Below are 72,089 nucleotides of genomic sequence, written 5' to 3' on the forward strand. Positions count from 1 at the left end.
CGTGTTGGATATGACTATATGAATGCAAGAACCTAGACCTAGGGGACATGGGGGAAATTTCTCTTCAAAGGGTGAGTGGTACCAATCACATTAATTGTGAAGCCCAATAATGATCCTTTGGAGAGGTCACACATAAATCTAAATGACGTACAAATGAGTGGAATGCATGCCATGTGAAAATGTGAGTTTGTGTGAAATGAGAAAAATGATAAAAATAATAGGATGTAAGTGGAGGTGTGCAAATGAAGATAAAAAGTGTTCGTGTGCAAGTGAAGGGATATAAAGGTGCACGTGTGCAAATAAAAGTGTAAAGTGTGAGTAGTTAAGTGAAAACGTCCAAAAGTAGTGTGAAGTGAGAATGTGGAAAAAGGGTTAGAATATAAAGTAAGTGTATGTGATAGTGAATGAATAGAATGCATGAATCCTATAGGAATGCAGCAAGACGGGAACGGGGAGTCCTAACTTTGTGACTTAATCTTCCCTTTGATTAGAAGGCAAAACTAGCGTGCTAAGGCTATCGAGTAGCCACACTCGCTCGTTTCCCTTATCGAAAGGGGACACTCAAGCAAATGAACCCTATAACTAGTATGAGATGCAAAACCTAAAAATGAGGGGAAAAAGGGGTTCGAGGAACATGCCAATGATAAAACTAAGAAAAATGCATGACATGTAGTGAACATGCAAATATGCACTAACAAAAGGGGATGGCCTATTGGGTCTAGCGTTGGACTAGCCCTTTCTATGAATTCCTAATGAAATAATGAGCCACAACTAGCATTGGACTAGTGTGGTGACGTACATTCATCCATCACATTCATTCATGGCTATGGAAAGCGATTAGACATGCCAAACACCCATAAACACATAGCACATAACAATTAGCATGCTCGACTAGATGCAAGAACCTAATAAAGAAAATTAACACATAGCAACTAAGCATGCAAGACACATAAAGCAATTAAAGCCCTAACTATTACATTTGCTAGCTAGGCACATGTCTTCAACAGGTCTTCATCGAATGCTCCTCCAAGCCCTATCTATTACAAGCCAAGAGGTGTACACATACCCCATAATGAATAACTTAAATAAAAGTAAAAATAAATGAAATAAATGCAAGGAATTAAGGAAAGGCAAGGAAAGCGAAATAGACATGCATATTCACATAACACGTAGGAGCACGTAGGAGAATATAAAGTAAGAAGTGAGAGATAGGGGGGTACCTCCCTTGGAATGGAGCTCTAACGGGGTGAAGTCACTTATTCATCCTCCAAAATAATAAAATGGTTAGGGTACCAATTTATTTGACAAATAATCACAAAGGATAAAAATAAACATGAATTTGAATCAATTAAATCATGTTGACAACCTACATTTAAGAAGTCAAAAGAAGAAAGGACTTGATTGCAAAAATTGACAAAATTTTGGGGTCGAAATTATGAAGTTCTAACAACTTTGGGGCTACATCAAAACAACAGAGGCAATTGAAGGACTAGAATCATAACTCAAACAGGTAGACATCTTCCCCAAGCAGGCCAAATACCCGCTGCCATCTTCTTTTACGGATGAAGTACACAAGAAAGTTCAATTGGTATTCTAGAAAAAATGAAAATCACACAGGCCCCTTTTTACACAATGTCAAGATTCAATTCGGATTCATACCAGTGAAAGAGTAAGAAAGACATAAAAGGCACCAAAAGAGAACACATCAAAATTTTCACAATTCTGTTTGAACTGGCCGAATGTATGCGAATAAACAGAAATTGAAGCAGATATCAATTTGTCCTTGGAGCTAAAGTCTCGGTTGGGCATTTTGTCGAACACCAAATGGGCACACAAGATTGTAGCTAATTTCTGCTCAAATGAATCTAGAACCCGCCCAGAATTTTACTAGCAACCCAGAGCATTCAACCCAATCAATACATATAACATGTTCAATCAGAAAACCATAAACAGCCAACATGAAGATTTGCCACCACAATCCACGGCAGACATGCTCTGTAAAAGAACTGAAATGTAAAAGAAAAGGTAGACTCACCGTGGCCTATCGCAACGGCAATTTTCAGGCGGTGGTGGTGGTCAACGGATTCCGACTCTGGTCCTCTCTCCTCTGCCTCCGTTTTGATTTTTCCCTAGCCCGAAGCTTCTTTCTTCCTCTTGTTCTGGCTTCAGATTTCTGCAATTTTCGGCCATTATTGGAACTTGACTTCCAGCAAGCAATGGAGCATTATCTCTCACGGCGAAGATTCGCGAGCGGCAGCGGTGGATTCTGACGATATGGTGGCGGTTCCAGTGAGCGGCGGCGGTTACAAGCTTCCATTCCTCCGCTGCTTTCTCCTTCAATTTTTGCCCACAACTCCTCTTCAAATGCTCCCTTTTTGCTTGCTCTGTTTCTTCCCTTTTTGCTCAGACGAAGCGCTCCTCTGTCCACCGCCCACTTTCGGTTTTGCTCAGCCCCAAAACCTCTCCTCGTTGCTTATTTTCTTTTCTCAGCCGCAAGCCTTCTGCTTCGGCTTGTTTGTTTTCCTTTTTCCTCCCCTGCTTTTCCTTCAGCCGTAGCCTTCACTCTCTTTTTACTCTGTTTTTCCAGCCGTAAGCCCTTTCTAAGAAACCCCCCGTGAGCTCTTTCTTTTTTTCTCTCTGCCGGCTGCCTTAGACCCCAATTCCTCCCTAATTTTGCACCCCCTTTTAGCTTGCGGCCCTTTTATCTTTTTGGGCACCCCAAAACTAAACCTAATATGAAAGGCCAGGATCTCCTCCTCAAAAATAGGTTTATGTGTCTTGTTTTTGTCCTTTGATTGATTTTTGATTTTTGACTTTTCCTTTTTTTCTTTTTTCTCTTTTTTTATTTTTTTTCTTTTTTTTAATGCTCGAATGTCTAAAAATGAGATTAGTAAAACCAAACTAAAATAAATATCAATAAAATTAACAATGAAAAATAAAGTCAAAAATTTGGTGTCTACAGTTTGCCCCTCTTTGTCTGAGTTTTGAAAAAACTTGAGACAAAGAAGTAGACACCAAATACTTACCTGTGTTATTTGGCTGTGAATTACTCAAACGATGGGGACTGACCCCTGACAGAAAAATTTTAAAATCGGGACTGACCCGAGACAGAAATTTAAACGGGACTGACCCGAACAGGAATTTAAACGGGACTGACCCGAACAGAATTTAAACGGGACTGACCCGAACAGAAATTTAAAACGGGACTGACCCGAACAGGAATTTAAACGGGACTGACCCGAACAGGAATTTAAACGGGACTGACCCGCACAGAAATTTAAACGGGACTGACCCGAACAGGAATTTAAACGGGACTGACCCGAACCGAATTGAAAACGGGACTGACCCGAACATGAATTTTAAATGGGATAGACCCAGACGAGAATTTTAAAACAAGACTGACTGGAATAAGAAGTTTAAAAGGGGACTGACCCGAACGAGAAGATTTCAATCATGGGACTGACCCGAACAAAATTTAATATCATGGGACTGGCCCGAACAAGCTTTTAATCATGGGACTGACCCGAATAAGCTTTAAAATCATGGGACTGACCCGAACAAGCTTTAAAATCATGGGACTGACCTGAACAAGCTTTAAAATCATGGGACTGACCCGAACAAGCTTTAAGATCATGGGACTGACCCGAACAAGCTTTAAAATCATGGGACTGACCCGAATAAGCTTTTAATCATGGGACTGACCCGAATAAGCTTTTAATCATGGGACTGACCCGAACAAGCTTTAAAATCATGGGACTGACCCGAACAAGCTTTAAGATCATGGAATGCACGCTAGTGGGACTGACCCACGGCTAGCGGCAGGGTAAAATGAAAGGCGCACTAGTGGGACTGACCCAACGGCTAGTGGCGGTACAAAATGAAATGCTCACTGGCGGGACTAACCTCTGCTCCAGTGGCTGAAAATGAAATGCACACTGGCGGGACTAACCTCTGCTCCAGTGGCTGAAAATGAAATGCACACTGGCGGGACTAACCTCTGCTCCAGTGGCTGTGAAAATGAAATGCTCACTGGCGGGACTAACCTCTGCTCCAGTGGCTGAAAATGAAATGCACACTAGCGGGACTAACCTCTGCTCCAGTGGCTGTGAATGAAATGCACACTGGCGGGACTAACCTCTGCTCCAGTAGCGATGTAAACGATCAGCGGGATAGAACCCAGTTCTGCCGAGGTTGGCGGGATAAAACCCAGCTCCAACGTGATATAAGCGGTCAGCGGGATAGAACCCAGTTCTGCCGAGGTTGGCGGGATAAAACCCAGCTCCAACGTGAAAAAGTGAAGTTGGCGGCACTAAATCCCGGCCCAACATGATAAAGTGAAGTTGGCGGCACTAAATCCAGGCCCAACGTGATCCTTGTGAATGGTCAGTGGGATAAGACCCAATCCTGCCATCCAATTGGTCAAGAAATTGGATTTGATTTGTCAAGATACAAGTTCAATTTGATTTTCCAAGAAACAAAATTTTGAACTTGATTTTTGATTTTTGAATTTTTCTGATTTTTCGAGAGAATCTTTTTTCCAAAAATAATTTGCCCCAGTGTAGGGCCCTTTTCCCTTCTTTCTTCTCTTTCTTCGGCATCGGCCTTTCACATTACCAGATGCTCTTTCGTTAATTTCAACTATGAATACCTGCACAGGGGGCTTACCAAAATATGACATGTACTCAAATTTTCATGAAAAGAGCAGCATGATTGATTTGAAAAATGCATTATTTGATTCTTGGACGAAATCTTCAATTGGACTACAAAAATATTTGCCCCTGTGTGGGCTTGTTTTCACGAAATCTTGCAAATAAAAAATTTGCCCCAGTTGCGAAAATTGATTTGGATGCCTCTCCATTCATTTTGAACAAAAGTAAGAAACTGTGTTTCCTATATAATGTGAAGAAATCTGAACGTCTTGCTTAAAATCACACAGGAAATTTCATGATGGATTTCTCAAAGTAATGCCCAATTACAAGTGATTCCTTCCTCACTGTAGCATCGATGTTTTGGATAAGGGGTGTTATGTCCAATTTGGAAATGGGAGGTCAAGATTTGTCTTACTCTGGTACCCAAATGGTATGTAGTCCCTTCAATATCATATCTTAGTGAAAGCAAAGAGTTTGTCACCCTTATTTTTAAGAAAACTTAGTCAACATACAAGCTTTATAGGCTTGCAACAAAATGGGTAGAAACGATAGCTAAACCTGTAAAAACTGGTTATACTCCCATGATCACAAATGATTGATGAATTTCTTACGAGCATAATCGTCACTTTGGATTGTCATGAAGGAATAAGTCAACGATGGACTTTATTAGCTTGTAATGTGGCTTGAAAACGATAGTTAAAGAAATAATTTTCAAGGACATTGCACCGAAGATCGTATTTTCTCAAAATTACCCCTATTTTGAACTCAAAAATCTCAGAATTTGTTCGTATTCTTTTCATCATTCACCAGGGATTTCAGCGTCGAATTTTCTGCATTTTCTTGCATTTACTCTTCTTGCTTTGCTTTTTGTCTCTTTCCCCCTTTCCCTCAACTTGGCGGGTTTTCACATGGCGAGTAGCGTCAAACCCATACTCAGGCAATTCAGAAATACAGCTAAAACTTTCGGCATCAGAAATTTCCTTGATCAGGCCATTGCAAAGAACAGAAGTCAGGACTTTCGGCTTTTGTAATGGGGTTAGGTGGGGTGCTTAGAAAAGTTAAGGATTGAAAGCGAATTTCAAAAGCGGTTTGAAAAATCTGAGATCGCATTGTTGCGCCAACCCTATTTTAGGGTTAAATCAGAATTTGCCCCAGTTTATGCTCAATTGAGGCTTTTTCACTTTCATTTTCTTTCTTCTTTTGACTTTTCGGCCTTTTGCCATTTTTGAACTTTCACGAAATTTGCCCCAACTTATTTTTGAACAGAGGTTCTCTTTTCTTCTTTTGTTTTTGATTTTGTTGCTTTTCACTTTTTCATTTCTTGAAACTTTTCCTTTTTCAACTCAAACTTGCCCCAGTGTGGGGTTTGCGATTCTCAGGGGTTGCCAAACGAAATATTTTATTCTGAAGGCTCAAAAAGGATAACTAGGGATAGAATGTTTGATTGGAAAAGAAGATGGCCTGACTTGTATTCCGTTCCTTACATTGACTCTGAAAGGAAACTTTCATTAATGAGAAATTTCTGGCATGTATCTGAATTAACTGACTGAGGAAGACCCTTGCTCATTCATATCTATGAAACATAAGTGATCCACCGGACAGAATTTGTCCTTTTCTTTTTTTTAAAATTGGAACCCAAGTGGAATCAAATTTCCACAATTTGCGGTTCCCTCATTATTCTACCATTTTTGCTTTTCCCCTTTTTGGAAAATTCTCCAATCTCCCTCCCCAATGTGGGGTACGATCGTGAGTGCTTTGAAAAGAACCACCAATTTTAGCTCAAATGAGGATGCAAGGGATAAATGGTGTTTAGGTTGCAGAAACGACAGCCAAAGCATCATTCTTACACCTCATGACAACCAAAGTAACGAATTGCGCGTTGAGAACCCATTCCCCTTTTGAAAATCTTCCCAATGTAGGGTAGTGATCATTAAGACCCTTATTTGAAACGAAATTATTCTTTTAGAGGTTCAAATGGGAGAGCAAATGATAAAAATCTGTATAGGTAGTGAAACGAATGCTCGAAGTGTCATTCCAAATTTTCAAAACAAACAAGAATAACGCACATTTTTGCTTTTACTTAGAAGTGATTGAACCAGATTAGACACCTTGAACATTTTCAAGCAAAAGTTGCCCCAATTCATCAATCAATGTGACTGACTTTATTTTGGGATTAAGTGAAGGAGAAAGATATCTCATGGGCCTTCTGAGTGACCCCCCCCTTTTTTTTAGCACTCTTATTGGATGACTCAGATCAACAATCTGGTGTACGTAAGGATTTTAGAAAGTATACACTTAAGAATTTCCAGGCTGGAGATTGAGGAAATCTCGATTTGATCTTATTTCTCAAAATTCATCATAAAATCTCCAATGAATAAGAATAAAGAATGAAATGTACATAAATTTACACAAAACAATAATTGTCCAAAAATTTCTCGTTCAATTACGATACAAATGAGGGGGAAAACTTCTAAAGAGCTCCACATATACACTTTTCGTCTCTTTTTCTTTTGAAACAAAAATGTATTAACAAATCAAAATAAACAGAATTTTCCTTTGAAAAAAATTACAAAGTCTCTCAGAGGCTTTAGCGTAGAGCTTTCAGATAGATCATTTATGTTTTCATTGTAGGATCTGCCCAACAATCAAATAATACTTGTAATCTTCAAACTTTATTAGATCAGAATTGTTATCAGATATAGAAAGATATTTTCACCTTATTGAAATATTTTTATGAATGCAGGGGGAAGGGGAAAACAAAAGAAAAATACCCTGAGTTAGTAAGTAAGAATATAAAATCGATATGCATGTCTTATGGGGGAACCCTTTTTGTGCCAAGGGTAGGCCTAGAATGAGGATGCAATCCTCTGAGGTAGGCACTATACCATACCTGATGGATCTGATCAACTCATTGAGTGGAAAATAATTTTGAAAGAATTTGGTCAATTGGGAATGACGAAATTTGTCAAATATGAGGACAACGTCTGAATAGATTGATCACCTTTGATTGTAAAACGCACGGGTTTGACCTTGACGAACCTCCTATCGAAGAGATTGGAAACGTTGACAAATTTTCTCAGTGAAGCATGAGTCAAAACTCCAACTGATCAAACGAGTTGGATGCAATGGATGTTTTTCTCAAAAATCGACTAAGTTTCTCAATTTGAAATTGACATTGAAACCCTAATTGGTCAAACGGGTTGAATGAAATTGAACATTTATTTAAAATCGACCAGATTACCCTAAAAAGGGAAACTAGTCAAATGAATTAAGTGGAATTTAAAAACTTACTCAAAATTGACCGAATCATCCTAAAAGAAATTGATCAAATGAAATTGAGAATTTTATTCAAAATGGACCGGATCATCCTAAAAAATTGAAATTGATCAAATGAATTTAATGAAATCAAGAATTTTATTCAAAATTGACCAGATCGCCCTAAAAGGGTAAATTGATCAAATGAATCGGACGAAATTGATGATTTATCGAAAATCGACAAAATTGCCCTAACTAATCAAATGAATTGAATGAAATTGGTGATTTATTCAAAAAGCGACTAGATTGCCCTAAAAATGAGTGAATTGGCCAAATGAAATGAAGATTTATTCAAAAATCAACCGGATGACCCTAAAAAGGGTAAATTGATCAAATGAATTGATGATTTATTGAATGAATTGGCAAAATGGATTGGTTGAATTGTCCGGCCATTGGTTATTTCAAAATTATTGAGATACATTAGTCTATGACCTTCTAAAAATCAAATTTTGGCCTCAATTTATTTATCGTCTCAATAGGAGGAATCATTTATGAATTTCTTCAAATTAATATCCTTCACGCAAGGGATTTTTACCAATTTGATAAAATGGCCAAAAAGTGATTATTAGATGCTCAAGATCACTCTATGAAGACGATCGGATCCTACCTTACCTTGTGCAATACCCCTTTGGATGGTACAAAATGTAAACGTGCAAGTCTCTTTGGATTAAGTATCCGAGACACAAGGTGGTTTATTCCTGACACGGGATCCCCTAAATGGCATTCCCTTTCTAGGGTTTATGCATGATGCCATTTTATTAAAGCAGTAAAATATGCAATTCGAAATGAAACATGACCTAAGGGACCCTTTATTACGCCAAGGTAGGCTTAGAATGCTATGCAATTATTAATCTATGAATGCAATATCCCAAAATCTTTAAACGTGCAATAACCTCTCTACGAGGGTAGGTTCTAAAAGAAGGTCATGCCAGACCTCTTATTTGCTAGGGTTTGTGAATGCAATGGGGACACAAAACCAAGAAAAGTTAGTTCAGCCAGATAAATACACATAACACATTGTAGCAACGAGACAAAGCAATAATAATCAAAGACATAAAGCAATAAAAAGGGGTTGGATCCCTCCCCTCGTGAATCGTGTCCCTAATAGGGTAAGGCAGACTCTACCCTAGGTAAACTATCATGGATGCATGAGGTATTGGCTCACTAATGCAGCTAGACTCGATAGGTTTAGGTCCCCGAGCCTTCAGACTTGGAAACCAAGGGTCATCAATCCCAAGGTTCTTTGTCGGTGGCTCGAGCGATTCCCCAGACATTGCTACGCACACATCGTGTCACGGCTACATGTCATGAGTGAATCTATCAAAAATCCTCAATCTTCAATTAAAAGCTAAAGGCTATGAACCCAAAGCTTAAAATGGAAGATTGAGTGACTCCTCGGATCATGCTACGCACACATCGTGTCGCGATCACAAGTCCAAGTGAGTCGCCTAAAATCCTAATAGGGTGGAGTGGCGTGACAAGCCACTAAAAGAAAATAAATAGAGGGTGAAAAAATTTAAAGCGTATGCACGTATGCTAGTGCTCGTTTGGAGGGGAGGGATCAAGAACCAATGCGAGGCTCTAGGGTATGTCCCCCCACCCAAATGCAATGCAAGCGCGAGATAAACAAGTAAACATACATCCAATCAACCAATCATACATTCGTGAGCGAGGGAGTAGTTTGAGACGTACGTGAGACAAAAAGTCCTAAAAATGGAAGATGCAACCCTAATATCCACATGCCATGCATAAAAAGGGTAGAAAAGGGAAAAGAATGGCTAAATCAAAATGCTTGGACCCACTTAGGAAGTCCCCAGTGGAGTCGCCAACTGTCGCGCCCCACTTTTTGATGAGTGGTTGTGTGTGTGGTGTAATGGAATGTGAACGTGTGTAAATGAAAAGTAAGAGGCCATGGGACTTGAGAATGCGACGATTTGGCCAAACAAAATTCAAAAGGGGGTTTTTTAATGAAAAATGGAGTCGCCACTTGGTACAGAGTTAGGGTGTACCAAGTCACCTAAAAAGAAATTTTCTAAAGGAAAGATAGAAAGAAACCCCTTTTGAACGACTCCTAGTCCACGTAAACCAACGAAAAAGGTTCGGGAGTCACATTTGACGAAGGGGAAGGCAAGGATAAAATCCAAGGCACCCCTTCGACCTAGCCAAGGCTAGTTGCGTGATTTAGCCCCACCTTTCCTAATTTTTCTACCCAAGGTATGTATCGCGTGTTGGATATGACTATATGAATGCAAGAACCTAGACCTAGGGGGACATGGGGGAAATTTCTCTTCAAAGGTTGAGTGGTGCCAATCACATTAATTGTGAAGCCCAATGATGATCCTTTGGAGAGGTCACACATAATCCTAAATGACGTAAAAATGAGTGGAATGCATGCCATGTGAAAATGTGAGTTTGTGTGAAGTGAGAAAAGTGATAAAAATAATAGGATGTAAGTGGAGGTGTGCAAATGTATTTACAAGGTAAGGTGAGTAAAGAATGATAATGTGAAAATAACATAAAGTGCATGTGTGCGAGTGATATGGTATAAAGTGTGAGTAGTTAGTGAAAACGTCCAAAAGTAGTGTGAAGTGAGAATGTAGAAAAAGAGATAGAATATAAGTGGGTGTACGTGGTAGTGAATGAATAAAATGCATGAATCCTATAGGAGTGCATCAAGACGGGAACGGGGAGTCCTAACTTTGTGACTTTAATCTTCCCTTTGACTGGAAGGAAAAACTAGCGTGCTAAGGCTATTGGGTAGCCACACTCGCTCGTTTCCCTTGTCGAAAGGGGACTCTTCAAGCAAATGTACCCTATGACTAGCATGAAAATGCAAAAAATCTAAAATGAAGGGGAAAAGGTGGAGGAGCATGCCAAATGATTAAAACTAAGAAAAATGCATGAAATGTAGTGAGCATGCAAGTATGCACTAACAAAAAGGGACGGCCTATTGGGTCTAGCGTTGGACTAGCCCTTTCTATGAATTCCTACTAGCATTGGACTAGTGGAAACGGAGCAAAGAACCACAACTAGCGTTAGACTAGTGTGGTGACGGGAAAGGGGGCCACAACTAGCATTGGACTAGTGTGGTGACGTCCATTCATCCATCACATTCATTCATGACTATAAAAAGCGAGTAGACATGCGAATCACTTATAAACACGTAGCACATAACACTTAGCATGCTCGACTAGATGCAAGAGCCTAATAAAGCAAATTAACACATAGCAACAAAGGCAAACAACCAAGCTAATGAATCTACTACATTTGCTAACTAAAACAAGAGGGGAAGGGGAAAATGGACCAAATTGCTCGCCGAGCCCTATCTATTACAAGCCAAGAGGTGTACACATACCCCATTAATAAATAACTTAAACAAAAGCAAAAGTAAATGAAATAAATGCAAGGAATTAAGGAGAGGCAAGGAAAGCGAAATAGACATGCATATTCACATAACACGTAGGAGCACGTAGGAGAGACAAAAAGATAAAAGAGATTATACCTCCCTTGAGTTGATGCCCTAAATGGAGTGAAATCACTTATTTATCCTCCAAAATAAAAGAAATGGTCAAGGTACCAATTTATTTGGAAAAATTTAAGAAATGTGCAAAACAAAGTTCACTTGATCATAAAGCCCCTAAAGTCATGACTTAAGTGCAATTGACAAAGCATGGTAGTTAATTGAAGCAAATAAACAACGATGAAATTGCAAAAATTAAAACTACTAAGGATCAAATTGATGAAATTATTCAATTGATTGGGCCATAGTGAAGCAAAAGAGAACTTGGGGGGTCAAAGTGCAATTTCCAGAATTTATTTCATGCATGCAACGAAGGCAAAGTCTTCTTTACTTCTGCAATTTTCGGCTGCCACTTCCGTAGCTTATAGCAACCCAGAGAATACACAAAGTTCATTGTTTGCCAACCCAACTCACATGAATCCCAAATTGTCAACTTTAAGCAATAACTATCTATCATTAGTGATCCCAACAGAGAGTATTCAAGCAAGAAAACCAGGACAAAAACAGCAGAGGTTCTCAACCTTTGTTCAAAACTTCAAACCAGAACATTCAATAAAAACGTGCTAAAAAACTGAATCACAAAGCAGCCAAAATATTAGACATCTGTACAAGGATTTTCAAGGCAATCATCACACAATCCATGAAGATGCTTGCTGCAAATTCCTACAACTAATTCATGCAAAGTGCATGCAACCCACGTAGCTTATGCTTCTGCAATTAAAAGGAATGAAGCCGGCTGCCCATTAGCTTCTAAACTTGCTGCAATTTGTATTCAAAAGCTTTTACAATCTCGTGAAACCTTCGGCAAACATGACACATACAAGGCTTTAATCCATTTCCAATTAAACAAGGCTAAACATCTCTTTAAAGTGCATTTTTTTTGTGGCAGCAAACTAACGACTTTTTATTCATGAGTTCTCAACAAGAAATCCCAAAACAAGATTTTTGAGTACAACCTACGGGACTTGCAAAAACAACAAAAACAAGTATTCACAATTAGCTTCCTTGTCATTTCTTGGTTCGAACAGAACCCACCCGACCCAAAAAAATGTATCAAACCCAGCAAAACAACAAAAAACTGCATCATGAACCAGAAAAGGGCTAGATTTCTTGAACTTTTACGTGCAAACAGGTTGGAAAAGAAAGGAAAGTGAGGGAGGATTACCTCTTAACGTTTTATGGAGTCGAAATCTTAGGAGCATTTCGCAAAGGGATGAGTGAAATCCACCAGAATATTGAAGGAAGCGAGTTGCAGCAGAACCAGGGTTGATGATGCAGCGATTTTATGGCCAAATTCGAAGTCTTTCCAATCGTCTTTTCAACAAAATTTATGAACGAAAGCTCTTCCTCCAGCTACATAAATGGTGCAGAAATTCAAAGTTCCTCAAGAGAAGCTATGATGAAAGAGTAAAATGCCCCGAAATATGGCTGCAGAACCAGCCTTTCCCACCGCAGCTTCAACCTCCTCAGTCTCCAGGCAAAGAGCCACTCCGCCTCCAACTGTTTTCACTGGCGCACGGGAGTCATCAGCGGTGAGGTCAGAGACGAGGAAGGAAAAAGAACCAAGCTTGAGTTCAGCGGAGAGAAGGAGAGGAAGCTCCTGCTCGGCCTTCCTCTTAGCTCCAAGGCTCCATCTTGCGCAGCCTTTCTCTCCTCCAGCCCGTCATCAAGAACCTCCTCTCTGTCGTTGTTTCCTTTCTCCCTTGTTCTTCAGCCGTTATCCCCTCTCTCGGCCTCTCTCAATCTTTTCCCACAGCCCAACCGTCATCAAGAACCTCCTCTCTGTCGTTGTTTCCTTTCTCCTCCCTCTCTCGGACTCTTGCCCAGATTTTCCCTTTCTTTGTAGCCGACCACTCTCTCTAGTCCTTGCTCCCCCTCACAAAGCCTTTGCTATCCTGTTTTTTCAAACCTCTCTCTCTTGCGGCTACTCTCTATGCAACTCCCATCATCCAAACCCTTTATCCTACGGCCTCTCTTTTCTCCTTGGTTTTCTTTCTTTTCTTCTTTTTTTTCCACCGCCCGTAACATCTCTCTATCTCTCAAAACCTAGCTATCATTCTAGATTCCTCCCCCCCCTCCAGGTGTCCTAGACACCTGGCCTTTTACAGCTCCAAATTTCATCTCCAGGACCTCTTCCAATCTCATTTGCAAGCTGCGGCAAAAAACGCAGCTTTCTGCATTGCCGTGACCTTTTGTCCCTTTTTTTTTTTTTTTTTGAAAAGTAAAAAATAAAATTAAGTAAAACAAAAACAACAATTTTAAATAACATCGGACAAAAATAAACCAACTAGAAATAACAAAATTGCGGTTTTTTCTTTTCTTTTTCATCATTTTTCATTATTGCATCATTTTTCTCTTTTCGTTTTCTTTTTTCCAAAATAACTTAATAAAAATAAATAAAATGCCAAAAGATTGAATTTAAAAGAAGTAAACATATTTTGTGAACAAATTTTCCTTTTCCCCTTTCTTTCTTTTTTTTTTTAAGACAACATTGAATTTAAATAAAAACGACTAAAGCATATTTTTTAAATATTTTTCCTTTTCTTTTTGAGAAATTCTATGCTAGAAACTTAAAAATAAAATAATAACATGAAAAACTAAAAGTAAAAAAAAAACTAATTGTGACAAATAAAAATAGAACAAATAAAAAACGAATAGTAAATAAATAATAAAACACCAAAAATTTGGTGTCTACAGCAGGTAAGCACGTAGGTAGATAATCAAGTAGGTTGGTAAATGGTAAGTAATTACGGTTAACGATTAACGGTAAGTAATTACGGTTAATTGGCAGATATTTGCCATTTTAATAGGCCGCCATTGGCCATTTCCCATTTTTACCACTTAAGAGTCGAGGAGATTCACTCCACCCGACTTATGCAGTCATAGCATAATTAATCATTTAAACACTTCACGTAAATATGCAATTCAAGTATTTCATGTCGAGTAATTCAAGTATATCTTACTTAAATATGCATGAGTGTGGTAAATACTTAACATGTAGCACTTAACACTTAATGATCATGGAATAAGCATGTCATAGGCTTATTCAAATTACGTACTCCTATATGGAACACTCACCTAGTCAAAACAAGTGAGTAAGTGTTCAAACAAGTGTTTAGGCGTCCGCTCCGAGTTCCTCTTGAAGGTCCCCTTGAGTGCCTGAGCAAACAATAATAAACTTCACTCACAATCATGCATTTACCAAGAAGGGATGTACACTCATCTAGACTAAATCAAAGTCCTAAAAGAGAGTTTCAATTCCCTTAACTTGAGGTTCACGAGTGAAGTTTTAAAGTTCAAACAGAGAGACTAGTATTTCCATGAAATCGAGTTCAAAACGTTCAGTCGATATCGAGAAAAGAAGTCAAGTTTCCAAATTTTCATTTTCTAAGAAATTGGCAAATTTCAGCTTTGTGTGTCAAACTTAGAAAAATCATATCTTGCACTCCGTAGGTCCAAAATTGGAAAAATTAGTATCGTTGGAAACTACTTCCAAATTAGTAAAAGTTCCTAGAAGACACTTTTCCATGATTCCAAATGGAAGACATTCAAAATTCGGCTCAAAGTTGCTGTTTTGAGTCATTAAGACAGTTTCGGGGTTGGTTTTTGGCCAACTTTGAAAATCTGGAAAAATTCACAGAATGTGAACTAGCCTCTGAAATTTGGAACCCAATTAGAGTTACAATCAAAGTTTAAAACACAAGAAACAAAACTAAAATCGGAGTTTTGAGCGTCAAGATATAGCAGCTCAAAGTTGGTTAAAAATGAAGACTGTTGGCCAATTTTCCAGATTTGAAGAGCAGATTTGGGGCATTATTTGGTCATTGAGTTGGCATTGAAAATACACCAAATTTGGTACACTAAATCTTCCATATGTGAAATATATCTTTACCAAATGTCAAGCAAAAATTCACGTGAAAAGGCAGTTAACAAAACTACTGAAGTTTGTGAAATTTTCAAAGCAATTATGCTCTCTTTCCTTTTAAAAGTTTTGTCTCACACAAATCAACCTTAATTAACTCAAATGTTGAAACCAATGCTCCATAAACATCCAATGAGAAGTTTAGAGGCAATTGACATCAAAGTTTTTGAAACAAAACATCCCAAACAAGTTGGAACATTCGGCCGAGAGAAAGGAAGAGTTTTCCAGATTTGAATAGCAAACTTGGCACATTATTTGTATATCGAAATGGTCTTTGATGGACACCAAAATTGGTACAATTCTACTTCCATATGAGGACTACTCCTCTATCAAATTTCACTTTAAAATTCACACGGGAAGGTAGTTTACTAAACTACCAAAGTTCAAGAAAATCTCAAGACCAATCTGTCTTTTGCTTTCTTCTTCTCTTTCAAACATTTTGCTCAATGAAAACAATTCAAATCTGGTTCACTTATAAAACAAAGGTCTAGGAAACATCCAAGATACATTTTGTAGGTGATGAACACTAAGAATTTCGAAACAACAAGTCCCAATCAAGATTTAGACATTTACTAGCCAAAAGAGGGTTTCAAATCATTGAGTCAGTTTCGGATTTCGGCCACAACTCACTCAATTCAACTTGGAATTGAGCGTGGTCAGTGGCGTTGAAAACTAGATTCATAAAGATACAATTTCTTAGAAGAAATCATTTTCAAAATCTGTCCACAGCTAGCTCATATTTGAGCATCAATTTGCTGCTCAAAATAGAGCTCCCAGTGTAGACGCGAAACAGGACAGTCATGTTCAAACGATTGGTATGGACTCCTCAGGTGGAATCAGAATGTTCATTTTATACCGTTGGAAAGCTGGGAATGTCTAGTTTCCAGTGCCACAAACGTACTCGATTTTGACGTCGGAGCAAAAAGTTATAGCCAAAACAAAAACACTGCCAGAGCAGTTACGAGAAAATTTTCAGTTTTTACTGACTTCCGAAAACACATCATTTGGCCAACCAAATCATGAAATTTTTTGATGAAACTTTCTACACCACCCACACAACATGTATACATTATAAACAAGTCAATAGAACCACAAAATTTTGCTCTAAGGGTCACGGACATTCACAGGGGCAGAAACGGAAAGTTTTCCATCTTCACTCCCTTTGAGCTTTCATCCATAATATCACTCATTTCTACTAATTTAAGCACTAAACCAACATTAATAACATCAAAACACCACAAATCAGTCCATCAAGCCATAGTGGGAGTTTATAGAGCCCACACAACAACTTTCCAATATCAATAAAGCTACCCACAAGAAGATATGAACTTATAAGTGCTATATTACTTTCATAAATCAAGATTTGAAGGTTTGATCGTCACTTACTTTGCTAGATGTTTCAAGGCAGAATTTTCTGTCCTCCTTAGCCCAAGAAAAGCTGTGGAAAGCAAGCTCTTTTGTAACTTAAGATGATCACCAAGTGCTTAGCAAAGTGTGGTTGAAGTTTGAGGTGATTTGGTGAAGGATTGAAGCAAGATTTGATGAAGAAAAATAAAGAACTTTAGTTGTTCTTCAAGCTTAGGATGGCCGGCTGTCTTGGAGCAAAAGAAAGAGAGAGTGTGCTGCAAATAAAGCTTCCAAGAGAAGCTAAAATGTGTGGCTCTAAATTGGTTCAAAAGTCAAATCTCTCTCCCGTGCGTACGCGCGCGTTTCGTGATCGATTCCTCTCGAGTTTATTTCACTTGTGCACTAAACCTTTAATGCACTTTCATTCATATTATTATTATTCACTCTTAATAGTCCCAAAATAAAGATCTTAAGCCTCTCCATTAATTGCGCGCGTAAAAACGCGTACTTCCGATTTGTGCGCGATAAAGTGAATTTCTAAGAATGTCTTATAACGATAGTATAACTAACTAATACTTGAGTACTTAAACATAAAAAATACCGATTTTAAGACTAATGTATAAGTCTTCAATTTCCAAGCTCATTGCACCCTCGAATCGATTATTACCTCCAAACGCGCATTCACTATTCTCACTAAACGAGCTTTCAAAAATTAAATTTTGTAACAAGTCATTTTAAAGATACATGTAAGCCATAATTTCATGTATTTGGGTCTAAAAAGGTTGGAATAAAATATTCGGAGAAAACGGGTGCGTAAATAATTAATTAAGCCAGTAAACTAAAATAAAAATAAGAAAAATTCGGGTCCTCACAATTTTACTTTTAGAAACTTGAAATGCATAGACACTGCTATTTACATGCTTATTTGTAATTGAAAAACTTCTATTGCTAAATTAATCTGTAAATTAAAAAATTAATATTCTTAAGCACTTGTAAATTGTTTAAAACATTCTCTTCTAAATGGAGATATTTTTCTCCATTTTTTTTTACTTTGTCAACGTACATTACTTAGGGGGAGGGATCGGTTGAGTTGATTTCGAAGGGGAAAGAAAGTGTAAGTGAGAGGTCCCACGTTCGAACTCTCCCACACACACTAAAGGGGAGGGAAAAAATATATGTTATTTAGAACTATAAGAAGAATCAAATAAACTTAATAAACAAGGGCATTGTTGTCCAATGGGCATACGGGGTGTTGATTTAGTCCCTCCCAGATAGAAATTGTTGAAGTTGACCAAAACAACAAGAACTAGAAAACAAAGGCAACCAAACATTGACTAGAACAATATAATTCTTTTTTCAAAAAGAAATTTAAAAAAAAAAGAAACTAAAATTTATATAGAAGTGTAAGAATAGACATGTCAATTGGACCTTATAAGCCAAGTTTGAGAGACACGAGTTCAACTCATGTAAAACAGTATTTAAATCTAATCTCAACACAACTATTCTGACAAATATTTAGATCCATCCTCAACTCAATTAACTAAGTTTTGGGTCAAGTTTATATCCTCACTTTTGCTTCTTAGATTCCTACTTAATACATTCACTAACCATGAAAATTCTGGTTAGTTGCGACCGTTTAGTGTAGTATATTGTATTTCACATGATTTTCTTTATCCCATCCTTTTACAATGTACATTATTCCCATTAAATAAATTATTGCTTTATAATCAAAAAATCAAAATTAGCCTACATAAGAGAGTAATAATAGGAAAGAATCTGGAATTTATATTCATAATTAACATCAGGTGTTCTTTAAATACTACCATCATACAGATATTAGGGGGTAGTAGAAAATTGAAACCTTAAAATGATTTGCTTATTCACTTAGGTTTTGTCAGTGTAAAAACTACTACCATGTCTATTACAAAAGACAAAACTAGTTGACAAATGGCAATGGTTAATAATTTCACATAAGCATTAATGACATACAACAAATTAAGAATCAGTGACGAAGAAGTTAGCCGTTGATAATAAAACAGAGTCACCTTTCTATATAAATGAAATTAGAGTTCTTTTCACTTTCACATTCAGAGTTCGAAATCCTAGATTGATAATTTAGGAATGGAAAGCGTACGGAAAAAGGGAGGAAGGATTTAGGAAAAAAAAATTAGATAGTAGAGGTTCACCAACGTGCATTATAGGGGCGTATGTATATAAATGAGATTGGACAAATGAAACTCGTTAAAGTGAAAATAAGTGATTGTAATTTACATTTGCATGGCCTCTCTATGTAAATGGGATTGGACGGTTCGACAACTAAAGTGCAATAAAATGACCCGTCTAAAAAAATGAGATTGGAGAGTAAAGACCCACAAAAGCAAGCTACCGGTTGATAAGAAACAGAGTCGCCTTTTCACATGAATGAGATTGGACGATCGGGACTCACTAAAGAGCATAAAAGTAGCCCGTTTATACAAATGAGATTGGACAATTGAGACCTACTAAAGTGAAAATAAATGATTATATGTAATTTGAATTAGCATGGCCCCTCTATGAAAATATCCTGGATCGGAGTTATATTTGTAAGTGGAGCCTAATAGGATAATTGTTCTTGGGTCTATACATTACATGCGGCCGAATCCTTGGCGTTTTAACCTTGATCCAATAGGAGAATACCTTTTGGGTCAAACAAATGCCCTACACTCTCACTAGGGCTGCAAACGAATTAAATCGACTCGCGAAGTCAAACATCGAGATCGAGCTGATCAAGTCGAACTCAAACTCGAACTCAAATGTAAAATTACACACGTATATATATTCTTAATATTTTATTATTTTATTCATTTTTAAAAAATAAAATAATTATTTTTTATATTTTTTAAGCTCGAGCTTGACCTTAACATTTTGAACTCGTCAAACTCAAGCTCGAGTTCGAATTTTATAAAATTATGTTGAGACTCGACTCGATTAGACCGATACTCGATTCGACTCGGTTCGTTTGCATCCTTACCCCCAAGCCTAAACTTTTCAGGATTGAGAGTAGAATGATTGAAATAAATGTAGCAAGAACTAGAGTTGGTACTGAAAAGAAAACCCGAAGTCAAGTAGGTGCCAAAATCTAACAAGAGGACAGGGGCTCATAAGTTACTAGAACTCAAAACATAATGGAGGAGAGGTAGGAACAATTGCAGGAGATAACAATTGCTCATAGGTAGCAACCGTTTCAGAAGATTGATGGTCAAGATTTGATCAAAAAATAATGTAAGGTTTAGATTACATCTTGTATATTGTTTTACATCGTTTTTCATATCATGTGTGAGATTCACAAAATTTTATTCTATAATTACACGTTGTTGAAAGTGAATTATATTATGTACACACAAAATTACATTTTGTGCATTTTACACAAAATCGATCCGAACGATTTTTCTGATGATTGTTTGGACCCAGTGTCCAAACATAATTGACAAATACTGTGAACTTAAGATAATTGAGAGAAAAAGTTTTTTCCAACTCTCAAAAAATGAAGTTTATTTTCCAAATGAGGCTGCTTGCATTTCAAAAATGCAACTTTTGGAAAGTACGCATTTTATGAATGCGACTTTTGAAAACTCTTTGTGTTACGAGTTATTTTTTTTAATGGCCTATTTTACATTTCACATGCTAACCTTAATCACTTTGACTACTTCAGCCAAAAAAAAAATTATGAAATATTTTGCCTGCATATGCTAACCTTAATCACTTCAATTAACCTTTAATCAGACTGATAATTTTTTATGACTTTTTTTTTTCTTTACATTGAACATGCTAACCTTAATCATTTTGATAATCCAAGCTTAACCAGGTTGATTATTTCAGCATAAAGTCCCTGGTGATATCTATGAATCAACCAAACCATGTTTTCCTGTCTTTAAGTCATGGCTGATAGTTTAACTCATGTACAGAACTGAAAAAGGGATCCTAGGTACATGTAAAAAGTAAAAATATGTATAAACTCCTTTTAATTCACAGCTTAATGCATTAATAGGTTACCCTCAAACATAAATTTACAAGAATTAGACCAAACAGTCAGCAAGTACAGGATAAGATCTCGTTCTGTCTGATTTAGCACTGTCCAGAATATAAACTTGAAACTATATATGAGATGAAACCCGACACAGTTTTGCAAAACCACAACACTGATTCTAAACTACACTGCTGAAAAGCTACGATGACAAATTTTGTCAATAACTATATACTTAAATGCCAATTAAAGATACAAGTGTTTCCAGTACCAAGGTCTCAACTGTTATTGTACAGAACCTCTTATTCCTACAACTGAATTTCTACGTTCTAGTCAGTTGATGTGCCTCACCTAACTCAATCTAGGACCTCTCTTCATCCGATTGAGATGGTTGTACATCAACAAAAAACTCCTCCACTGAAATGAAAATGCAAGAATTAGGGAAACAAATGCTGTAGTCTAGATGAAAGCTCTGAAGTAAACTAGTTTAAGCAGTTAGAACAAGTTGACCTGGAGAACTTTCAGGCTTACCTATATCCTCTTGCTCAGGAGAATCAAGCAAAATATCAGAATCGGATGGCAAAAAGGGGGAACCAGGATAATTTCCAAGAGGTCCTAAATCTGCAAATTTTCAAAGAAAAACATATAGTTTAAATCATCAGCATATGATACCATTGAAGAAGTAGAAAAATGGTGGCCATAAGTAGCATATCAAACGGCAATAAATAGGATATCATATGAAGGCTACATCATTACCAGGAACGCAATGTGTTGGAATCTCAAAACCAACTTGGAATTTAAACATAAAATATAGTTTCAGGAGAAAATCAAAACTTTTGAGCATTTACAAAATGCACATTGTATCCCGCCTAAAAGAAAAAAGAATAGGGTTCATATTCTCATACCATTTTATTTTCAGACAAGCATGCAATCAAAATTGGGATGCACATTTCAAGCGATTCATGATCAATCGCTAACGACTTCACCTAAGAAACTATTCAAAGGTCTCTAGATTCCAAGGTGAACAATAGCCGTAAATTACGGACAAGAATGACTATGAGTATGAGAAAATTATGCAGGGATCTCAGGGTAACTTCTAATTGTACAGCAGAGAACAGAGAGTAAAAGATTTTCATCCAACTGTAAGACAACAAATTTTGGTCTATGACTGTTCATGGGAAAATAAGTTTCACAACGGCAACTAGAAATGTAGCCCAGAATGCTAGTGTATGAGAGTCATGGGCATTGTGCTCCTCCCCAAAGGTTAATCTTACTATTTGGCGGTCACATTAGTATTGGACTCCTTCCCAAATGTTGAGCCATTACTTGGCAATCACGCTGTTGTTGGGCTCCTCCCCCAAAAAGCTAACCCATGCGCTTCATGGAGGTTTCTTCTTTGGGCAGAAAAGGAAAATATATAACTGCAGAAGCAATGTGAATACCACTTGGCTCCTCAAAGATTCTGACATATTTCACCATTAAAAGGTTTATAAAGTGAAATCATTTAAACTACTACATATCAAGGATCAATGTTGTCCTAGTAAACCAATTCTCTTCACCAATAAACTTGACGTCTATTTTTTAATGAAGCAGGGGTTCACGACACAAAAGACACAAAACATTTAATAATTCTTTAGTTCTTATCATTAAAAAGACATACCTCCTAAGTTTGACAAATCTGCTGTTAAGTCCGAAAGGCTGAAGTTCCAGGGGATCTGAGCCAACGATCTAAGAGAATCTCTTGAATTTCCGTTTCCGTTATCTTGAGGAAGTTGCAATCCAACTGAACTTGCCACATCAGATGTAAATGCCGTATCAAGTGCTGATGTATCAACTCCCATTCCTGACATTTCCGATGCCGTGAAGGGAAAATGGCCACTGGATGCTACTGAAGTAGGGCTTACAGGCATCTCTGACATTGATGACATCGCACTACTTGGTGCGATAGCAGCTGGTACATCCGCAGCCCCGCTGTCCATGACCATCCTGTAGAAAGAACAACTGTGCAGTAAGTAGAAGCCTCGGACACATATTATGCCATCCTCAATTGGAAAGAGAAAAAGAAGAGGGAAATGGGCAATATAATATTATGTACAGAAACCAAAGTTGAAAAGGAAGGTATTAACAAGTTAATGTGCATAAAATCCTGATACCACGTGTTGAAAAAATTTTTACAACTTGAAGCACAATGGAGAACTTTACAGAAAACCAAAAAAAGAACCAACATATATACAGGGGGAAAAAATAAAGCACCAAAAAAAAAATCTCACTCATTTCCAGCATTTATCCGCATGGGATGGAAGTTGCCTGGTGCAGGCACGCCATTAACCCCATGAGGGCTAGATATTCCACAGGCCATTGGGTCAAGATGAGGTTGACCAGTAACTGACACTGGAGGCGGTTGTAAGACAGGGTATCCCATTGGTAATGTGTTGCCTGCACTGCAACGAAGTGGATTTAAATACATTCCTAACACATTATTTTTTAGAATGTTTCAAACATCTGCAGAAAGCCATTAACAAAGAAAAATCACTTCATTCAACTCATAATTCCTGAATGCACAGAAAAGCAGTGAGAACATTAGTTAATGAAGAGAACAGGGGGCATGAGAAAAATTGCATTGACTAGCACAATCTAAAGGGTGACAAAAACTAAAGAAGTCAAAGATAAATCCATATTCTCAACAAGTCAAGATCATGGACAAGAAAGACAAGTTAAAACAAAGCAGAAAAGCTATTAATCCATAAGACTCTATTTGAACCAATTAGTTTACAATCCCAGAATATGAAGCACAAACACTCAAGGAGAGGCATGTAATAAATTGTACACAAATTTTATTCTTCTCTAAGTTTAATACTCTTAGAGAGTACAGTTACATAGGGGCCATGTGAAGGATGCGTTGAAGAATACATATGGCACAAGCTTGGTAGACATATAGCATTCTCTTTCCTTTCAGAAAGGTTCTACATAGATCAGTACCAAGATTCCAAGAATTTATTTTCCTTTAGCAAAAATCTGAGCAATTAAAGTTTTCAAGTGTTAAGTTCATTCAAACTAATTGGCACTATTCGGTACTAATATTTCCTCTACAGACTGATCTTAATTAGTCGATTACTTGTCATGACCTCATCTCTTCATAAATCCAGCGTGAGTCTCTCAATGTGATGCCACATTCATGACTGAGTCTACAACAGCCCTTAGATCTCACAATAAGGCTAGACTTCTAGTTCTTTGGAGCTTTGTCATCAAAGACGGAGCCAGAACTTTTTCTATGGAGGACAAGATTAAATATCAAATGAATAGTGTATTGCAAGTTGCATCATAAAAACCTTGCAATTTTTTGTTGGAGAAAAATTTTTATCTTAAAAGGGTTTCTTTAAAAACTTTCAAATTTCTCAAGGGTTAAAAAAATTTCTAGATCATTGGGGTTGGTGGCCGCTCCGTAGCTCCATCTTTGTTTGTAACAGATCAAGGGGGGGAAAAAGAAAAGAAGAAATGTAGTTGGGCATGTCAGCATAGGCTATTTATTTCAATCAAAGCAACTTGTTCAAAGATAGGAAATTTCCAGCACCAAATTACTTTAGTTTAATGTTCTCAAAAAAAAAAAATTTCCCACAAGCCATAAATCCTACTAAATTGTGTGGTCAAAAGCAATCATTTTGACTTCAATATCTTGTCAATTTGACAAAATGCGCACCCCATAACATCTCCAAATAAGCAAAGAATCTATGGGCTAATAATCATTGAATGATATCTTTACCTGGCATGGGATGAATCCCATTCTGTATAGGAGCCAACGGAATTTTTGGAGGTGGAGGATACTTCATGAGATTAAACTGATGAACGAGCAAGTGATTGAACAAGGTTATCTGTTTCTTCAATTTAAGCCTGATGTAATAGGCCCGAAAAAAATCAGCATTCTCTTCTTCCAACTTCTGCCATACTGTATACCAAAAGATGGAATAAGTAATCAGCTAAAAGACCAAAACCAATCATCTGTTTGGAAATAAGGGAATCTGCAATATTTGCTTAATATTGTTGTATCACCACAAGGGGAATAAATCATCACTCATGATCTTTATAAATGAAGAAAAACTACAATAAAAACACATTCAACTAACACTTCATAATATGCAGTCAGAGAACGACTCATACAGGAATTATTTGTATAGTAGTGCAAATCAGATAACTATAGACCACAATAAAACCTTCACTGATAGCTTCACACCCACCCAAAGTTGTAAAGCCAGGATCTATCCTTGCACGAGTCAGAAGTGTTTTCACCACTTCATCTCTATTCATGTACAACTGAAGGCAACGTTCTATTAAGTTCTGGACCTACAGGAGACCAATTTATGCAATCAGTTTAGATAATCTTTCAGGTTCCCTATGAAACACAGTTTGAAGAATTGATGAAGCAAACAGAAGCATAGAGAATTCCTTACAAGTTCAATGTCCTGACGTTGAACCTTCCTCCCATCACTACTGGACACTGAAACTGAACCTGAATCTGCTATAGGAGCTTCTGTTGCATTATTCTGTTGGTCATTTTGGGACTCCTGTGACATCTGGGTTGAAGGTTGTAATTCTTGTGCATTTGGAGAATCCTGCAAAAAGTTTCATCATCTGATTACCAGGGAAACCTACTCAAACATCCAGATGATATCAAGCTGATGAAATTTATATCAATAGGCAGCATTCGATTCCATTGTTCAAGTTGAATACATAAAATATTCTTAAAAAAAGGAACAAGAAAATCATGAAGTAGGAACAATAGATCAAAGAATATGATCCTCATGAACGATATATCAGCAGATTCAGAAAATAAGAATATGATCCTCATGAACAGGGAACCAACTAATTACTCTATCAGAATCAACTCCTGAGCAGTAGGAAAATATCATGCAGTTCAATAGATCAAAGAATGCTTTACAGTTGAAAGACTTCTGGAATAATCACAGCCTTTTTTATTTTAGGGTACTTTTGTCTCTTAAGTTCAGCAAAAGTAGCATAAAATCTATCTTATGTTGTTTATCCATTGACCAAGAATTATCCATAAGCTGTTTGTTCTAAAGAGCAAAAAAACATCTAGCAACTTTGGCTGACTTTAAAACATCTTAGCATCGCGATTCCTGCAGTCCTATTTACATTGTTTTCCATCATAAAGTGGGAAAGATAATCTCTCAGATGCCATTCCAATGGATATTTTTGATACTAAAATAAACATTTTTATAGTCCGGATATCAATTTATTTATGTAACAACTTTCAAATAATACTAGCTACACACATGTCTGTGTGAATTCTTGTGTTGGTACAAACATTTACATGAGAAATTTTGTAATTTCAGCAATCAGATAAAGTATCCTTATCCAAGTCTCCTCTATCAGACAATATATCATTTAGAAGTTGATTGTATTTTTTGGAGGTACAAGTAGAACAAATAGTTAAAGGAAGCAGTTAATCTTCTATTCATCAGATATTAACACAAATCGCTAGACTGGTAAGTACAAAGCATCAAACTCTCATAACTCTGGCCCAGAGCTGCTAAAAGCTTGCATCATGCATCCATCTTTCATTAACATACATTGAGGAAATATCCAAATATTCTTACAACCTAATATAGGTGCCAGAGATAATGCATAATTGACAACAATATGGCACCAGAATGACAGGACATACTGTTTCCTACAATTCAAAAGCTAGTGAAGAAATGCAGATGGACCACCATGACATTGTATCAAAAGCCATAAAATGCTGTCTTCCTATTGATTTGGCTAACCATTTGCAATATCACCAAGAAAATGCAATGACATGCAGATAGAAAGAGTCGGATTGGATCCTTCACATCGGAACTCTCCATCTTTACATCTAAATCAATTCAAACACTTCTCCAGTCATCTTCTCTTATAATACTTACATATGAATCAATCACAGACCCTTACAATATGCTCTTGATTTCACATGGCAGATAGATATGAATTAGCAGAACTGTAGCTTTGGGCAACACAACCTCATCGTTTGCATATGAAATTACGACCATGGCATAAATAAGATGGACCCCTGTGGATGGGAGCTCATTCATCAAGATCTTTAAAGATTAATTATGAAAATTAATCATAACTGAAAATGGTGCTCAAAGTTTATTCTCCACTATTATTCTTGGTTTCAAAGGCCACATGCAATAAATTCTATGCAATAAGATATCACACTTCAAGTTCTGAACTGGGTAAATGTATGAGACATTATGAAGCATATAACATCACCACGATTAACAAAACAACATCGTTCCAATGCACTATGATCCTTCCAAGATAACAAACAATTATTTGCTCCTGAATGTTTGTGGTTATCCAATTATCTGTGGCGATCATAGGAAAAATGATTCACCGTACAAAGGCAGGAGGAGCTGATTGCAGCAGGTCAAGAACTGGACAAGATTTTGTGAGTCTTTATGGCACCCAAGCAAGATGTTCAGTAATTACCATCAAAATCTCTATTGAAACAATCAATTACCTGCGAGTTTTTCATCTTAACTAATTCTAAGTTGACAACATCTCTCCATAAAGCCCCAGCATCTTAATATAAGTTGTAAAAGTTTTCTGAGTTCACCAGTACAACAAGTTAGTTGCTTCTAATGGATCAGGAACAACTACTTGAAGCACTTTGTACCTGAGAAAAAGAAAGATGCTGTAAATTATTATAATCCACCGGAGAACATGGAGAACAATAATCTCTAGTTAAGTTGAAGAGAGAAATTCCACAAAGAGAGCAGGAAAACAAATCATTTGGCTAAGGCCAAAATCTACCCAAAAACACAAAAATGAGAAGAATAACATAGAAAGACACAGAGAGGATAAAAGTCCAACTGGATACACTTTCAGTAATTAACCGGACCGAAGAACCATCAGAGGTCTTTAGCCAACCATACATATATATTTTTCCCTTAGCAAGCTGAATAATCAGCACTCAGTATTACTTAGGCCTGTTGTTGTTTGGTGTGCCATTTTTAGCCAGCAGTAAAAATTTGACTACCAGAAAATCTGTTCAAAACTTTGGGCTAACAACCATGATTGCAATGATAAAGTTTTAGCTGCCATTTTGTGAATGTTCAAAACAATATAACTGCATTTGCTTTAATTGGCACTGCCTTAATGTAGCACAGTTCGCAGTCATGAACTCGGAAAGTGGCCAATCAAATGCATCATGGGTAGCCTCCAGCTCATAGTGTCAGGCTAGAAATACTGAAGTACATTATTTTAAGTGCCCAGCAACTAGTCAAGAAAACAATACCAGATCTCTAATCAACATCTATGCATTAATAATCAACAAAAACATAATTGGCACAGTCCAATTCTGTGAATCCCTCATTTTACATCCCCTTAAATGTGAATGGTCAATAGGATGACATAAGATCAAGTCGAAAGCATAAACCTTTGAGCATTATTTGCCAAAGCATTTATTTGTATTTAGGCCTCAACTAAGTGGAATATAATTTGATTTATGTCTTATCTTTTGGTTCATATCCATTATTTTAACACTTCCAGAAATCAAGTAATTCTTCTTCATAGAGATAACACATTTTAAACTTTCTCTGTCTTACATTTTCACCGTGTAAATCACGTTCTTCATTTCCACTTTCTGTGAAAAGCTTCTTAAGGGTAGAGGCACAAAAATGTACCACATAACCCATCTCGCATCTAAAAAAATCACATAATAAAGAATCTGTGACATCATAAAATCCGAAATCCCCCCACTTCCAGAAAATGTTTTCATTTTCAACTCAAACAAATTCCTATTTTCCATCTAAACTTGCTGTTGAAATTAAAGAAAAAAGAGAAAGAACCTTAACACTCGTACAAAGGCAATTAGTTGAATCAAACCCAACACGACTCCTGGCAATAAGTATACTACATCTAAATTCTTAGGTAACTACCAGCTCCAAATTGGTTTAAAAAACTCAAGCACTCTGACATCTGGCAGTTATAAACTTGACAGTCATCAAGTGCCATGTGATCTCCTTTTAGCTCAGTTAAACAATCAGACTAGTAGTCAAAAAATCGAAATGGAGGAAATTAGCATAGGCAAAATCTAGCTAGTATTTTTACAGACAATAAAGAGTGGCACAAAAATTAGCAAATCCATGAAGTCAAAAAATAGTCTCCAAACCATTCAAATTTCATGTTTTAAAATTGAGTAGTCAAAATCATCATTCTAAAACAAAATTAAGCTCCTAACAATCAGGTATACGGTTATTCTCCAACAACTTTCCAGATAACCAGTTGTTTTCATTGCCAAATTTCTGACCTGTATACAGTTTCTATAATCTGTTTTTTTTTTCGGAAATCAATAGCTATTTAACCAAACAAACTGAAGAACAACATAAAACATGAGATTTAAAAAAAAAAAAAAAGTCTTTCTCCGTGTTTGTGCACATACACTTTTGTCCTTTCTAATTTTTTCTTTCACTTTCAAGACTTTTAAACAGCCAACAAACAATTATAATACCACAACCAACCCAACAAACAGCTTAACAAGATTGCAGCTTTACAGTCTTCATCCGAAAAAAAAATAACAAGTTCCAAAATTACGAAACTTTGACAAATCAAACAGCAAGTATGAGAGGGTCTTTAGCCTCCTTCCTTTGGGAGCCAAGAAAAGACAATTTTGTAGCACTAGGAATTAATGACAAAGACATTAAAAAGATTCAGATGGGCAGATCTAATCAAACTCTCAAATGCACAAATAAAGCAGTAAACTTTCTGCAAGACTAAAAAAGTCCAAAATTTTGTAGAACCCAATGAGAATACTCACCCAAAGAATTAATTTTGAAGCTCCTTCATTCAAGAAACTAAAAGGGTTCTTTCCGACCCCAGCTGGCAGTAGAATTCTCAATTCAAACAAACTTAAATTTCAAAGAACAATCAAAAAAAAAAAAAAAAGGAATCTGAAGGATGAGGGCCTTAGAAAATGAAGAAGAAGAAGAAGAAGAAGAAGAAGAGGGGTTTGGTCTGAAGAAGCAGAAGTGTGTTAGGGGATAAGAAGAAGCATAATAAGATTGATTTCTTTTCTCACATTTGACAAATTAACTGAAAAATGAATTTCTACGTTACTTACTGGCTTTTGACAACCGTACGGAGTAAAAAGGCCTTTGGAAAAGCTGCTCTATTTTGAATTGAACTGTTTCTAAAATTACAGCTCAATATTTTAAATTTTTTTATTTTGAAAGGAAAATTTTGAATCATGTGTTAATCTGCGATTTGTTGGGGGCTTTTTTAGTCTGTTTCGGTGGAGCTAAAAATGGTGGAGTAAGCAAAAGTCAAGTAACGGAAAATAAAGGACCTTTTGGTTGCAAGTTTGGTTAATAAAAAAAGGTTGGATAATACATGGAAAATTAGTGATAATTCCTCTAAATATTAAAAAAATTCTTTCTTATGTCTAAATTGTTATTGTCTAACTAACTATTTTTCTATAAAATTCTCATGACAAAATGAAACAAAAAACTTTGAAGTTTTCCTACTTACAAACCATTCGGAAAGACAAACATAATTAATTTTCTTTCATTTTTGTCACACTTTCCCTTGTAATCTTACATTATTAGTTTTTAACTTTTTCTGTGCAAAGTATAATTAGCCTATGAAATCGAACCAACAACCATGATGATGATGGGTACTGCATACAAATTAGGTCGATTATTACTCTTGGTTTAGACATTGCTTGTTTATAATTTTGAGTCGTTATAAGATGATTATAAATTGACTATATAAATACCTTAATTTAATTATTTAGAAAATAAAATAAATTCTAAATTTATTTGAATTTGTTCTATTCCACAAAAATATAAAATGCAAAGATATGGAAGCAAAAAAAAACAGCTTTGAAAATAATTTTAAGATTATCAATAAGGTGATCTTGCTTATGCAAAATATCAAATACTAAGGCCTATTTGATAACCTAATTCAGTACTTAAATTTAATGGAATCAGATCTTAACATATTTAGACCGTTTAATAACCAAAAATTGAACATCTGAATTACTTAAGTGGGACTAAATTTTCTAGGCAAAACTTACTCTCAAAATTAAGTGATAACCTATTCACTTATCACTAAATATGATATACACTCAAATGTATTAGATTTAATACTAAACAATTTAATAACTTAATAGATTCAAACTTCAAATTCAAATTTCAGACTTCAGTTTTATCAAACGCAGCTTAAATCTAAATCATATTGATTAGTGCTATGAGGTTGCAAAGTATACAAATATAGAAAAAGAGGGGCTAAATCCACACCTCATATATTTACTAAACATTAATGCCCTTAGTTTTTATACACTAAACCAAAACTTTTTGTAACATTTAAGTTATCTCTCTACATAATGAAAACAAGAACAATAATATCTTTTCTAAAGAAATATAAATTATATACCCTAGTTTTTATGTTAGTTTTCTTTCTATTTTATATTATTCTAATATTAATTTTTCTTCTTTCCTTTAATGAGCCTACAACCTTTATTTTGTTGAACCGTTTTTAATACTAATTTACACATAATCAAATGATAGATACTCATATGAAAAAGGTTAGGGATAATTTCAAAAACCTCCCTTGAGGCTTCTGACAATTTCACTCAGCTCCCCTCAAGTTTAAAATATTGCACTTATCTCCCTTGATATAGTAAAATACCTATAATGCCCTCCACTGGGTAAACAATTTTAAATTTAAGGCAATAAATTTACAAAACACAAAAAAAATTCCATTTTTCTGTTTGTTGTCTATTTTCGCTTCTCTCATTTCTAGTTAATATAACTTCTTTTTATTATCTTCAGTCTGTGGATATTAGCAAATTGAAATTACAAAATCAATAGAATGAGCAAATTATGTGTCAAACTAGAAGGAAATGAAAGAGACTTGCAGTGATAGAGAAATAAATAATGAAATTGATGGTTAAAATAGGAAGAAAAACTAAAAATGTGGAATTTGTCATATTTTATTTGTTGTCAAAATTTTTTTTAATAAAATGTCAATAATTACATAACAGTTTCTTTCAATGGATTAGAAATTTTTTATTATGATTTTATTGTGGAGGTAGAATTTATTCTTTACTTTTGAAATATTAATATTTTTAAGGCCATAGAAAAGTTGTAATGGTAATTCTAGATCAGATTAACCTATATTAAAAAGGTATTTGAGCATTGATATTTAATTTTGGGGATAAAATTGGTTGTCAATGGGGTTTGTATATGTGCATGTTTTTTTTCTTTGTTTTTCGTATGGCAAATATTGATAGTGTATATCCAATTTGGGATCGACGGCTAATTAGTTTTAGAATTTATGTTTGGATAGTTATTAGGGATTAGACTTGTTGATTTTTGCAAACTATGGAAGAAAATAATTGAGTATACAATATTTTTCTTTCTTAGTTTTGTACAAAAGGGAAATTTAGGATTTTTGCAAGAAAATCTATCTTATTAGACCTACATTGTTACTAAACAATAAATGTAAGCAAAGTATTTATAATTTTTAAAACCTGAGGGGAACTCTCTGTAATTGTTAAAAAGCTCATAGGAGATTTGTGAGACATTAATTGATTGTTCCATCTTGAAAACTATAGAGATTTTAATTGTAGAGACTTGAAATGCATAGACACTGCCATTTATATGCTCATTTGTAATTCAAAAATCTCGATTGCTAAATTTAACTTTAAATTAAAAAATTAATATTCTTGTAAAATGTTTAAAATATTCTCTTCTAAATGGAAATATTTTTTTTCTCCATTTTTTACTTTGTCAGCATACATTACTTACGGGGAGGGATCGGTCGAGTTGATTACAGAGGAGGGAGGGAGCGTATGTGAGATCCCATGTTCGAAGCCTCCCACATACACTAAAGAATATATGAGTTGATTACAGAGGAGGGAGGGAGCGTATGTGAGATCCCATGTTCGAAGCCTCCCACATACACTAAAGAATATATATATATATATATATATATATATATATATATAGATATATTACTTAGAACCATAAGACGAATCAAATAAACTTAATAAATGAGGGCATTGTTGTCCAACGAGTATATGGGATGTGGGTTTAGTCCCTTCCAAATAAAGTTGTTGAAGTTGGCCAAAACAACAAGAACTCGAAAACAAAGGCAATCAAACATTGACTAGAACAATATAATTTCTTTTTTCAAAAAGAAATTAAAAAAGAAACTAAAATTTATGTAGAAGTGTAAGAATAGACATGTCAATTGGACCTTATAAGCCAAGTTTGAGAGACCTGAGTTCAACCCATTTCATATAACATAGTATTTAAATCTAAACTCAACACAACTATTTTAACAAATATTTAGATCCATCCTCAACTCAATCAACTAAGTTTTGGGTCAAGTTTACATCCTCACTTTTGCTTCTTAGATTTCTACTTAATCGTATGTAATACATTCACTAACCATGCAAATTCTAGTTATTTGCGACCATTTAGCGTAGTATATTGTATTTCACATCATTTTCTTTATCCCATTCTTTACAATGTACATTATTTCCATGAAATAAATTATTGTTTTATTATCAAAAAATTCAAAATTAGCCAACATAATAGAGTAATAATAGGAAAGAATCTGGAATTTATATTTATAATTAACATCAGGTGTTATTTAACTACTAACATCATACTGGTATTGGGAAGAAGTAGAAACATGCACGCAGGTTACAGGCACAACATATTTCGGGCCTATTGGCATTGATTAAAGAATTCCCTTTGCCCTTTTTTATACTCTGCACCATAGAATAATGTATAAGTTTTTTTGTGCTTAATATTTAAGTCGATCCTAAATTTGGCTGCATTTGGTATCAATTCAGCTTAGCTCACTTTAGAATCGGGTCTAAGTTTTAAGCTCAAACCTAAGTCAACCCATTTTCTGTATTAGGTTCAATCAAAATTTTGACCTGTGATAAGTGTATATTTTGAATGATTTAAGTGTGTTTTATTATTTTGTTTTGGTATGTTTTATTCACTTTTATAGTTAATGAACTAAGTTTCTAGTCAAGTTATGCATTTTGTGGTTTAAGTGTCAAAAATTGCATTTCTATGGATTAAAGTGATGAAAATTTCATATTTTTTTAGGTTTAATGATTAAATCATCAAATGAAGTTAAGTGAGAAGATATTTGGATGATTATTGATGATTTGAAGTAATTTAAAGAAAATATAAAGTGCCAAATACTCAAAAGAAGAAATGCAATCAAGAATAAAAGAGGAAAAGTTTGACAACTTTGACACCTGTTGGTATTTTAGCTATATCCTGAGCTACACATCAAATTGAGATCATTCTTGAGCCATTTTGAAGCTAACACATAGCTCTACATTTCTTATGAGACACTGAAATTCAAGTAATGAGTTTTCCTAGTCAAAATATCAAATATATTGTTGGTCATTTTTGTTATCGAAAGCTGAAATAGAGTTGTGACCAATCAAGGGTATGTTGGTCATTAATTAGTTTACCGAGTTTCAAATTGGATGATTCTCAAAGCATTGAAAAACTAACTCAAAGGGCTACAACTTTTATGTTTTGCACAAGAGTTAGTTCAGCCTCTATCCTCTAGAAAAATTTCAGTTGAAGTTGTTACAAAAACAGAGAAAAGTTAAAGACTTACTAGAAATGAGAAAACCTGCAAAAGAGAAAAATGTGGGGTAAATACGCGACCTCAGCCTGTATTTTCTGAGCCTGCGTTTTCTTCAATTGCGGCTGCAATTTGTGTTTTGTTCATACAAGCTTTTTGATCCATTTTTTTGCAAGAAATCTGATTGGATATGAGCAAACAAGCATGGAAACTTATAGAAATAACCTTTGGATGTTTCAAGAGGCAAATTTGCCAATTAGAAATAACTGATCTTGAGCTTTAATTTCTCTATAAATAGGGCCTTTGTTGAACTTATTTGATATCTTTTGGAAGACTAGAGGCACTACCAAAATGTAGTCTTCACTAATTTTTCTTAATTTATTAGTTTAGATAGGTTAGTATAGTTTTATTCTATCTTGTATTATGCTAAGCAAGGATGATGATTGAGGTTTGAAGATAGAGAAGATGTTGCTCACATGTGACAAGGGGTTTCATCTCTTTAACTCTTTAACTCTTGTATTTGAATCTTATGTTTAGTTATAATAGAAGTAGGGTCATTTCTTTCATGTTTTGCTAAAGTTTATGCCTAGAATTATGGATGAACTTTCTATATCTTGCTAGTAATGTTTATTTGGTGATATTATTTTAAACAAGTTATTTATCACTTTTGCTTTACTAATCATGATTAACCGCCCAATAATTGTGATAATCTTAAAGTGTTAAGTTTGCAATGAGAATTGGGATTTAACACTAGTTCAAGAAAGTGCTAAACTTAGGAGTTCACTCACGAGAGTAGAGGAGCACCTTTGTGGCTTTAGTGACTTGTTTTATATAATTTCATAAAAGAAATAAACTTGTAGTTAATTTCATAACCACGAGAGTAGGTATGGTTTAGTTACAAGTATAGTTGATTCATTACGAGAGTAGGTTTCACATACATTAGAAAATTACACCATAACTAGCTAAGATAATAATAGCATTCACTTAATTGGTAATTTCATTTGCAAAAGTAGTGAGAAATTTCATACCTCTAGGAGTTTTCTATTGTTATTTGTATTACTTTTATCTCATGTTTATAGTGTATATTTAATTTCTTGCACTTGTGATATTCTAAATAATAAAACAATTCAAAAACCATCGGTAATTGATATGCTTCCCTATGAATTCGACCCTTAATATCCTATATTCAATTATGACCTGTATACTTGAAGAAAATCCCATGTGGGTTATTTAGAACTTTATAAATGTAAAACTTGATTATGGAATGAGTTTAATTGTTATATGCATACCCCACACTCGTCAACCTAATTTTTATTTTGTAATTTCTAAAATTACCAATTATACACTTTATAACGGATTCATCAAGTCATAAAATAAGAGAAACATCAATATTTGTTCCAAAATTTACACCAAAAGAGGATACAAAACGCGAGTAACTCAAAACCTTAAAAGAAAAATATCCAAAATTAATGAAATATGTTAAAAAAAAAAGATATCAGAGATTGATAAAAATAAAGGACTCGTATATGTAGGATATGATGCTAAGTAAGCACATACGAAAACTAGAGTAGGACATCAATGATTTAAACGCGGTGTTTATGCAAATCAGTAAATTAATCTTCCCTACTAAAAAAAAGAGAGAGAACTATGATTAACTACACGAGTCACTCAACCACTAGGGTTGATCCAGTGGCCAACTTTCAGATTTAGAGTTTGAATTTTGGGTGTGACAGTTAGGAATGGGAAGAATGTGAAAAGGGGTGGAAGTATAGGAAAAAAAAACTACACAGGTCACTCAAAAGTCAAAAGTACCTAGTTTTTGCAAGTAAAAAGATGCCATAAATTGATATATATATATATACATTTACTTCCTTGAATATCAGGCACAAATTCCTTTCTTAAAATAATTTTTCAAAAACTCTTCTCTCAAAACAAATCTCATAAAAAGCCCATTTAAACATTTGTATAGATTGGAAAGAGAAGGGGTGGGACTAATTTTGAAGCCATGATCTCAAATTAGGTTAAAACTTTAAATGACTTTAGTCACACTTTTTAATTTGCTATAGACTTTTGGGTAAAAAACAAAAAAATCCCCTGTGATAAATCTAATACACAGAAAAGCCCTTCATGGTTTCAAAATATACAACACAACACCTCATGTTTTGAACTAAATTGTAAAGGTGACAGAATCCGTTAAACTTAACGGAAATGGACGAAATGACCAAAATGCCCTGATATATTAAGCAAAAGATAGCTCAAAAAAATCATTTGTTTTATTCTCTAAATAGAGAGAATTGAGGGTTATGGGGTAGAATAGGTATATTTGATAAAAATTAGGTATAATTTTTTTTTTAGGTTCCAATAAATTATTTCCGTTAAGTTTAACGGATTCCGTCACCTTTACAATTTAGTTCAAAACATGAGGCGTCGTGTTGTATATTTTGAAACCATAAGGAGCTTTTCTGTGTATTAGACTTATCACGGGAGGTTTTTTTGTTTTTTACCCTAGACATTTATCACACACACTTGCATGGTGCAGCCTCCGCTGCATTGTCCTTCAAAAATTTCTTCAAAATGTAACTTTATTATAGTAAAATCTCTATAAATTAATTTCCTTTATTAAATGATAATTTTTTCAGTCTCAACTTGTGGTAACGAGCTAAATTAATAATTTTGATAAGTTAATAATAAGATAACAATTTTTTTTTGGAAAACCTTATGTAACTCTTTGATTCCATTCATATCATAAATTAATATAATTCACTAACATACATATTATATTTTTCATAAAATATGAGTCTATTATTGATTTATGAACACCTTTTAGATGCAAGGCCATAGTTTAACAATGACATATGTAAGAAAACTTTGAACTTGTTTATTATAAGAAAACTTCCCTGTCATTTTTATACATAATGAAGTTAATTTGATTCATTATATGAAGTAGACATCTATAATTTAGTATTTTTAAATCTTTTTGAACTCTTGCTAATAGAAAAATGATATCTGTTATATCATATATTGAAGATATTAATAGAATTAAATTATACTTTCAAATCAAGTACATATGAATTGGTTTATACTTCTTAGACTTTTAGCCTTCTTTTATTAATAGAATAATTCATACTCTTATAAAAAGTAATTTATATTCATATTTGCATTTATTAATTTATGAATTAATTAATACTTCTTTAAATTAATAGAATTTATATGATACCGAAACTATTAATTTTTAGAGATTTTACTGTACTTTGAATCCGACCACCCCCACTTGGTCCAACTTACATGTAAAAATTGAGTTTGAGAGGTCATGGAGACGGAGAAGGTACAACTTTAACAAACCAATAGCACTTTCTAAGCAAATTTCCCAATCAAGGGGTCTAAGAAAATGATTGCATGCAAGAATGCAATCTGAAAATTGTCAAGTTGTTTATTGTTGTTTAACTAATACATTCCCATCCTAGCTCCCACATATTTTGTTCTGCATTATATTTTATGTTTGATGTTGGGGTTCTCAATCATTGTGGTCCCGCCTCCCAGATCTGCCTTTGCCCATCATGCTCATCCATTTCATTTTAAGAGATCCTACAGAGATCGCCAGGATCACAATAGCCCATGAACAGAATCAAATTTGTATATGCTTTGAATTAAAATCTGTGCCTGCAGATATTTTAATTGCTTCCATGCATTTTTTTTACTTAAAATGTTCATCTAAAAAGGCAAGTCTTAACTAATAGTACCCTGTAAAGAAAATCTCAAAAATAATTGTTGGTAATTTTTTTTTATGTGATATTCGTGGTATACTGGATCCCCACATTGATAGGGAAAAAAAATAATTATGTTTATATGATAGATTATTTGGGATAATTTTTTGAAAAAATAGTGCAACACTTTTTTTCATATGATGTATGTGAAATAAAAAAGTGGTTGAAAAATATATTGATGTTGTAAGTGAATAAAATTATGCAAATAATTCACAATCCAAAAAAGATTAATATATAACTAGTTTGTTGGGAGTGGGATACAAATTGGAACATATATTATAGCAACCTAAGGGATTTGTCGTACAATTGCAGACCTGACTGACAAGAAGATAGGATTCGTTGAGTTACAAAGACCACTCTAGTTGCGGATTTGGGGTATGACCGTCCCTGCACGGTTCATGGTCCAGATTGGACCTCAAAAAAATGTGCGGCTCAGATAACAAGTGGTAACTCGATTTCCGCGCCAAGTGTGGGGCCCATCACTATCTATTGTGAAAATACAACCTGTGGAAAAAAAGTTACACGGTGAACAAAAGAAGTTACGCGCTGTTGATGAAGAGGAAATTTGTCAGGGACGGTTGCAGCCCCGAGTCCCTCTAGTTGCAGGTCATAAGAGCCAAGTGCATCTCAATTGCAGACCTGACCGAAAACAAGACAAATTGGCTTGCCAAAAAAAAAGACAAATTGGCTTGCAAAAGTGAATCAGGCATAATCTTACATGGATTTGAACTTCATGACGCATTTAATAAAACTGAAATTTGAAATTCGAATCCATTAAATTATTAAATTGTTAAGTATTAAATCTGATATAATTGAATATACATCATATTAAGTGATAAGTAAATAATTTATAACTTATTTTTGAAAACAAATTTTGCATGAAAATTCAGTACCAGTTAATTAATTAAGATGTTATATTTTTTGTTATTAAACGCATTTGAATATGTTAAGATCTAAACTCATTAAGTTTAAGTACTAAATTAAATTATTCAGCATGGCGTTAGTGTTGCTGATGACATTGAATTTGTATAGGTTTACACAAACATCGACCAACTACAACCTGGTACTATGCACAGGCTTAGAACCAAGATAGCTAGAAAAGAATAATCTTAGAAGGAGAACATTGAATTTCCTCTAAATTAATAGATTAGGATATGGAATGCCAAAGATATTAGTAATAATATTAGAATCTTATTAACCATTACTTCTTATCTATTCATAATCAATACAGATCTAACATTAATCCAACAAATACAAAGAAAAAGATTGCTAATCTTTCTATTGTTGTCGTATATAATAATTGAGTATACGAAAACAAAGAGCATGAAACTCTTCGAACTATCCAATTCTTGTATAAAGTCAACCCAAAGTACATGAAATCACAAATAAAAGAAAGGGTTAAAAACAAAAAAATCCCATATGGTATATCTAATGCACAGAAAAACCCCATGTAGTTTCAAAACATACAAAACGACACCACATGTTTTGAACTAAATTGTAAACTAATAGAATTCGTTAAACTTAACGAAAATTACGGTTTCGGCTATTAAACTTATAGGATTCCGTTAAATTTATCGGATTCCGTTAAATTTTTCATTAAGTTACTGGATTCCATTAAGTTTAACGAATTCTGTTAGTTTACCATTTAGTTCAAAACATGAGGTGTCATTTTGTATATTTTAAAATCATAGAGGGCTTTTCTGTGTAATAGGTATAACACATGGGTTTTTTTGTTTTTAACCCTAAAAGAAACCAACAAAATATAGAGCAATAAACTAAGGCAATCCCAAAAAATTCAAGTACCAAGAACAACATCACTAAAAAACAAAGAGGCAGAAGATGCAAATTCCTTCACCGGAACAATGGCAGAAACCAACCAACCAACAAAGCAAAAATATTCACCTTGGCAAAGCAGAATTCTTATGAAATTTACCACAGCAACAAGCAATCTTTACAAATACCAAATGCTGCGAATTATATTAGACCTCATATATATAAATCTAGACGGAGTATACCAATTGTAAAGTTAATCATACTTTTTGCCTCAATGTTGCTAATAGCTGAAGAGGTAGTAAGATTAAAGGTTAGTCCAGTATATACAACTGAACAACTGCCATAATCAAAGGCAAGATTTGTAAAAACATTATTTGATTTGTTAAACCAACATGATTTAGGATACCAAAATGGTCTATAGCTGCATTCACATTCAGCGGCTGCTATTCCATTATTGGCTGGCATACCTTAACTACCATTACAGCCATAACCTCTGCAAATACAAAAATGTGGAATGGATTCAGAAATCAATTTCTAGACATTGGTAGCATAATAATAATTTTGAAAGCCTAAATTTGATTGCTTGTGGCCTTATTAAACAATATGAGCACTTGCACCAAAGAGTGAAAAGAAATTGAAATCAGAAAAGTATATAATTCCACGGATAAATTTTCCGGAATCAGAATAAGGCGTCTCTCCCAAATTCTTACAAGTAGATGTAGAAGGTGAAGTAGACAGAATTTCTACACGGAGAGAGACACTGGCATATTTTAATCTGATGCTAATAAATTTTCCACTTGGTCTTTAATGAGGTACTCTTTTTTTTTTTTTTTTGTCAATTATCATTATTTACACCTACTCCTACTATAACCTATTCTAGGAGGGGTGATCCAACAGGATCACGGGAAACCACCGAGAACTGAACCATTAGTTGATTAAAATAGTTCTGACTGCGTTGGTTAAGAAAGGAGCTGCAATATTTATTTGTTAATCTAATGCTAGTGAACAGATTTTCTCCATTGACCAGGTAGGTTCCTCGTAGTCTTTATTGAGGTAACTCAAGTAAAGCTGGTTTTACCACCATTTAGGGAACTTGATAGGAAGGGGGGAAAGAAATTAGGAAAGTCGAGGTTAAATGGGATTTGTACGATTACAGTCCAAATGAAATAAATTTACAACCGATTTTGCTCAAAGTTTTTTCAAATGTATTGCGAGAACTATGAACAGGCACAATTTCAAGTGATCATGCACGGAGTAGCCGGGGCATCCGATGATAAAAAAGCATCTTCAGCCGTCCATTCAAGATCTCAGAATATTGGCATTCAAGGTGGATAATTACTTTTTTATCCTGATTTAAACGGGGTTTGAGAGACAGGAATGACCAGCCTAGATTCAAAAGCTGCGCCAATATGTATACCTTGGTTTTATGCATCCAAAAAAGGGAACGAGCTGCAAGACAAACAACTCGACTTGTCTTAGAGAAATAAGTTTTACAAGAAAATATCCAACAAAAGATTGAACCATTAAAGCTCGTAGCGGAAAGTCATAAATTCTTCAGTGAGTCTCCTGCTCCCTGGAAGAAGCAATGCGATAGAGCGAAGTCAGCCATAAAATACCGACAAGAGATATAACCACAGCAGAAGTTGTTGATTCTCCAACGCCTTTGGCACCCCCCAATGTTGTAACTCCCCAAGCGCAGCTAACTACGGATATAATCCCACCAAATACCTGAGACTTGATCATTGCAATGACTAAATCCCATGATTTAAGAGTTCTATGAGCAGAATCCAAGATTATGTTTATGCCAACCCCATAAACACTATCAGCCAAAAGGGTACTGGACGCCATCCCTACAGTGAAGCACATTAGAGTTAAAATTGGCAGAGCAATGCAGGAAGCGATAACCCTTGGTGTAACAAGATAATCAACAGGATCTGCACCAAGAACTCTCAACGTGTCAGTTTGCTCAGAAACTTGCATGGTGCCCAATTCTGCAGCAAATGCACTCCCAATACGTCCTGCAATTACAATTGATGTGACTACAGTAGTCAGCTCCCTTGAAAAAGCTAGCGCTAAGACACCACCAACAGCTCTATTCAGCCCTAACCTAGTGAACTCTCTCACAAATTGTATGGTGAAGGCCATTCCAACAAAAGCTGAAGTTAAGAGACAGACACCTACAGATTTAGGTCCAACCCTCTCCAGTTGTTGGAGGGTGTTTCTTCAGTGGACTTTGCCCTTTATGGTCCTACTAATGACCTGCCCAGCCAAGATAAGAACAGATAATCTCCTCCACAAGTACCCTGGTGGTGACCATTTGCTCAGAAAAGTCTCCAGCTCATCATTCCAGGCTTGGTCTGTCGTCCTATCTTCTTCAGTCACAGAGATACATGGGTGACCATCATTTGTGCTCGCAATCACAGATAGCCTACATGGTAGGACTCACAAGGAAACTTACAAGTCCAAGATCCTAGAGTTAGGTCGAGCTTTCTGGCAAGTTTACTTGAGCTGAGAGGTTTAATTTTTGTCCGAGCAAATATGTCACAGCTGCTTCCGCGACTAATACACATGCAGGTTAAAACGGATTTAAAAGATTAGATTAAATAGATGAACATCTGCACTAAGTAACATAAGAATGGCAAAGGCGAGAGACCCATTGGAGAAATAAAATACAGAGTAAAATTGGGAAGTTGCTTGCATGTTAGGTCCAGAACTGCTACACAATTCTCCAAATCTGGCTCCTCTCTGTCCTTGAAGGGAAATACGAATTGCCTTCAGCTACCTACCTCAAAACATCTTTACAGTCCGGGTAACAAGGAGAAATAAAGTAATAAATCATCATTGGGACATCCGACCACCAGAAAGCAATTATATAATACACAAACACTTTCCAACAAAAGTCACAGTCTGGTGATGCGAAAAAGACATTACAAACTTGGTACAGCAAGTAAGATGCGACGAAGAACTATGGGGAACTGAATCCTGATTAGTGGCATTCCCACGCAATAAAGAAAATTTAGATGAAAATAGCCAAATATTGAAAATTACACATTCACCAATCATTTGACTAACCTTCTCGTATGTAGTATAACTTGGTCATAATTTGATTTCCTCATAATTCTACTAAGCCAGTTGTCAGTTGCAACAACTCAACCACCCATTCAATTCCAAAATTCAATGTGGACGAGGTTTTGTGATATTGTTTTCCTAAAATATTGATGGGCTATTGCGATTAAGGTGAAAACATCATTCCTACAACAACAATGCAGCATAAACTTGCAAATTAGATTTTCAAACTTACGTTCCAATCTATTAAAAATAACATCTTTTGCATTCATCCTTTTTCAACACCATGGGCTGCTTGGTTAAAGGGTCTGGGAATCACAGAATGGAATAAACCCCTTATTTGTTGCTTGGGTTAAACCTATTGAAATGTAATTTTTGGAATCATTTCTAAAAAATCTGACTTATTCCATTCCCGAACAAATTAAAAGATTTTGGACAAAACCCTCAATTTATTCCCTAGACAACATTGATGATGGACCTACCTTTCTTTCTCTCCCTCACACGCTGCACTCCCAATTGATATTCCTTTGCTCTCCGCATAGTCCACCACCCGATGACCTTCTATATCCAGCTCCCACTTCCCTCGCCAGCGGCCGCTCTCTGCCCCCAGTCCCTCCTGGAGTATTGACTTCTTCCGCCGTCGCGGATGCAAAATTTAAGTTCTTATATACAATAGTATTTGTGCTACTTTATAAGCTTTGGATGTTGACTGCTGAAGACTTGGTGACTACTGGGACGTGAGGGACGAGGGAGGCACCGGAGAACGACTTCTGAGGTTTCCATTCCTTTAAACTTTAATTTCGAACTTTTTGATCGGATTTTCGTTCTTCGGTTTATTCGGACCCTGCAAAGATTTCATCAATCTTTAGGAAATTGGCAGAGAGAAAAAAAAAAGGAGAAAAAAAATCCCATATTTCTATCATAATTATGTAAAAAAGGAGTTTTTTTTGTTTTTTTTTTTAAATTTAGATTAAAGCAAGTGCTTGAGAACCAAAAGATGGGATTAAGTTGTAGACTTCTAGGGACAATATTTCTGGCCTTACTCATTATCAACTCTTCTGAGGCTTCTGATTTAGAGGTAAATAAATATTCAATTTTTATGTTAACTTTTTAATGTTTTACGCGCATTGTTATCGATTTGGGATTTTGTTTTTAGGTTCTGGGAGATTTAAAAACTAGTAAAAATGTGAAAGGTTCAGATATATCAAACAAGAATGATGGTGGCGATTTTTAAATTAAACAAGAGGTTCAGATACATAAACAAGAGGGAGTTTCTAAATTAACTTCCCAAAGGTGGCGATTTTTGAGTCTTTTTTCAAAGGGTGAAAAATCATCCAAGGAAATAGCTATTACTTTGTTCGTGTAATAGAGGAAACCCATAAAGAACTGATATGTTACGGGCAATTTCTTTTTTTTTTTTTTTTTTTACTTTCACATATTTAATTTATGTTAAATACAAAACGGTGCTTGTTTTCCTTTCATAAAAATATTAGTATATCACTTTTTAAATTTTACATATATTTTATGTATTTAACATTAAATTATATGATTCAGAGTAAAATGCCTATAAATAGCTAGTACTTTATTCATGTAATAGAAGAACCCGTAAAGAGCTAGTAAAAAGGGGTAATTTCTTTTTTTACTTTCACGTATTTAATATATGTTAAATACAAAACCTACTAGTTTTCCTTTCGTAATAATATTCGTGTAACACTTTTTGAATTTCACTTATAAACATTTATGTATTTAATATAAATTAAATGATTCAAAATAAAATGCTCATAAATAGCTAGTACTTTATTCATATAATGGAAGAAACTCGTAAAAAACTGATATGTTATGGACAATTTTTTTTACTTTCAAATACTTCATTTATATTAAAAACAAAACATGCTAGTTTTCCTTTCGTAAAAATATTTGTGTAACGGCTTTTGAATTTTATTTGCAAATATTTATGTATTTAACATAAATTAAATGATTCAAAATAAAATGCCCATAAAAACCTGATACTTGGTTCATGTAATAGAAAAAAGTCATAAAGAGTTGGTACTTTATGGGATATTTCTTTTTTAAAAAATATTTAATTTATGTTAAATAGATAACCTACTAGTTTTTTTTTGTTAAGAAATTACTGTAACATTTTTTGAATTTTTAAAACCCTTTGGGAAGTTAGTTTGAAAACTCCCTCTTTTTGGGAATTTACTCAAAAATTGTTATATCAGGGGTAAATTTGGAATTTAATTGCATTAATTCCGAAACACTCATCAAACAAAGCATCAGGAGTTGGAATGATGCTAATTCCAATGTGTGAACCAAGTTAGATATTGGAATGAAAAGTTTAATTCCAAAACCAGAGTCGATGATTCCATTTCCATTTCCGATTCCAATCTATGAAACAAGCACCCAGTATCCCCTCAAATATTGGGGCACGGAAAAGACACAAGGAGTAACCTTGGGGATTAATACTGGAAAAAAAATTTAAAAAAATTCATAATCACCAAGTAGTAGCATAACTGACTGAAGCAATTTAATGAACACTTGTACTACAAGCATATAAAAGACTGACCGCTTGACTAGTAAGTAACAAAGCATCAAACTCTCATAACTCTGGACCAAAGCTGCTAAAAGCTTTGCAACATCCATCCATGTTTTATTAACATTCATTGAGGAAAATATCCAAATATTCTGACGACCTAATATAGGTGCCAGAGATAATGCATGATTGACTAGAATATGGCACCAGAATGACAGGACATGCTGTCTCCTACAATTCAAAAGCTAGTGAAGAAACGCAGATGGACCAGCAAGACATTGTACCAAAAGCCATATAATGCAGCTCTTCCTATTGATTTGGCCTTCCCTTTGCCAAATCACCAATAAAATGCAATGCAGATAGAAAGAGTGGGATTGGATCCTTCATATGGGAACTTTCCATGTTAAATCTAAATCAATTCAAACACTTCTCAAGTCATCTTCTCTTGCAACACTTACATATGAATCAATCTCAGACCCTTACAATATGCCCTTGATTTCACGTGACAGATAGATTTGAATTAGCAGAAAGGTAGCTTTGGGCAACATAACCTTGAGATGGACCCTGTGGATGGGAGCTCATTCATCAAGATGTCTACAGATTGATTATGAAAACTAATCATAACTAAAATGGCGTTTAAAGTTTATTCTCCACTACTATTATTGGTTTGAGAGACCATACGCAATAAATTCTCTGCAATAAGATTACACATACTAAGATGTCACAATTCAAGTTCTGAACTGGGTATGCATATGAGAAGTTATGACGTATGTAACATCACCAAGATCAGCAAAACAACATTGTTCAAATGCACTATGATCCTTCCAAGATAACAGACAATTATTTGCTCTTGAATGTTTGTAGTATCCAATTATTTGTGGTGGTCACTGGAAAAATGATTCACCGTCCAAAGGCAGAAAGAGCCGATTGCAGCAGGTCAAGAACTGGACAAGATTTTGTGGATCTTTATGGCACCCAAGCTAGAAGTTCAGTAAATACTGTCAAAATCTCTATTCAAACAACCAATTACCTGTGTGCAGAGGCCCCATCCTGAGCCTGTACACGTGGCAGCCCAGGGTCGACCCGAGCTGGGCTTGCACCCCGGGCCCACGGGGAACCAGCCCAGGGCGCGCGGCGGCTAGGGCTCCGGGAGGCTCCCGAGGGCTACCCGCAGAGGGCGGGAAGAATCCCCCTCAGTGCGGGGTTGGGAGCTATCCGCGGCAAGTCCCGGAACGTACGGAGGTCGGACTCTTCAACAGGTATAAATGGTAACACATACCTACTGTACAAGGTACGCTCACTATTGGCAAATTACTCCCGACGGCTTTATTGTTAGTACTTCCCCTACTCACCGGAGAACTAACTTGACCGTCGGAGTGCCCTCGGGGACACCCTCGGGCCCCCTCTGCTAGTTCACCCTTGTTCGTTTAGCAGGCTTGGAACCAACTCTTCCATCAGCACCCCGAGCTCATCAGGTCAGCTCGGTCAGGGGAAGCTCCGTGCTTCTTCACTGTGAGTTTTTCATCTCAACTAATTCTAAGTTGACAACATCTCTCCATGAAGCCCCAGTAAGTTAATGTAAGTTGTAAAAGTTATCTGAGTTGACCGGTACAACAAGTTAGTTGCTTCTAATGGATCAGGAACAACTACTTGAAGCACTTTGTACCTAAGAAAAAGAAAGATGCTGTAAATTATTATAATCCACCAGAGAACATGGAGAACAATAATCCCTGGTTAAGTTGACGAGAGAAATTCCACAAAGAAAGCAGGAAAACCAAATCATTCAGCTAAGGGCAAAAGCTACCCAAAAACACAAAAAGGAGAAGAATAAAATAGAAAGATACATACTGGATGAAAGTCCAACTGAGATACACAATCAGTAGTTAACCGGACCAAAGAACCATCAAGATCTTTAGCAAACCATGCATAGATATTTTTTCCTCAACAAGCTGAATAATCAGTACTGGGTATTACTTAGTCCTGTTGTTGTTTGGTGTGCCATTTTTAGCCGGCAGGAAAAATTAGACTAACAGAAAATCTGTTCAAAACTTTGGGCTAACAACCATGATTGCAAAAGATAAAGTTTTAGCTGCAATTTTGTGAATGTTCAAAACAATATAACTACATTTGCTTTAATTGGCACTGCTTTAATTTAGCACAGCTCGCAGTCCTGAGCTCAGAAAAGTGGCCAATCAAATGCATCATGGGTAGCCTCCAGCTCATAGTGTCAGGCTAAAAATAGTGAAGCACATTATTTTAAGTGCCCAGCAACTATTCAAGAAAACAATGCCAGATCACTACTCAACATCTATGCATTAATACTCGACAAAAACATAATTGACACAGTCCAAATCCGTGAAGCCCTCTTTTTACATCCCCTTAAATGTGATTGGTCAATAGGACGACATAAGATCAAGTAGAAAGCGTAAACCTTTGAGCATTATTCGCCAAAGCATTTATTTGTATTTAGGCCTCAACGAAGTGGAATATAATTTGATTTATGTCTTATCTTTTGCTTCATATCCATTATTTTAACACTTCCAGAAAATGTTTTCATTTTTAACTCAAACACCTATTTTCATCTAAACTTGCTGTTGAAATTAAAGAAAAAAAAAAGAAAAGAGCCTTAACGCTCATACAAAGGCAATTAGTTGAATCAAATCCAACACAGCTATTGGCAATAAGTATACTACAATCTAAATTCTTAGGTAACTACCAGCTCCGAATTGGTCTAAAAAACTCAAGCACTCTGACATCTGGTAGTTGTAAACTTGACAGTCATGGGTGCCATGCAAACTCCTTTTAGCTCAGCTAAACAATCAGACTAAGCGTCAAAAAATAATTTAGAAATGGAAGAAATTAGCAAGGGCGAAATCTAGCTAATATTTTCACGGACAACACAAATTGGCACAAAAAGTAGCTAATCCATGAAATAAAAAATTAGTCTCCAAACCATTCAAATTTCATGTTTTAAAATTGTGTAGTCAAAATCATCATTCTAAAAACAAAATTAAGCTCATAACAATCAGTTCCAACAACTTTCCCAGATAATCAGTTGTTTACATTGCCAAATTTCTGACTTGTATACAGTTTCTATAATCTATTTTTCTGGAAATCAATAGCTATTTAACCAAACAAACTGAAGAACAACATAAAACATGAGATTAAAAAAAAAAATCTTTCTCGATGTTCGTGCATATACACTATTGTCCTTTGAAATTTTTTCTTTCACTTTCAAAACTTTTAAACAGCCAACAAACAGTTATAATACCACAGCCAACCCAACAAACAGCTTAACAAGATTGCAGCTTTACAGTCTTCATCCGGAAAAAAAATAACAAGTTCCAAAATTACAAAAACTTTGACAAATCAAACAGCAAGTATGAGAGGGTCTTTAGCCTCTTCCTTCGGGAGCGAAGAAAAAACAATTTTCTGGCACCATAAATTAATGACGAAGACATTAAAAAGATTCAGATTGGCAGATCTAATCAAACTTCTAAATGCACAAATAAAGCAGTAAACTTTCTGCAGGGCTAAAAAAGTCCAAAATTTTGTAGCACCCAACAAGAATACGCACCCAAATACTTAATTTTGAAGCTCCTTCATTCAAGAAACTAAAAGGGTTCTTTCCAATCCCAGCTCGCAATAGAATCCTCAATTCAAACAAATTTAAATTTCAAAGAACAATCAAGAAAAGGAATATGAAAAGGTGAGGGCCTTGGAAAATGAAGAAGAAGAACTGGGGTTTGGTCTGAATAGAGATGTCAACGAATCGAATCGAGCTCGAATACTAGTTTGATCGAGTTCGAGTTTGAGTTCGACAAAGTGCTTAAGGCTCGAGATCGAGCTTGAGATCGACAAATATTAGTTTTACATACTCGAATTCGATTCGTATTAAAATCGCGAGGTTCGAACTCGCGTTCGAAATTGCTCGAATTGCAGTCGAGCTCGAACTCGAGATCGAATTCGAGCTTGAACCATTAAAAATTGTGCTTGTTTAAAGCCTGCTGAACCAAACAATCTACTATTCTAAGCAAGCAGAATTTGCTCTTTCATTCAATCTTTTATTTGAACCAAATGACCTTGGCAATGACATTTCCTAACAAATTTTGCCCGGGAAATGACAAGCTAATGCAAATGCAAAAACTTCAAGTATAAATCTTAATTTATGTGCAAAGTTACATCGAGACAAAATGCATATGCATCACAAAGATGGACAGACTTGATACAATCTTGAAAATGGAAGATACAAGGTCTGCTATACATTACTGAACAACATTGTCCAAACTTATCCATATGATTGAGAATCTGAGACAAGCCAGATTTAAATATCAATTTAAAGTCCAGAGCATCAAATTGTCAAAAATTTTGCAGCCGTTATGCCAACCAATATCCAAATTCATCCATACATATTTTAACATCAAAACCAGCATCCAAATTCAGAGATAATTCAGACAACCAACATCCACCAAGTCACACAAATAGAAAAAACAAAGACAAAGTGTTAACATTCAAGTGAATGTCTTCAACAGGCAATGTCAATTGTCAAGAAATAACCATACTTAAAAAAGTGAAACAAATTTTGCAATTAAAGCAGTAAAACAGCAGCTTCTTGTCCATTCCACGATAATCCTTTCCAACTTTTGTTTATGAATTCTAGATATATCAACTGCAGGCCCTATCACAAAAAAAATAATTTAAGTAATAAAATAGTATTGGTAAAATCTAAAACAACATATTTGAAGAGGAATCGAAGTATTAAACACAAACTATGGGCCTGTTTGGAACCCGAGTTTTTGGCCAAGTTTTTTAGCTACTAGTTTTTTAACAACTTTAGTTACAAAAACCCAAAAAAACTTATCAAACTTTTTAATCTACACACTTCAAAATATCTAATACACAAAAAACTTCCTCTTTTCTTCTTCTTTCTCCCCCACCCGATCCACCACACCTTCATCGCCGGCCACCACATCCGCCCCTGCTTCCGGCGCCGGCCTCCCTTTTTTTTTTCCTTTCTCTTTCTCCCTCTCCCCCTGCAACCCCTCTTTTGGCTATTTTTCTTTTTTTTCTCTCCCTCCCCTTCTCCTTCCCTCCCCTCCCCGGCCACCCTTCCACTTCCCCTATCTGCGATCTGGTCGCGCAGTACCAAACCGCATCTGTGATCTGGTCACGCGATCACATTGGACAAAGGGGGAGGAGGAAAGGGAGAAGGGGGGGAGAGGGAGATGGAGAAGAGGGGGAGAGAAAAGCAAAAAAAAAAAAAACCATGGCTGATAGTTCTCTGGCTTCGGGAGGGAGAGGAAGAGGGTGAAGGGGAGTAGAGAGGGAGAGGGGAGCAGAAAGGGAGAGGGAGAGGGAGAAGAGGGGAAGAGAAAAAGAAAAAAAAATTGGCTTCACCATGGTTGTTGGTTCTTCAAAGCTGGAGGCAGATGTGGCAGGGGAGGGAAGGGGAAGGGGGAAGGAAGAAGAAGAAGAAGAAGAGAGGAAAGAAAAGAAAAAGGAAAGAAAGAAAAAGAAAAAGAAAGAGAAAAAGGAAAACTTAAAGCAATTTTGGACCATCTGCATTCTTAAATGTCGGAGTAGAGGTGACGGGGGAGGGAAGGGGGAGGGGGAAGGAAGAAAAAGAAGAAGAAGAGAGGAAAGAAAGGAAAAAGGAAAGAAAGAAAAAGAAAAAGAAAAAGGAAGAAAAAAAGAAAAGGAAAAAAAGTTTTTCATCTTAAAAAATTTTTTCAAAAACTTCTACAGTGCACTATAGTAAAGTTTTAGACAAACTTCCAAAAAACTTAGGTTCCAAATGGGGCCTATGTACCTTTCCAATTATCACATTCATTTTATGGGAAGTAGAATCTCTTTTGCTGCCTTCAATTTCTACAAAATAATAATAATAATAAGAATAACAAGTATCATAACTCTAATTTGCAACTCAATCCATTCTCTATAAAAAAACATGCCTAAACGAAAAGAAAATGATCCTTGCCTTGAAGTCCATTATTGTAATCATTTGAGCATCTGATCAAATAAAAAAAGCCAACTACCAAAGCATGAATATGTATGGTAGAGTCTTTTAGTGTTAAAGGAGAACAGTTGAAAGTCATTGCCTTACAAAAACTAGCCAGCCTTGTCTGGCGGTTTTTTCATTTAGAAACAAACATGTAATAATGGCGGTGTGCCACAAATCTAGCAATATACCCGAAGGAGAAACTTTATGATGTGTGCATGGATAGCGAGATGGATGGCGGCCCTGACTCAAGGCTTTCATAGAGATATTGAAGGCTTGGAAGGAGACAATCAAGTTATCTACACCATGATCCAAGCCATGAAGAGTCAAGTGGGCCTCCAAGTGAGTTGGCCGAATAGGGCCATAAGCCTTAGTGTTAGGAGTCTTAAGTTTAGATTAGTCCTTTTGTTAGCCATGGATTCGGCCCACCTTTGTCTAAGGATGGCCGAACCACTAGGCCCTTTTTATTGAGTCCATGGGTCGGCCCACCTTGTCCAAAGAGTGGCCGACCCTCTAGCCTTGCGATATTAGGCTTTCATTCGTTTTGCCTATATAAAGGCTTCCTTTGTAAGCATAAAGGGAGACGTTTTATCAATAAAGTTTTGCATATTTTCGATTCTTCTTGAGAGAGAGATTCGACCCCTTTACTTGCTTTGGCAAGGGTTTTGAGCAGTCTTGCGTCCTGTCCTAGATTGTTCTACCGACCTATTCCCCTGGAGTATTCACCTTCATCGGAGTGTCGTCTACCGTCTTGAATCAAATCGTGTCGTCCGTTTGGTTCTAGATCCCGCAATTCCAAGCGTTGGACGTCCTCGCTAGATCCTTGGGCAAACGTGCTACGTGTCTCGAAACGTGTTGATCGAGGAACGTATCAGTTGGCTTCAGAGCTTTGGTGGAGGTATCTTCCGTTATATCCGTAGTCTTGTCCTAGTTCACCCGCTACTGTTCACCCGCTACTGTTCATCTGACACTGTTCATCGACACTGTTCACTTTACTGTTCATCCGAACACAAATCTGTTAGTGTGTTATCTCCTTTGTGTTGTGTCTAGTTTGTTGATAATTTCTGTCCACAACTTGTTTCTTGCGTTTGAGTCGTTTGTGCATCAAAAAAATTCTGGTTTGTTGGTGTTTCAACGTTGCTCCCAAATCTGTCTCGTTAATTGGTTGTCGCTTGGGCAGCAAGAACAATAACGTGACGGCTGCTAGGGTTTCCTTATCTTGCTAGGGTTTCCTTCTCTTGCTAGGGTTTTCCTTGCGGCTAGGGTTTTCTACTTGCGGCTAGGGTGTCTACTTGCAGCTAGGGTTTCATTTGCGCTAGGGTTTCTTTGTTTTCACTTGGACACTCTCCTATATTTTGGGGCACTCTCCTACATTCTCTCCTATATTTTAGGAACACTCTCCTACATTCTCTCATCCATTTTAGGAAACTTGTATATATTCTCTCATCCATTTTAGGAAACTCTTCTATAATCTCTCATCCATTTTAGGAAACTTTCCTATATTCTCTCATCCATTTTAGGAAACTCTCCTATAATCTCTCATCCATTTTAGGAAACTTTCCTATATTCTCTCATCCATTCTAGGAAACTCTCCTATATTCTCTCATCCATTTTTTGGAAACTTTCCTCCATTCTAGGAAACTCTCCTATATTCTCTCATTCATTTTAGGAAACTACTCCTACACTTTAGAACGCTAGGGTTTCCTTTTCTTTGTGACACACATACCATTACTGACCACCACCAACATCCCTTCCAAATTTGTCCATCACCACATTTTCCACACTCTCCATTCCTAGATTTTGTCTCCTACACACTCCTTAGGACTACTCTTGATTACTCTTGAGGGAAAAGTCGGTGACGTTTATTGGACTTGTGCGGCATTTCTCAACTACCCAATCCGACAAGTAAAGGAATTTTGGTAAGCTTATTTGAGTGCTTTGAGTGATACACGAGTGATGAGTACATACACGTGAGCTTGTGTGTCGTGAGGAATCTCCTTTTCTTTGCTAACCATTTTTGCAGGTCACGTAATCATGCCAAGGGGAGTTGCCTCTTACTCATACAACCCAGAATTCTTGGAGAATGAGCCTCTCAAGAGGAGGGGTTCCAAGCGGCCTACTCCCAAGCACAGTTCCATGGAATCTAGTTCACAACGTGAGTTTCGCTCACTCCGGGAGGAGATGGAACGTTACCGTGCTTCGTGTGTATATGAAAGGTATAAACGAGATTGTGATGAGTATGAGAAGGAGCAAAAAAGTTTGCACCGAACATCTAAATTGAGATCAACCTCAAGCAAACAAGATTCATCTACGAAGTGCCTTGACAATCAAGGCAAGGCGTTCGCGAACTCTCGAATTGAGGCAAAGCTTCGTGAATCAAAGGATAAATTCCGGAGTCGGACTGAAGCATTGATTGATGATATGATGGAAAGACTTAGCCAAGTGTTGGATTCACACTTGGATCAACTTACCCATGTGCCAACTGGTGGTGATAAGGGGAAAATTCAGTCTAGTCCCTCGTTGATTGAAGAGCCATGTACGAATGAGTTGCCACCGAGCCATGAACAAGAGCTAGCCAATAAAAATCCGAACTCAAGTGCAATAAATGAACAAATGTCCAAGAAGAATGAAGTGGGAAAAGGCAAGAATAATTTGGCCTTATTGCTGAGTAAAGAGGAGGAGTTGGCCATGTTCGCAAAAGTTGAAAGTGTGGACGTTTTGTTTGCTAACAAGCTAACATGTGTTGTGTTTAGTACCTCTTCTTTTGTGCAGATTAAACAAAGTCAAGTAGAGTTGGTCATGGCATGTTCCATTCCGAAGTCACTTGGACACTTTGCGAGTTTCCATGGAGTTTGTCTCCTAGGAGCTAAATCTCTTTGGTATCAATCCATGGAACAATCTCCATTCAAACCTGTCCGCGCCATGGGAGGAGTCATTCGAGCCCATTATTTTGACGAGAAGTATTGTAAAGCTATCCAAAATTTTCCAACTACGACTAAAGAGTTGCAGCCTGATTTCATGCTTGTTCCAACTGCGTGTTACGCGAATGCATGTGATTCGTATGGGGTGAATTTCACTTCATTCTTGCCGCTTATGTTGGGTGATGCCTGCAAGGGTGTCAATCAAGATCCGAGTGCTGTTCTTACCTCACTAGTTCGTGTTTCTATGGATGTGCAACACGGGTGGCTCAGTGTCCCACCTCCAGAGTGGCAAGTTGTGCCGATTCAGTGCCTGGGGCTAAATTACACCACCTTGCACAACCAGGTTCGAGGCTTTTCTAGTTTCAATGAATATCGTTATGAAGTGCATGTGAATGTCCGGGTGCGAAGGCTAATTAGCGAGCTTTGGGTTGCAACCTGGAACGTTCACAAGCCTTATACACGTTCCTTCCTACCTTGGAGAATGTCCTTGTTTGAGAACCCCTTGAAGCTGACCAAGAGACATGTGCACCGAATTATCTTAATCATAACATATGCAAGTATCATTCAATCTAAGAGGGCCAATATGTGGAGATTTGAGGTGTCATGCTACTATCTCTTGTTAGTATCATTCATCTCCATCCAGATTTGAGGACAAATCCTTCTCAAGAGGAGGGGACTGATGTGTGCATGGATAGCGAGATGGATGGCGGCCCTGACTCAAGGCTTTCATAGAGATATTGAAGGCTTGGAAGGAGACAATCAAGTTATCTACACCATGATCCAAGCCCATGAAGAGTCAAGTTATCTACACCATGATCCAAGCCATGAAGAGTCAAGTGGGCCTCCAAGTGAGTTGGCCGAATAGGGCCATAAGCCTTAGTGTTAGGAGTCTTAAGTTTAGATTAGTCCTTTTGTTAGCCATGGATTCGGCCCACCTTTGTCTAAGGATGGCCGAACCACTAGGCCCTTTTTATTGAGTCCATGGGTCGGCCCACCTTGTCCAAAGAGTGGCCGACCCTCTAGCCTTGCGATATTAGGGTTTCATTCGTTTTGCCTATATAAAGGCTTCCTTTGTAAGCATAAAGGGAGACGTTTTATCAATAAAGTTTTGCATATTTTCGATTCTTCTTGAGAGAGAGATTCGACCCCTTTACTTGCTTTGGCAAGGGTTTTGAGCAGTCTTGCGTCCTGTCCTAGATTGTTCTACCGACCTATTCCCCTGGAGTATTCACCTTCATCGGAGTGTCGTCTACCGTCTTGAATCAAATCGTGTCGTCCGTTTGGTTCTAGATCCCGCAATTCCAAGCGTTGGACATCCTCGCTAGATCCTTGGGCAAACGTGCTACGTGTCTCGAAACGTGTTGATCGAGGAACGTATCACTTTATTACTACTATTTTGCTTTAACAATTAGTACTAGCATTTCTCTGCCTCCTCAAATTAAAGTTCAAAAATCATTAATTTTCCAAAAAAAGAAGATCCAAAAAATCAATCCATCTACAAGCTTTTCGGAAAGTTTAAAATCCTAAACCCCAATTCTGAAATTTAATACTAGAAAACCAAAAAAAAAGAGAAGAAAACCTCATATTATTTACGTATTTTTTTTCATTTCGGATACGCTCAGTTCGTTTTGAAATCAACTAAATTAAATTGTTAAAAACCTGCCTAATCTCAAAGGGCCCTAAATAAATACTCAGAATTCTAGTCTGGTCTAGCAGAGAGGGCGTTGACTTGCATATTAAGGTGCAGTTTCGCAAAGGAGAAGGTCCGAGCACTTGGTAATTCGAAGGTAAGCCCAAGGTGCAGATTCTCTAAAGGTCTCTAAATATTCATCTTCGGTGACCAAAGAAAGCTGATAAGCAAAAGAATGAAAAGCATTCGAAGCCACAAAGTACAAAAAGGATCACATCTTACCTTCTGCACGCCTGCACCTGCTTCCAAGATCCACCTTCCGCTAGCTGCACGGCTACACTTGCTGCACAATCCACTTCCAATCGGCGGATGATGACAATAGAGAAAAGAAACGACTGGAGTTAAATCTTGCCGAATGGGTTTGATTTGGAATTGGGATTAGGGATTAAGGTGAGGAATTGGGATTTTAGGGACTAAGGTGAGGAGCTCTTCAAGAAGACGGCGGACAAGATTCTCAAGTTGCTGAAGCTTGACCTAATTACACTCTAATATTTGAATTTCTTTTTTTTTTAGAATTATCTGGAAAGACAATAATACCCCTATTATATTTTAAATTTTAATAGGTACAACATGTAATTAAACTTACAACTATATATATAAGTAATTTTATAAATATAAAATTATACATATTTAAATATACCTTAAGCTCGAAAAGCTCGCGAGCTTATCGAGCATAACATTTTTAGGCTCGAATTTGATTCGTTTCGATATTCGAATAGTTCGTTTGAACTGATTCGTTGACACCCCTAGGTCTGAAGAAGCAGAAGTGCGTTAGGGGATAAGAAGAAGCATCATAAGATTAGCCTTGTTTGGATTGTAGCTTTTTTTTTTTTGAGTAAATGGCCCAAAAGGTCACTAAACTATTAAAAATGGCACCCTTTGGTCACCAAACTTTTTTTGTGGCCCAAAAGGTCATTAAACTCATAAAAAAGCGCCAGCGGAGTCATTTTACCGATTTTCAGCGATTTCTCATCCGGTGGCATGGGCAATGTGGAGTGGAGGAATATAGTAAAAGGGCAAAAACGTCCAAAAGGTTATTGGAACAAGTGAAGCCATAGATTGTTTCATTCCCAAAGTTGACCAACCTCCACCCATAGATTGAGTACATCTTCTCCGGTGGTAAAAATAGTGATTGTGACCACCTGTAAACCAAATCAAAAAGCAAATAACGAGATTTATAGCTTAAACGTATCTCAAAAACACGAGCAGCCAAGGAAATTGTGAAGTTAGTGATTTCAATGGACTGGGTGAAGCGACCGAGGGATGAGTATGCTGATCCAAACACGATGTATGGTAAGTTGTTATAAAATTTGTTTTGGTGACGAAGATCATTGGTAAAAGATAGTGCAAAGTCTGGAAATGTTAACACGAAATGCAAAAATGTCGAAGAGATTTTAGGGTTTAATGGGTTATTTTATATAACAAATGGGGCATGAAAGGGACATGAGAGAATGGTCTTCCCTTTTGTCGTTATGGTAGGTTACAAGGGGTCCTACATTCACATGTCGTTAAGCTAAATTAATTAGGCAGAAAAAAATGTGAATTTTGTTGTATTCGTTGGCTACCTTAGAGGGGTTTTGTGTGGGGATTAGAAATGAACCTGTATTGAAGACTTAAAAACTAATTTCAGATTGTAATTTTTATTAAGATTGGGTTTCTATCAATTAACAATACCTGCCACTGTTTGATCTTTGTGATGCAGAGCATGGATGCTCATTATTTTCAATTAAGATGCAGCATGGTGGTAGAATTAAAGGGGATAAATATAAGAGCTATGTTGGTGGGGAGGTAGGCTATTTTGATCTTTGTGATGTCGATAGGATGTCACTGCATGAGATTAACGCTATGGTGAAAAAGTGTGGCTACAACAACGATGCCATATTGTACTATTATCTTGATCCAAGAAGTGATATCAACAATGGATTGAAAGAACTCCAAACTGACGAGCATATTAGACAGTTTTGTAGTTGGGTGGAGCAGTTCAAGTTGATGGAAGTGATATGTGACCATGTTCCAGAAGATGAGGTGTTAAAAATTCAAACAAAGACCATTGTAAAGCCACCAGATATGCACAAGTCTACAGTGATAATTCAGGAAATTGATGATGGGGATGAAGGTCAAACAATGAATGCATGTAATAGTAAATTTGTCAAAACCTCACAATCTGTGAAGAAAAGGGGTTATATTCCACGAAGACGGGCTGCTTTAGAGTGGAAGGATAGCACTCTACAAAAACAAGTAGTGCATGGAGCTATTGACCAAGGTGATACATCTACAATTGCAGCAGGCTTGCACTCAACTTCTGGAGATGGTGAACCAATTGACTCAGAGAGAATTGAAAATGAGGGAGAAGAAGGCGAGTGTGATGATGGTGATGGAACAGGTGATGAGAGGGAATTTGAACATTACACAGAGTATTGTAGAGACGATGAAATGTATGAAATACAAAGTAGACAGCAGCCTCCAACACAATGTGGTGAACCACATGAAACTCATGCTGAGTCAAGTGAAAGGCAGCCAGGTGAGCAACCAAGCCAGGCAGGAACTCAAGCATCAAAAAGGTCAAATTTGAGGAGGAGTTCTAGGTTGAGTAGCAAACGGAAAGGTGATGTCAATGTCCCTGAAACTACACGGGGAAGTGAAGACTATGGCCCTCAAACTACACAGCAAACACGGGCAGCCAATGAATGCAATGAAAATCCACTTTTGAATGATGGAATGGAGATGGAACTCAACAGCAACAATGGGTCATCTGACGAGGAAATCAAAGAGGTAAAGGTGAATTATACCGACTTTGATATGGAGACGTTTATGAAAAATCCTGAATTTGAGATTGGTTTGAAATTTAGAAGTAAGGGTTTGTTTAGAGAAGCTATTAGGAATTACTCGATTCTTACTGGGAGACCTGTATTTATGTACACAAATGACAAATCTAGATTGAGGGCAAAATGTGTGGCACCTTGTCCGTGGTTTGTGTATGCTTCTAAAGTTCCAACCTTAAACAACTCGGATTTTGTTTTGAAGACATTAAATGATGTACACAGTCATTGCAGTCATGCATGGAAAAACAAGCACATGTCTACATCTTGGCTGGCAAACAGATATGAAGAGCAAATAAAATCAAATATGGATATGCCAGCAAAGCAGATTAGGCAGGCTGTAGATGAACAATATAAGTGTGAGATTAATAGAAGTATGGCTTACAAGGCAAGGAGTAAGGCTAGGAAGAATATTAAGGGTAGTGTAGCAGAACAACATGCTTTTGTTTGGGAATATGCTGCTGAATTACAGAGGACCCTCCCAAACACAACAATTGACATTCAATACAATCCGAGAAGTGGTCCTGATGAGAGGCCTACATTTACCAGATTCTATTGCTGTTTGGGACCTCTCAAAAAGGGGTTTAATGAGGGCTGTAAGCCCATTATAGCACTTGATGGATGTCACACAAAAGGTCATTATCTGGGACAATTGTTGACAGCCATTGGGACAGATCCCAATAATAGATGGTGGCCCATTGCTTGGGTTGTTGCTGAAAAGGAGGCAAGAGAGAAGTGGTATTGGTTCCTGAGGTTATTGATTGAAGACTTACAAATAGCCACTGCCAGCAGTCATTACACATTTATTTCGGACCAGCAAAAGATGAAGCACTCCCATCTTATCATTGTTGTCTCTCTCTAGTTACTATTTGGTTTATTAGCACATGACCATTTTTTCACGGTTTGTCATTGTAGGGGTTTGATAGTGCACTTATGGAACTTTTTTCATACTGTGAACACAAATTCTGTGTTCAACACCTGTACAGGAATTTCAAGAAAAAACACCCTGGGTAGGTTTTAAAAGATAGACTATGGAGCATTGCAGCAGCTACAACTGTTGAGTTGTATGAGGCAGAACTTGAAGACTTGAAAGAGTATGACCAATTTCCATATGCATAGGTCAAAAGGGCACCACCACCACAGCATTGGTGTAAGGCATTCTTTCCTTATCATGTTAAATCTGATATGTTAGTTAATAATCTTTGTGAGACGTTTAATGCAAAAATATTAGAATACAGGGATTTACCGATTATTAGAATGATGGAAGGAATTAGGGAGTATTTAATGGGTAGAATAGGAGATAGGGCGGCTTGGATGAAAAAATGCCCTGGTGCTGTTGGTCCAACTATTAAGGAATTGATTGAAGAAAGGGTAAAACTATGGCAAATGGTGATGGGGGTTATCAAGTGAAAGGGCCTAGAGGGGAACAATATGCTGTGTATGTACAAGAAAGAACATGTACTTGTAATTTATGGCAAGTTAGTGGGCTGCCATGTTGCCATTCCATTGCAGCACTTCATAGAATGAATGAGGACCCATGCATGTATACTGATGGGTGTTTATTCCAAGGAACTATTTTTGAAAATTTATGATAATGTCCTCTACCCTATCAGTGAAAAAACACTTTGGCCAACTAGTACAAATCCGGTGTTAGGCCCCCCAATACCATGTGTGCAACCAGGAAGACCTAGAAAGGTAAGAAGAAAAGATGAATCAGAGAAAGGAAGCAACTCTTGGTCACAAAATACCAATGTCCACAAATTGAAAAAACATGTTGTGATACATTGTAGAAAGTGTGGTTTGCCAGGTCATAATGGATCTACATGCAAAGCTCAAGATGTTGCTGGAACTGAGCATGACAGACAGCATAATGCAACTAGCCAACCAAACAAAGTTGCAGCTTCGGGTTAGAGTGAAGAGGATGCTGCTCCCAGATCTGGCGAAGAGAGTGTTATGCATGGATTTGGTGAACAGAATGTTGAAAATGTTAACATTGGAGTTGGCAATTTTTTCCAGCAACATGATAATATTTCTGTTCGGCCATCAACTTTAGAAGGTGCACAACAATCAATGGAAGAAGCAAATGTTGCTGCAGAAGGTGACACTGATAATCCCACAGAAATGTTGAGGACGATTGCTAGTCCAACTGCCAAGAGGCAAATCAGAAAAATGAACACCCCTGTTAGCTATCAACCTTTCTAACTATTGTTATTGTATATTGTAATTGTAGTTCTTGGAATAGCTGAGTGAAATGTTATCTGATTTTTGTGATCAAGTCCAGCGAATTCGACCAGATACTGCCAGAACAACAACAAGTCAGGCAGGCCCTCGTCCGGTTGCATCTACTGATAATACACAGAAAAGGGTGGTCCAAAAAAGGAGAAAATTGATGGATGCCGAAAAGGGTGCGATCAATGCCAATTATGCATATTTAGGAAAAGAACCACCATTCAAGGTTGGAAATTCGGCAGGAAGATCCTTTGGAAGAGGACGTGCAACTTAATGACAAGATGTTAAATAGCATTTATAGTCTTTTTGATGTACTAAACCATGTAATAGCTTTCTGTTGCCATTTTGTGGGAGTCATACATGTCTTTTGTCCACCAATTGTAATACAACCAATTCTATGATCCAATGCAATGACTCTTTTATTGGCCATTCACTAGTTAATCACTGGAATGGGCTATTTTTCTTGTCAAATTAATTGATTTGTCAACAGCAGAACTCATACTTAACATTTTCAAAGATCCAAAGTCAACATAATTGCTAGCTTCATTAAGTACAATTACACTGCACATACCAGCAATCCAAAATATCTGCATTCTACAAACTAGTAATTTGCAACATTCCTTTTATACACCAGCAATTTGCAACCTCTTCGAATTTGGCATTGTTGGCTCATGCATCCATATTAACCACAATGTAACAACCACCCCAATCAGAAAAAAACTTTTTGCTAGCTTTCTTGTCCTTTGCTTTCTTTCCAATTGCTCCTTTAGTCTTTTTATCTCCAGTGCCATCTCATTTGCTTTGCTTTGCCATCCCCGAACCTCTTTTTGCAGAGCTTCATTCTCAGCTTCTAATTTGTTCTTACTTCTTAAGAGGCCAGGTATTACTTACTTAGCCCTCTCACAAATTTCTTTATCATACTAGTCCCAAAATCCACACCCTCTAACCTGCAACAAATATTTACATTTTATCCACCTTGTAATAACACAAATATCTATATCCTTCATTATCTTACCTGATATTGAGCACACTCAATATATCTTCGCGTTGGATTTTTTTTCTGTCCATGAGGTCTTCAAAATGGTTCTAGTTCCGCACTTGCACAATGGGATCGGCTTATTGCGTCTTGTCATGGGTCATTGGACAGGATTAGGGCTGCAAACGAGCTTTGGCCTAATCGAGCCGAGTCTCGACATAATTTCATTGAACTCAAACTCGAAAAAAATAAAAAATAATTATTTTATTTTTTAAAAAATAAATAAAATAATATTTTTTCTTAATAAATAATAAAATATTAAGGATATATATTAATTTTACTATTAAATTAAAAAAATATAACAAATATATATACTTAAAAAATATAAATATATATATATACTTAAATAAAAAAATAAAAAATATATATATATACTCGAACTCGGGAGCCGACTCGCGAGCTAACGAGCTTAATATTTTAAGCTCGAGTTCGAGCTCGATTTCGACTCGAGCCAGTTCGAACTCAACTCGAGCTCGATATTGATCGAGCTCGAGTCGAGCTTGACTCGAGCCGTTCGCGAGCGGCTTGATTCGTTTGCAGCCCTAGACAGGATGAAATGGAAGGAGATTTTCCCTTGAATAGATGAAAGAAGATTTGTCTCTCAACAAATGAAAAAGAGGACTCAATGAGTTTCTAGATCTAAGGGCACAACTTGCGAGGGAAAAACAGGTTGACTATGTTTTATTGGACATTTTTGCCCCTTTACTATATTCCTCCACTCCACATTGCCCATGCCACCGGATGAGAAACCGCAGTAAAATGGTAAAATGACTCCGCTGGCGTGTTTTTGTGAGTTTAGTGACCTTTTGGGCCACAAAAAAAGTTTGGTGACCAAAGGGTGCCATTTTTAATAGTTTAGTGATCTTTTGGACCATTTACTCTTTTTTTTAAGAAGCAGAAGTGCGTTAGGGGACAAGAAAAAGCATCGTAAGATTAGCTTTGTTTGGATTGTAGGTTTTTTTTTTTGAAAAAAGAAATTTACATTTTCCAATGATCACATTTTTCAATTACATTTTTATCTCTTGTTACTTGAATTGACTTATCATTGCATAGGTGAGTGTGTACTTTATCACACTCGACCTAACTTGATTGAATTCCTGTTTTACTACTATAAGTGAATTGTTTACAAGTGAACTGATATTCATGCGCATGAGTTGAAAGTAACGGCCTGGATCCTAAATCCCATCGGCTAGTTAATCGAATTGAGCCGGCAAGGGCCTGGTCGATTAGATAATGACCCTGAGTCTACTATTTTGTCGAGTAGAGTGTTATCTCCTCTACTAATTGGTATGCTCGAGTATTACCACCCACTGTTATTGTTGGAGTTCGGGCCCGATAGGGGGTTGTTCGGTGGACGGAGATTGGAACTAAATGGTGCTCTACTGGACTTGTTATAATTCCATCGTTGATGGAGTGTCAACAGATCTTGGACAATTTGCGATGGAACCTGCTCCCGAGAGCAGACTATATCCTTGTCATGAATGTGTATTTACTGTACATTGTCAAATGAGTTATTTGGATATTACTTGCTCCACGGAACACGTGATCATGCCAACATGTGAATGTTGTAATGCCTGACTGTTTGTTATTTTCTTGGAACCTCACTGGGCTTCTAGCTCATCCCTTTATTTGTTTTCCTTAACAGGGTGCTAGATGAGAGAGAGAAGAATAGTACTAGTTTGTAATATAAATTCTTAAATTTGTAATCAGCCGGCACTGTATTAGGGTACTAGTTTTCAAGTTCTCATCTTGTAGCTTGTACTTTGGTTCATCTATTTGACCAATTTGTAGCATGTAAACGTTATTTTGAAGAATTTTAGTGTTATTGATTTGGTATCCAAAGAATAGCGAGTTCGAAAGTTGTAGCCCTCATTTTAAGTAATTGCAAATCCTATTTATACTTAGTGAAGTGATTGAACTACTTGTATCTCATTTTGCTTAGCTGTATACCTATGTATGGATGTTTTGTAATGTTAGGTGGTTTGTAATATTTATTGGATAGTGCTTACTTTGAAGTTAATGTTATCTCTGAAGTTAATGTTAGTAAGTGAGTCCTAGCGAGAGTTGGGCAGACGGTTCCACTAACCTCTGGGGTTCACCCTAGAGGGAGATGGGGTCGTCACAGGTAACATATAATTAATTTCACTTTTATCTTATCATTATTCAATTAGGTTCTGATAAATTTTAATTGCTATTAACGCTAGGGTCTTAAAGTTAATATGCATGTTATCAGGAACATGATTGAACAACTTGCTGGATTACTACTGCCATTTAAGAAATACTATATTTCAGGAGCTGTTGTTCATCAACTATATGGTCGTTCTACTTCTATCGAATATCTATTCTATTGGATTGTTACTTAAGCCACCTTCATTAAGGAAATTGAATAGCTCGATCACCCTTCTCTTCCTTTATATTTTCAATAATATCCGTTTACTATACTAGATGCTGTTGCTGATACCGAACAATTAATAAGTAAGTTACACCTTATACTGTGCATTTTTTTCCAAATTTTTATTGCTGCACAATTTTTTAATTTTAACATATTCTTTTCTTTTCTTTTCCTAAGCTATCATGGGAATTGTACTACATGCTTTACCTACTAAAATTATCACTTTCCAAGGAATACCATGTGTAGTTCGAAACTTATTTTGAACACTATTGCCAATGAAGAGTAACGCTTTTCTTTGCTAACTTATTTTGCCCTTCCTTTTTTATAAAATCATACAAAATTCCAACAATTAATTATATTGTTATTCATTCAAGGCATGAAACCTTTGATATTAACCTTGTGGAATGAATTTGAAGAAATGATGGCCCTGCTATTATAGTTGTAGGAGAACATTTTCCAATGATTGTCGCCATAAGGGTCAAAGCTACAACAAAAAATTGTAATCACATCTCTTCTCTTTGTTATTAGAAGGGTGTTACATATTTTTATTGCTTCAAAAATTATTTCGTCGTTCAACTTTATAATTTTTACCCTTTTCCTACCAATGGTATTAGATTTAAGCCTTTCAAGTCAATCTTCCTCAGTTATTTTAGTAGCTCCGATTGTTCAACAAGCAATCCATTTAAAACACTAGTAAAAATTCTTAATGACCTTTTGGATTATTATCACCCTTATCATATGGCAACTTAACTTTTTTGATTTTATCATAGGCATCATGCCAATGCCCATACACTAGCACAAATGCTTAATGAAAACAGTTACACTAGGCCACACATTCTTCTTCCTCCTGTGAACGATAATCGAATCACTAATATTGCTATTCTTCTTCAACAAGTAAAGTTCCCAATTCAAAATTTTAAATTTACATCTAATATTGTTTAACTTACTGCCCATTTTTTCTTTGTAAACTGATTCTCTTTTATACTTTTATCTCAAAGAAACCAAAAATTGCCCAGATTCAAGGTGTTGTTGAGCTTGATTGTGTGCCTCACAAGCTGACTTACATAGCTTGTCCCTTCTGCTATTATCCAAACAAATTAACAAATGCATCAGCAGTTACATGCCAACACTACAACTCTAATGTTGATTTGTGACAAGTGTCTATTTTACCTAATAGTTTGTGTATATTTTAGTTCATTTATAGTTAATTTGAACTCTGAAGACAATGTGAGTAACCATTTTGACAATATTTGATGTCTTTAAGTAATTTTGAGAGGACTTGTAAATTTATCCCTTTTACTTATTAATGTTTATCATATTTTGAAAGGGATAAAGGAGCGAGGACAATAGGGGGCCATTTGCAAAAGTCATCACTGGGTTGGATGAGAATATATAGGGTCCAATAGTGAATTTCAAGTTAGATACCAAGCTGAATACTTGATAGAAGGTTTTGCAAGAGAAAAAGTGTTTAATAGTATAATCATGACAGATACTTGTTATCAAATTTTTCGAAAAAGAGTGTTTAGCAATATATGGCACTGGATAATGAAATTTGCTTTAGATGCCATGTCAGATATTTGAGCAAGAAACTTTTGCAAGTTGCGTAATTTGCACAACTTGTAGCCGGCTTTTCATTTTTGTTTTCTACAGTGGTTGTGACGTTTTGGTAGTTACTTTTTGGGTCCAAGACATCAACTTTTGTTAACTTTATGTCATTCATTTTAAACTTTTGACTCTTCACGACAAACAAACTTCTTGTGGAAGATTGAAGAGTTTATAAGATTATAAATAGAAGGACTTTTAGTCTTAGAGGGGAGCTTTTAGTTTCTAACTAATTTAGGAAGAGATAGAGAGCTTTAGAGAAAAGAAAGAAGACCAAGAGTATTGTGTCTTGCCCTTTGAGACAAGACACAAACTATCAACAAATGTAGCTCTCTCTATCTTTTCTTATTTTAGTGTAGGATATTTTAGTTTTTGTGCATCCACTCTTGTATTGGCTCAACAAGGAGGTCAGGAGAAATGAAAATCAAGAGGTTCAAGAAGCTCTAGTGACAAGCGTTTTTCTTCTCTCCACCTCTTTATCTTTGTATTGGATTCTAAGTTTTGTTAATACAAGTTTTGGATATTATGTTTGTGATGTTGTTTTAAAATTTATGCTTTCGATATTTGGTTCAATTATCTATGATTGTTATGTGTTTATTTCTTGGTTATTTTGAAGTATTATCTTGATTAAATTATTTAGCACTTTTGCTCTCACAATTATGATTAGCTGACCATTAATTGTAATAATCTCAAGGTGTTATATTTGCAATGAAAATTGAAATTTGACACTAATTCATGGAAGTGTTAAATCTAGGGAGTACACTCACAAAAGTAGAGGTGCACCTTTATGGCTTGTTTTGTAGTAATTTCATAGAAGTAAATGAACTTGTAGTTAATTTTATAACCATAAAAGTAGGTATGGTTTAATTATAAGTATAGTTGATATACCGGTGAAAGCGGAATATCACGTACATAAGAAAATTACGCCATCACTTTGCCGAGATTTTAGTACTAATTTAGTCGAAAAGTTATACTACTAGCATGAGTAGATAGGGATTTAATTATTCGACGAGGTTTTATTTGTATTTTTCTTCCCATTAGTAGTTTAGATTTATTGGTTCTAGTTTGTTGAGAGTCTAAATAATAGCAAAAGTTTAGTAGTGCCAGTAGTTATTTGTCTTCCCTGTGGGTTCGACCCTAATTACCTTATACTCATTTACGACCCGTATACTTGTGAAAAATCATATGTGAAGTAATTTAGGAGATTATAAATTTAAAACTTGACTATGAATTGAGTTTTATTGTTGTATACATACCCATCACACATCAAGTTTTTGGCATGAAAAGTAATCTAAACTTGGAACTAACCTTGAAACTCAAAAGATAACTTTGAATGATGCATTTGTTACCCCTCTTGAAGAATTTTTAGTGCCTATAGGTTCCGATGACATGACTACACAAGTAATTCCTGCGACATCTCGTTTGAGAAGTTCTCAAGTGACGTATGAACAAGGTAATATCTATAAAACACTTGGACAAGTAAACCCCTTTCTACTCTCATAGTTTTAGGATATGTGGCTCATTCACTCGAGCCACCATTTATAGATCTACCACAACTTGAGTTGGTGGACTATTTTTTGATAAATCTTCCTTAACAATGAGGTAAAATAGTCAAGCTAATGACTATAAATGAGCGCTTGTTGAGAGGCAACCCATTAATTCGTTAATTTTTTCATCTTTTTGGTGTGTTTAAGTGTGTTTATTTTCATTTTATAAGTTTGAAGAATAAGGGTAAAATGAGCACTTTTAATAAAGATTTGGAGCACAACTAATGGCGCATAACCATGACAAATCACCTACTATGCTAGAGGAGTGTTCATTTTCTGTTCCTTTACCTTTTAACAATGAGGACAATGTGTAATTCAAGTGTGGGGGTAAGATTGGTTAGAATTGAATGCATCCTCTGATATTCATGTGAAAATTGATATATTTGTTAAAAATTTTGGTAGTTGATGATATTGGTATGTTTGAAATGTTGAATTTTAGAATTGGTGGTAGAGAGATTAATCCAAATATAAGGGAAAACTTTGCCAAATATTTCTCAAAACTCTAGTATCAATAGTGTCATTGTTGTATCGTGTTTATTGATATGAGATTATGTTTAAGGTATTTTGAGATTGTTATTATTTAGGTCAAGAATTTTAATGTTTAGGAAACTTAATCTCTTACAAAGTGGAGTTTATCATGTCGAGATTTCTTTAAATTCATGAAATGTATTGCTCTTCATTTGTTGATGTAAGTTGTGTGATTAGGTATGATTGATGAATGTGAAACTTTTCTTGTGATTTTCCTCTTAGTTCTAATTTTTCCAAGAATCAAGCAATGTGTTTTTGCTTTCATAAAAAAAGTTATATGATTCTTGATCACACAAGCATTTGTTCCAATGATTCGAAATACTTATTAACCGGAGGTTTGTACCTAAAGTGTAAACACTTGCATAACACGCTACTAGAATTAAGAATATGCAAAGCAACGAGAGTTTGTGATTTGATTGAGTAATCAGGGACACGCATCTACCTATATTTGTCTTCAGGACAAAAGACAAGATCACTACTCGAGTAAAATTTGATGAGATAGAGAAAAAAAAGAAAAAAAAGAAACGAAAGTATGTAACGAAAGTGTGAAAATTTTCTTTGTTTCTTGTACTTATTTATAAATCTAAAGGGTGGTTATAAGTTTAATTTTTACATTTGTTGATTATGTTAGTTGCATGACAAGCATGATTGGATTAGGGATGATACATGGTATTGGACTTGATCAAGATAAGCTTTCTTTTGTTTGATATTATGTAGTACTAGAATTGGGATCCAAATCTTATATAATGATCATCTCTTTTGTACCTTTACACATAAGTTTCCATTTTATGATACTTCACTCCTTGGGATCATTGGCTTTGGGTCAATTTTATGCATTGCTTAAGGATAAACAATGATTCAAGCGTGGGGATGTGACAAGTGTCCATTTTATCTAATAGTTTGTTTATATTTTAGTTCATTTATTGTTAATTTTGAGTTCTTAAGACAATGTGAGTGATTATTTTGACAATATTTGATGTCCTTGAGTAATTTTGAGAAAATTTGTGAATTCGTCTCTTTTACTTATTAATGTTTATTATATTTTGATAGGAATGAAGGAGCAAGAATAATAGGGGACCGTTTACAAAAAATTATCGCCGTACGGGGCTGGACCGTGAATTTCGAGTCAGATACCAAACCAAATACCTAATAGAAGGTTTTGCAAGATATGAGAACTTGAATTTTTCATATTTTTCTAGCCATTATTTTATTTTATTTAGTTGCATCCATTTTCTATATTTTTTTATTATGAAAAAATTTTAAATAATTTTTATGAGTAAATATAGTTTTTAAATCATTTTTCAAGTATAAGTTAGTTCATGAGAAATTAGGAGTGTATACCGGACGTGGGACCCGCTAGTGCGATAAGTGTGATAAATTCGCCCAATAAGGTTAAGTTTTGTATACCGGGATTAAATTACTAGGTGTTAAGAGGTAATTAGAGGTTATCTAGATAGATTAACATTGGAAAGACAAAAGGATAAGTTAAACCCAAAAAGGGTGACATGTGTCACTTTCCTATTCAAGGTGGACTTTGACCATCTTACCTCAATTTTACTAAATAACCAAAATTGACCCAAAATCATCTTCATTCTTAGCATCTTGGCCGAAACTCTCAAGGAAAGAAAAGGAGAGAAGCTTTCAACTTGTTTCTTCATTTCTTGCTTCAATCTTGTGATCCAACCGTTAAAACTCCAAATTACTCCATAAAAATCCTTTGCAAGGTAGGATTATAGAAGGTGGTGGAGTTGTTTTGGAAGAAAGAAACCTAAGCTACTTGTCGCGCCCCACTTTTTGATTCGAGTTGTGAATGTGTAGTGATGTGTGTGTGAAGTGTGGTGTGAACGTGTGCAAAATGGAAAGTAAAAAGGCCATGGGACTTTGGAAAGCGACGATTTGGCCAAATGAAATTTTAAAAAGGGTTTTTTAAATATGAAGACGGAGTCGCCACTTGGTATAGATTTGGGGTGTACCAAGTCACCCAAAAAGTGTTTTTAAAGACAAAGTAGTAAAAACCCTTTTTTAAAACGACTCCTAGTCCACGTAAGCCAAAGAAAAAGGTTCGGGGGTCACGTTTGACAAAGGGGAAGGCAAGGATAGAATCCAAGGCACCCCTTTGACCTAGCCAAGGCTAGTTGCGCGACTTAACCTTACCTTTCCTAATTTTCTACCCAATATATGTTCGCACGTTGGACATGACTATATGAATGCAAAAACCTAGACCTAGGGGGATCGGGGGAAATTTCTCTTCAAAGGTTGAGTGGTGCCAATCACATTAATTGTGAAGCCCAATAATGATCCTTTTGGAGAGGTCACACCTAAACCTAAATGACGTGAAAAATGAGTGGAATGCATGCCATGTGAAAGTGTGAGTTTGTGTGAAATGAGAAAAATGATAACAGTAATAGGATAAGAGTGAAGGTGTGCAAATGTAGATGAAAGTACTCGTGTGCGAGTGAAGATAAAATGCTCGTGTGCAAGTGAAGATAAAAGGGTTCGTGTGCAAGTGGAGACAAAAATGTGTTCGTGTGCAAGTGAAGGTGATAAAAAGGTGCATGTGTGCAAATGAGACAAAAGTGAAAGTGTAACGATAGAGTGGATTGAGAATGCATGAGCCTAGGGAATTCATGCATATTGGGTACGGGGAGACCTAAATCGTGACTTGATTTTCCCTTTGATTAGAAGGCGAAACTAGCGTGCTAAGGCTATCGAGTAGCCACACTCGCTCGTTTCCCTTATCGGAAGGGGACCCTCAAGCAAATGGACCCTACAACTATCATGATATGCAAAAATCCTAAAATGAAGGGAAAGGGGGTTCGAGGAGCATGCCAAGTGATAAAACTAAGAAAAATGCATGATATGTGGTGAACAAGCAAGTGATATGCTAATGAGGGGAAATCCCTAAGGGTCTAGCGTTGGACTAGCCCATTCTATGAATTCCGACTAGCGTTGGACTAGCGGAAACGTACATTCATCCATTCCATTCATTCATGGCTATGAAAGCAAGTAGACATGCCAAAATACTCGTAAACACATAGCACATAGCATTTAGCATGCTCGACTAGATGCAAGAGCCTAATAAAGCAATTAAACATGTAGCAACAAAAACAAGCAAGCAAGGGAAGGGGAAATGGACCAGATGCTCTCCGAGCCCTATCTATTACAAGCCAAGAGGTGTACACATACCCCATAAAAGCATAAAGGGGAAAGGGAAATGGACCAAGTGCTCTCCGAACCCTATCTATTACAAGCCAAGAGGTGTACACATACCCCATAAAACTTAAATAAAAGAAAGTAAGTAAATGCGTGCAAAGAGGTAAGGAAAGCGAAGTAGACAGGCATATTCACATAACACATAGGAGCACGTAGGAAAAATAAAGTGCAAGTGAGGGATAGAGTGTACCTCCCTTGCAATCGGGGCCCAATGAAGTGAAATTATTCAATTACCCTCCAAAATAATAAAAAGGTCAATGCACCACTTTATTTAAGGAAAAAATAAAAGAAATGTGCAAAACAAAGCTCACTTAGTCATAAAAATCCCAAAGTCAGGAATTAAGTGCAATTGAAACAAGGCAGGTAGTCAATTGAAGCTAACAAGCAACGAAATTGTAAAATTAAAAGCTATCAAGGACCAAATTGAGAGAATGATGCAATTGATTGGGCCATAATAGAACAAGGGGAGACTTGGGGGTCAAAGTGTAATTTTCAGAAGGTTTTTCATGCAGTTCATGCAACCCAACGTAAAGAAAATATTCTGCAACAAAGCAAACCAACTTGCTGCACCTTTGTACTAAATTCAGACTTGCTCACGTATT

General features: G+C 36.1%; 1 protein-coding gene and 1 pseudogene across 2 annotated transcripts; both read right to left on the reverse strand.

Annotated features, from left to right (window-relative positions):
- Positions 1-20,787: 20,787 nt before the first annotated feature.
- On the reverse strand, positions 20,788-29,809 carry LOC113753731. Of its 2 annotated transcripts, XM_027297959.1 has the most exons (9): positions 29,569-29,809; positions 27,271-27,426; positions 25,202-25,363; positions 24,989-25,094; positions 24,517-24,699; positions 23,027-23,192; positions 22,417-22,742; positions 21,288-21,377; positions 20,788-21,173 (listed from the first exon to the last, which is right to left on the reverse strand). In XM_027297959.1, the coding sequence occupies exons 2-9, from the start codon at positions 27,283-27,285 to the stop codon at positions 21,118-21,120; spliced, it is 1,104 nt and encodes a 367-aa protein (XP_027153760.1). In that variant the 5' UTR covers positions 27,286-27,426; positions 29,569-29,809; the 3' UTR covers positions 20,788-21,117. The 2 variants fall into 2 exon arrangements, with proteins under 2 accessions (XP_027153760.1, XP_027153761.1); XM_027297960.1 differs by lacking the exons at positions 27,271-27,426; positions 29,569-29,809 and adding an exon at positions 26,675-26,756.
- Positions 29,810-41,280: 11,471 nt separating this feature from the next.
- Positions 41,281-42,909, reverse strand: LOC113751995 (annotated as a pseudogene).
- Positions 42,910-72,089: the final 29,180 nt, after the last annotated feature.

This window comes from Coffea eugenioides, chromosome 11 (assembly GCF_003713205.1).
Source record: "Coffea eugenioides isolate CCC68of chromosome 11, Ceug_1.0, whole genome shotgun sequence".
Taxonomy (NCBI): domain Eukaryota; kingdom Viridiplantae; phylum Streptophyta; class Magnoliopsida; order Gentianales; family Rubiaceae; genus Coffea; species Coffea eugenioides.

Coding starts and splice junctions, on each gene's coding strand:
- LOC113753731 (XM_027297959.1), bottom strand. Junction 24,700..24,988: donor TCCTGGCTTTACAACTTTGG/GTGGGTGTGAAG, acceptor TTTGGTATACAG/TATGGCAGAAGTTGGAAGAA. Junction 23,193..24,516: donor TGGGATTCATCCCATGCCAG/GTAAAGATATCA, acceptor GTTGCAGTGCAG/GCAACACATTACCAATGGGA.